The sequence below is a fragment of the Chlorocebus sabaeus genome, chromosome 10, assembly GCF_047675955.1.
Source record: "Chlorocebus sabaeus isolate Y175 chromosome 10, mChlSab1.0.hap1, whole genome shotgun sequence".
In the NCBI taxonomy this organism is placed as follows: domain Eukaryota; kingdom Metazoa; phylum Chordata; class Mammalia; order Primates; family Cercopithecidae; genus Chlorocebus; species Chlorocebus sabaeus.
In genome coordinates this window covers 115,171,167-115,243,255 of record NC_132913.1, presented here as the reverse complement: position 1 = coordinate 115,243,255, position 72,089 = coordinate 115,171,167, and the positions used below count along the sequence as shown (strand labels likewise).

General features: G+C 42.5%; 3 protein-coding genes across 3 annotated transcripts; 2 read left to right on the top strand and 1 right to left on the bottom strand.

Moving 5' to 3' along the window:
• The first annotated feature begins 23,382 nt into the window (after window positions 1-23,382).
• Window positions 23,383-68,608, top strand: LOC103217997 (thiamine transporter 2). Its single transcript, XM_038001440.2, is given in 13 exon segments — window positions 23,383-23,414; window positions 26,928-27,045; window positions 29,847-30,287; window positions 30,289-30,617; window positions 30,996-31,034; window positions 36,857-37,048; window positions 45,875-46,012; window positions 50,535-50,611; window positions 56,892-56,898; window positions 68,065-68,135; window positions 68,138-68,184; window positions 68,186-68,237; window positions 68,565-68,608. Coding segments are annotated over 13 exon segments (1,587 nt in total).
• Window positions 61,404-62,273, bottom strand: LOC140712690 (uncharacterized). The gene has a single exon (XM_073020285.1). The coding sequence runs from the start codon at window positions 62,119-62,121 to the stop codon at window positions 61,804-61,806; it is 318 nt and encodes a 105-aa protein (XP_072876386.1). The 5' UTR covers window positions 62,122-62,273; the 3' UTR covers window positions 61,404-61,803.
• Window positions 64,680-65,142, top strand: LOC140712689 (uncharacterized). Its single transcript, XM_073020284.1, has one exon. The coding sequence runs from the start codon at window positions 64,780-64,782 to the stop codon at window positions 65,140-65,142; it is 363 nt and encodes a 120-aa protein (XP_072876385.1). The 5' UTR covers window positions 64,680-64,779.
• Window positions 68,609-72,089: the final 3,481 nt, after the last annotated feature.

Sequence of the window (72,089 nt, the reverse complement as noted above, 5' to 3'; positions counted from 1 at the left end):
AACAAAAAACAAAAAAACACTTAAATGCAAAGATTACAAGAAATGCTAAATTCCATGAAAGTTTACAAAGTTCAAAAGAACACTTGTACCCACAAAGTAAAGATAAAGTCAAGTCTGAGTTAGGTAAGTAAGCTGAAGAATTAAGGGGCCCTTAGGCCACTTGGAGAGCACATGAAAGCAAAGAAGTGCCCCTTTTCTGTTAGATCATATATTCGTAGATTAATGATCAAGCTGATTAGTAATAAAGCAACATATCTGGAAAAGTATCCTCAGTCTAACACTACAGGACCCAATCATATAGTCATGATCTGGTGCCTTTAGTTAGGAAATGAGTCAGATATTTATTGAACCCTACAACAAACCTAGTGCTGTGTGCAGAAAGCTCAATTATTTTAATCAGCTTATTTTAATTCTGCAGCAGTAAGTGAGGGAGAAAACTCTTAAATCATCTGATTTCTTTAGAAAGTACTATAAAGACACATGCACACGTATGTTTATTGCAGCACTATTCACAATAACAAAGACTTGGAACCAACCCAAACGTCCGTCAATGATAGACTGGATTAGGAAAATGTGGCACATATACACCGTGGAATACTATGCAGCCGTAAAGAAGGATGAGTTCATGTTCTTTGCAGGGACACGGATGCTGCTGGAAACCATCATTCTCAGCAAACTATATCAAGAACAGAAAACCAAACACCACGTCTTCTCACTCATAGGTGGGAACTGAACAATGAGAACACTTGGACACAGGAAGGGGAACATCACACACTGGGGCCTGTCATGGGGTGTGGAAAGTGGGGGAGGGATAGCATTAGGAGATATATCTAATGTAAATGATGAGTTAATGGGTGCAGCACACCAACATGGCACATGTATACATATGTAACAAACCTGCACGTTGTGCACATGTACCCTAGAACTTCAAGTATAATAAAAAATTTTTTTAAAAAGTATAACACTCCCCTAGCTTTTGGGGTTCCAGTTTTTTATTAGCCTTCACCCCTTCTTATTGCCAACCTAGTTGTTTCCTATCAAATAAATATTCCTACCGTGTAAATCCTATAATCTGGATCAACTCAAGCACTTCTCCTACCTCATCAAGTTATGGAGAGCAACAACTTTCATTCAAGTGTTTAATACAGAGATTTAATGATGATTGGCTGATGCTACATTTTAAGAAATTCTTGCCTATCATAAAATATGCCTTCAGTCTGAAACAGGCATCACCTATTTCACTTGACACATTATCAGTGCCATGCTGTGAATTGTATCAAAAGGAACTTCTGAAGCTGACAGTACTACATAGGACTTCACAGTGAAATTAGATTTCTGCTGTACTAGAAGTTTCTTTAAATGTCATCATAGGTTCAAAAATTCTATTTTAGTGATATTAGTAAAGTAATATATGCCGGAGATATAAACATTTTATTCTTTCCCTTATTGTCTCAGTTTATTTGCTTTAAATTTTATATAAATATCTCTTTTTTCTTTTTTTTTTTTTTTTTTTTTTGAGACTAAGCTTCACTTTTGTCCCCCAGGCTGGAGTGCAATGGTGCGATCTCGGCTCACTGCAACCTCCGCCTCCTGGGTTCAAGAGATTCTCTTGCCTCAGCCTCCCAAGTAGCTGGGATTACAGGCACCTGCCACCACACCCGGCTAATTTTTGTATTTTTAGTAGAGACGGGATTTCACCATGTTGGTCAGGCTGGTCTTGAACTCCTAACCTCAGGTGATCCACCCACCTCGGCCTCCCAAAGTGCTGGGATTACAGGCATGAGCCACTGTGCCGGCCGTATAAATATCTTATAAAAGATTCAAGCGAGTGAAACAACTTTCTATGTAAATCTAGAACTAACTCCAGCTCCCTCTAGGATTACTTAGATCTTTCCTGTTTTTAAAAGAAACTTTTACTTATTTGATTTTTAACATTTGCTGTTGTATATTTTGTTGCCTCTTAGTAACTTGATTAGAGCTTAGGAGAAAGAAAGTTAAGAAATAAAGTGAAAGTCTTATCTTTTTTTTGAGATGGAGTCTCACTCTGTTGCCCAGGCTGGAGTGCAGTAGTGCGATCTCGACTCATTGCAACCTCAGCCTCCCAGATTCAAGGGATTCTCCTGCCTCAGCTTCTGAAGCAGCTGGGATTACAGGCAGGTGCCACCACGCCCAGCCAATTTTTGTATTTTTAGTAGAGACAGGGTTTCACCATGTTGGGCAGGCTGGTCTCAAACTCCTGACCTCAAGTGATCCACCGCCTAACCCTCCCAAAGTGCTGGGATTTTAGGCGTGAGCCACTGCACCTGGCTGTGAAAATCATATCTACCCGTTTTGGTATTAAGTGGAACCATTTTATGAAAAAGTAGAAACTAATATTTAAAGTGGAGTGTGATTTCCCTGACTTTCGCTTTAGCTTCGCCCTTACCACGCTTAACTAAAGAGTTAAAATGGCCTTCTTCACTCCTCAGGGTTTGCAGTGGAAACCCATTACAATCAGCTCTCATTTCTACAGCATTCTGACCCTGAGCCAAGTCAACACCTTTGTTCCTGGTCAGTGACCAAAGAAACAACTAGAAATGTTTATACTAGAATGTTAGACCACTTCTGATATAAAAATACATACCATGCTCAGAATGTATGCACTTTCATACATACACGTATTCAGGAGGTGCAGAGCTAGGCCGTAATTTGTAATCAGATACAGTGATTCTAAGTCAGTAGGATTTTACTAGAAACCCTGCTGCTCATTTTAGTCAGATGACGAGTCAAAGATGCAGTTATATTTAAAATATATCAGTCTCTATTACCGCCAATGTGAGTATGCATAAATGAAAAATTTAAAAATAAAATAAATCAGTCAAAATGGAGCTCCTTTGAAAATCAGTAAGAGAGCAGTTTTTAAGTGTTCTCACCACAAAAAATAAGTATAAAAGGTAATGCATATGTTAAATAGACCGATTTAGACCTTCCACAATGTATACATATTTCTTTTCTCTTTTCTTGTTTTGGTTGTTGGTTTCTGTGTTTTTTTGTGTTTTGTTTTTGTTTTTGTTTTTTTGTTGTTTTTTTTTTTTGAGACTGAGTTTTGCTCTTGTCACCCACGCCGGAGTGCAACGGCATTATCTCAGCTCACTGCAACCTCTGCCTCCCAGGTTCAAGCAATTCTCCTGCCTCAGCCTCCCGAGTAGCTGGGATTACAGGTGCCCGCCACCACGCCCAGCTACTTTTTATATTTTTTAGTAGAGACAGGGTTTCAACATGTTGGCCGGGCTGGTCTTGACTCCTGACCTCAGGTGCTCCTCCCATCTCGGCCTCCCAAAGTGTTAGGATTACAGGTGTAAGCCACTGAGCCTGGCTGATTTATTGGTATTTTTGTATTAAATTGTCTCACTTCTATAAGTGGAAACACCTAAAAACCTAAACCATACATAATGTGCCCTTTTATGAGAGGAAGTTAAATAATTTCACATTAACCTATTCCCCCATATGGCTTCAGCACCTATTCTCACATATTTTTAAAAACCAGAAGTATAAAAGTCTTTAGATTATTTACATGATTACCACCCTACATTTACTCTTGGCTTGGATAATTACTAACAGGATTTGAAAATCTACAAATTGTGTTTACAATCGTACTACAGATGTTTCCAGTATATTAACAAAAACAAATTTGCCAACAGTAAAATTTGGAGTATTCTAGACATTACCTACCAAATGCTGAAAATGCCCATTTTAAAAACTAACCTCAAAACGAATAAGTGAATCAAACTGAGCAATGCTTTCATTTACTACTTTTTAATGACTACCAAGCAGCATCTGAAATCAGATGACAGCAAAATACATTTTTCAAGTTACACTGAGTGTTTGGAACATCAGTGATTAGTTGAAGCAATTGTTAAAATGCTTCTCCAGAAATTGTACAGTTATATACTCTATCCATGGAGATGCTAAAAAAAAAAAACAAAACAAAAACAGAGAAACAATTACTATTGGATTATATCCCTTTCAGATTGCGTCTACTGCAAAAGACTTAATAGAGAAGATGTAGCATCAATAAAAACCTTGCAATAAGGTAGCTCATCACACTACTTATCACTTCTGTCTGTGTTTCAATTGGGAAGCCTTGTTTCCACCATGTGAGGACACAGTAAGAAGGCACCACCTGTGGCAAAGCAGGCCTTCACCAGATAGCACATCTCCTGATATCCTGATCTTAGATTTCCCAGCCTCCAGAACTGGAAGAAATAAAGTTTGTTGTTTATAAGACCCAGTTTGTGTATTTTGTCATAGCAGCCCAAACTAAGACACCAGCAATTCCACACTGACACTTAACCTCAAGAAACACTCATCCTCCTGATGGCACGTAACAAACAAGGAGGAACAAGAGATTAGAACCAATGCTAAATGCCCATTAACAGGGAATTGATTAAATTTAAACACAGTGTTTTTATGCCAATGAATACTTTGCAGCGATTAGTAAGAATAAAGTAGACCTTATACGAACATGGAATGATCTCCAAGACACTGCAGAGCAATAAGTGTCATACGGTGCTACTTAAGATAATAGTCACAACAGTAAAGCCTATGTTTCTGCAGCCACATGCATATGCCTGGGAAGAGGTATGGAAAGTGACACACCAAACTGACAATACTGATTTCCTCAGGGGAGCATACTGGAATTGAGGAGATACTTGTAAGGAGAAACTTAGTAGCTTTGTCTACATCATTTGAAAATTTTAAAAGAATGTTTTCATGTATGACTTTTAGAAAGAAAAATAAATGTAGAAAAATAAATAAGAGAATTCATACATGTTCTTTGATAAGATTTAAGCTTTTGAGCAATGTCAGATCTCAGATTGCAGGAAGCCATAGCATGAAATGCTGTGTCCTGGTGTCAGGAAACAGTTATTTTACCACTGATCCAGCTGGTCATCACTTAGACTGCTTGACCAGTGAGGACAGAACTGAGAATCTGGGCTCAGGTGAGCCTCATGACCGCTGGTCTCCTGCTGTGCCTCTTTTAAAAATCTAAAGCTACGAAGCAATTACTAAGATATTGTTAAGGTGTAATTGTTATGGCTTTAAAAAATAGATAGGGAACTTTTATGTAAGCACATGAATGCCTAGGCAAGGTAGAGTAATTCTTTTGTACATGCTTCTTGTATGCAGTCGCTTTAGGAAAAGATATTTTTCTGAGCCTCAGTTTTCACATCTATAATTTTTATTTTTATTTTTATTTTTGACACGGGCTCTCACTGTGTGGCCCATGCTGGAGTGCAGTGGCACAATCTCTGCTCACTGCAACCTCCGCTCCCCTGCGGAGATGGATAATTTGAAAAAAAAAAAAAATGAGAGACGACTTCCTGCAACTAGATATAAAAGCCTATTACAGAGCTAAAATAATGAAGGCAGTGTGCCCCTGGCATAAAAAATACACATAAAGAGCAATGTAACATACTGTTAATAGAAGACCTGAAACTAATCTACTATAACTAATTCAAATGCCTAAGAAATTTGGAATAAGCAAAAATATTACTGGGTGTGTCCAGCAGAGGACTACGCATCGTTTATAGTACATCTTTCTGGGTTTTCTGATGTTAGCCTTCCACTGCCTATTTCATAACTCTGTTATAGAGAACCGAAAACCATGCAGAGAACTAATGGGAACACCAAGAAATGATAATAATGCAGTTGATTCTTGTCTATGGACATGCAAGTGAATTCTGTTTTGCGGAGGGACAATCAATGACATGATTTGCTGAAATTAAGGACCATGCTTGGTAAAATTCCCAACCAACCAGAATGCAATCTTCTCTTAATTTACATAGCTACCGCTTTCCTAGAAACTTCACTGTACAGTAAGCTAATGGGAAAAATACTCTGTTTATATGTAGAGTGGAGTTAATTATGGGTTCTAACAATTATACACAGGGCCTTCATTTATTTGAATGCCAAAGAGACTTTTGAAAATCATATGTGTCACAAAACAAGTCTTTGTTGTGGAGATATCCTGTGTATGGCAGGATCTACTATCCCTGCACCTGCCCAACAGATACCAGTAGTGTACTCCTGATTGTGACAACGAAAAACCACCTCTACAAATTCCCAAGCACCCCACGGGGGCAGTACCACCTCCTGGACAGTCCTAGTTTATTTTATTTTATTTTATTTATTTATTTATTTTGAGATAGCGTCTCACTCTATCACCCAGGCTGGAGTGCAGTGCTGTGATCTTGGCTCACTGCAACCTCAGTTTCCTGGTTTCAAGCACTTCTTGTGCCTCAGCCTCCCAAGTAGCTGGGATTACAGGTGCACACCACCACGCCTGGCTAATATTTGTATTTTAGTAGAGATTGGGTCTCACCATGTTGCCCAGGATGGTCTCGAACTCCTGACTTCAGGTGATCCACCTGCCTCGGCCTCCCAAAGTGCTGAGATTACAGGTGTAAGCCACAGCACCCGGCCTACAGCCACTAGTTTAAATAAGGAGGTATTGATTCCAAAGTTTCCGTGTATATTTATACTAGTAAAGCATAGGGTCCTAGAAAAATCGGCTAATGGGGCTCACAAATCTTAACAGTGACACTGAACATGTCATTCATATTAATTATTTGCCCTTAGACATCACGTAGGTGCTCTTGGTTTCTGTGTTCACATTTGTTAACCAACTATACAACATAACAAAGGTTGCTTTGTTGTTAATATAATAATAGTCACAAATGCTTTGGTCAACTCACTTGGTATTCAAAGTCAATGTAAGTAAAAGATTCAGTAGTCAACCTTCGTCACTCCCAGTGAAAGATGCCTCATATCGCATCTTGGCTTAATTTACTAAATAAACTGATTGTAGTTCCTTTCCTCTTTGGAATACACTAGTAGAGGGAAACATGCCCTTGAAAAAGCACTAAAAACATTCTTTGTTCTATTGACTACAAGTTTTTAGGCATTTGCAGTTCTTTCACTTTTAATAAAGTTAGAAGATACTGGGCACTGTGGCTCAAGCTTGCAATCACAGCACTTTGGGAGGCTGAGGCAGGAGGATCACTTGAGCCCAGGAGTTCAAGACCAGCCTCGGCAACACAGTAAGGCCCGTGTCTGCAAAAAATCAGAAGAAATTAGCTGAGCCTGGTGGCGTGCACCTGTAGTCCCAGCTATTTGGGAGGTTGAGGAGGGAGGATGACTTGAGCCCACAAGTTCAAGCCTGCAGTGAGCCATGATCACGACACTGCACTCCAGCCTGGGTGACAAAGTGAGACCTAGTCTCAAAAATAAATAAAGAAAAGAAAAGAAAAATATAGTTAGAAATAAAAAGGTAAAAAAAATATGAGAATGTAGGTTTGCTTTGTAAGAGATAGCAGTTTTCTGGCTCATAGGAATACCCTATGGAGAAACGTTTTAAGGACTTTAGTTTGTACACAGAACAACTCGGGGACAACAATCACAAACACAAGAGTTTACAGACAAAGAACAGAAATAAGGGAATAGAAAAGGCAAGAGAATAACTATCCTTAGAAAAAACGACAGGCCATTTTTCTAGCTTGTTTAGACCTGCCTTTTGTTTACAGTTTGACGTGGACTTACGTGAAGTATTTAGATTTGTTTTGAGGAAGCTGCATCTGGAGAGGTGCATGGTTACTTTTTGACAAGTAAGCTGGTTCTTGGGGTCTTTAGAAGAACAGGGGTACATGGCAGCAGGTGTGGAAATACCTGAGGGAAGTGCCAATCTCAGGAGACGAAGAAAGGGCAGGTGGCAGGGAGGCCAGGTCCCCAGAGGCCCGGTGGTGGCCTCCCCAGCAGCCCTGTGCTGGCACTGCGGTCTGGTCATGGTGCATCTGTCACTCAACTTGTTCAAGGAGATAGAAATCTCTTTTTATTTATTTATTTTTTATTTTATTTTATTTTTTTTGAGACAGAGTCTCACTCTTTTTGCTCAGGCTGTAGTGCGCAGTGGTGCTATCTCGGCTCACTGCAACTTCTGCCTCCTGGGTTCAATCAATTCTCCTGTCTCAGCCTCCCAATTAGCTGGAACTACAGGCGCGTACTATCACATCTGGCTAATTTTTGTATTTGTAGTAGAGACGGAGTTTCACCACGTTGGCCAGGCTGATCTTGAACTCCTGACCTCAAGTGATCCACCCGCCTCGGCCTCCCAAAGTGCAGGGATTACAGGTGTGAGCCACCACACCCAGCAAGATAGAAATGTCTTATGTTCCCCCTGTTGACATGGCAGAATAAACACAGAAGCACTCGGGGTTGTTGACATTGTTTTATTAGGGACATAAGCAGTAGCTATGTGGTGACTGGAAACAGAACTCATAGAAAAGGTGGGAAACAGTGCCCATACAGGTGTAGAGAAGTAGAAACACGAAGGTGGAGACCACCCGAATACCCAGGAAACAGAACACTTGGGATCATGGCCCTCTTGGCTGGGCTCAGTGAGGCAGACTGATCTTTAAGGATGAGTCTGGGGTTGTATTTTGGTAATGGCCATTTCCTATTTGGATTTTTTTTTTAATAAAAAGATTTTAAACCACTACATTCAAAGAGGGGGTTATAGAATCCAAAGGAGCAAGTCCCTGGACACCCAGGTGATACCAGATAGGGAGGTCTGGGAGAGAAGCAGGCAGGGGCATGGGGGAAAGTCTCATTACCTGGAGAAAGCAGGACCCAGCATCTCAGTCTAGAAGCAGAGCCAGGCCGGCCGCCTAGCAGCAGCATTGCTTCTGGCAGCAGCACTTCTGCTGGCAACAGCCCTTCTGCTGGCAACAGCCCTTCCCACAGCCGCAGCCACACGAGCTGCAGGTGCGGCGGCAGCAACAGATCACGGGCGTGCTACAGCAGCCCCCACAGCAGCCACGGCAGCAGGGGCAGCAGCTGGAGCAGCAGCCCACCCGGTAGCACCTGCAGGTGGTGCAGCTGCCACAGCCACCACCACAGCCACCACAGCCACCACCGCAGCCACCACCACAGCCACCACAGCCACCACCGCAGCCACCGCAGCCACCACAGCCACCACCACAGCCACCACAACTTCCACAACCACAGCAACCCATGGTGTCAGTAGAGAGGACTCGAGTAAAGTGAGGAGGGAGGACTCAGGAGAGGTGAGGAGGTCTGATGCCTCCTTCTGCTGGGGGAGGCCCTTATGTACCATCCTGAGGAGGATGCTGGTGGAGTGACCCAGGGCACATGACAAATAGCTACTTCCTTGTTACTATTTATCCCAGTATGTGTAAAGGAAATGAATAAAGGAATCTAGAGTTCTTTCTCATCTATATCCACTCTGGAAACATTTGGCTTTAAAAAAGAGTTACAGTTTAGAAGAAATTTTTCTAAAATTTTAAAGCTCCTGTTTACATATTAAGAACCAGGCTTCAAAGATTAAAACAGAAAAAAACTCAGAAGGTGTGATATACAAGGAAGGGGGATATGAATGCCTTCTGACTCAGTAGGCTATGGAGACAAGAAGAGAAAGAAAAATAGAAGTAGAAGAAATATGTTGATGTGTATCTTATGTTCTTCCTGGGATAGCCTGCTCAACTTCAGAGAGTGACCCCCAAGCCTCCCTCAGATCCCATGTGGAACGGAAGAGACCCAGAACATCTCCTTGCACAACGGAACAGAGAGGACAGCTGAGGACGCTGGCAGATGAGGTGCCAGGGTGTCACCACAGCAGGAGTGAAATGATCAAGGAACCAAGGGCCTCCGGGTGGCCAGGCAGCACTAGGATCAATGGGGAATACAGCCCATCTTCCAGGCTATTGTCAGCACCGGAGAGAAGCAGATGGAGACTGTGTTCTCAAGGAAGGACCACAAGGTCTTGACCGGGGCCAGAGAAGAGATTCTTCTGCTCTGTGGGCCACTTAGCTATATTCCATTATCATATCCACAGATTGTCCCTAAATATCCCTGTTGTCTTCTGTACCACTGTTTGGCAGATTGACTGGATAGGGAAATGCGTATTACTCAAAGCAAATTATCACCACCTTTAGACACAGTTGAAAGTACATGTCCTTCTGACTGTGAGTAACATGGAAACATCATTCATTACACATTATATAATGCATACCTGACGTATTCACTTGCAAAGAAAAAGATGGTTCCATGGATGGATAAAATAGAACTCTAGAAATTACAGAAAACACGTATGTAATTGAAATACATTTTGTGGTGTACCAACTAGATTTTCCTTTGAATTTTGAATTCTGTTAGAGTTACCATCCATTATGGACTGAATTGTGTCCTTCCAAAACTCGTATGTGAACGCCCCAACTCCCAATGTGATTGTGTTTGGAGACAGGGCCCTTAAGGACATAATTAAGGTTAAATAAGGTCATAAGGGTGGTGCTCTAGTCCTGTAGGACTGGTGTTCCTATGAAAAGAGGAAAAGATTCCAGAGCTCTTTCTATCTGACAGAGAAAGGATAAGGTGAAGACACAGTAAGAAGGCAGCTGTCTACAAGACTGGAAGAGAAGTCTCACCAGAACCGAATCCTGATGGCATTTTGATCTCAGACTTCCAGTTTCCAGAACTTTAAGAAAATCAATTTCTTTTGGTGTTTAAGCCACCCAATCTGTTGTATTTTGTTACAGCAGTGCAAGCTAATACGCTGTCTCCCTGGATTCTCCCACTACAGTCCTAAAGCGTAAGCCTTGATTCAGATTACAGGGAAATCTCGAGAAAAAGTCCTAGAACTTTAATCAGTTTCTGAAGATGGACAAGACTTTGTCTGTGCCCTCAAGGTATTGAATGAAAAGAAAAAAATATTACTCTACAGCAGGAGACTATAGGAACACTTGTCTGTTAAAAAGAGATCCTGGTATCTTTCTTGGTGACACATAAGAGTGAAGTTTCTTTTTCTTTCTTTCTTTCTTTTTTTTTTTTTTCCTATTGCCCAGGCTGGAGCGCAATGGTGTGATCTCACCTCCCTGCAACCTCCAACTCCCAGGTTCAAGTGATTCTCCTGCCTTAGCCTACTGAGTAGCTGGGATTATAGGCACGCACCACCACGCCCGGCTAATTTTTTTTTTTTTTTTTTTTTGTATTTTTAGTAGAGATGGGGGTTTCACCATGTTGACTAGGCTGGTCTTGAACTCCTGACCTCGTGATCCACTTGCCTTGGCCTCCCAAAATGCTAGGATTATAGGCGTGAGCCACTGCGCCCGGCCTACGAAGTTTCTTATATAGTCAATGACATATTGAGTTCAAAGAAATAAAAGAAGATAATGTAAATATGGCAAAGGAACATAAGACTATCAATGTTGACCAAACAAATCTGCAAAGGGACCAAATTTCCCTAATTTGAAGAAATAAAAAATGAAACAATTGAAGGTAAAAACTCAATGGCCAGGTTAAACAGATTATTAGACACAGCTGAAGAGAAATTTGGTGATGGAAAACAGCTTAATAAGCTACTCAGAATTCAGCACAGAGAGGCAAAGAGATTTAAAAATATGAAAGGTAAGAAAACATAGTTGAAAAAGGGAAGATTTCTCAGAGTGGTTCTCAAGCAGAGGTGTTGTTCCTTATCTTAGGGGGCATTGGAAAAGTATGAAGTCACTTTCATCTAAATGACATTTAGTATCTGGGAACCAGGAATATAAAATGTCTTGTAATGCAAGAAATAGTCTCAACAATAAAGAATTTTCCCATTGAAATGTGCAACAGCGCTTCTGTGGAGGAACGTTAACCAATGTCTAACTGAAACTACAGAAGAAGATAATACAATGGAGAAGATGTAATATTCAAAGATAATGATCAATAATTTTTCAAAGTGATGTAAGATACCAATGTTCAAATTCAAGTGTCTCAAAAAAATCAAGTTGCATAAAAATCAAAGAAATTCAAACCACACACCTCCTGGTAAAACTAAATAACAACAAATAACAATAAGAAAAATCTACAACTAGCCAGAAGGAAAAGGAAGACTACCTACAAAGGAATGAGCATTAAACCAAAAGTAGATGTCTCAGCCCAGTGGAAGTCAGAAGACAGCAAGACATAAATGTCAACCTAGAATTGTATCCAAAAGAAAGTCTCTTTCAAAGCTTTTGGGGAAACAAAAATGTTTTCAGACAAAAAAAAAAAAAAATGGAGCATTTACCCAGCACTTTGGGAGGCCGAGATGGGCAGGTCACTAGAGGCCAGGAGTTTGAGACCAGCCTGGCCAACATGGTGAAACCCCAACTCTACTAAAAATACAAAAATTATCTAGGTGTGGTGGCACGTGCCCGTAGTCCCAGTTACTCAGGAGGCTGAGGCAGGACAATCACTTGAACCCGGGAGGTGGAAGTTGCAGTGAGCCGAGATCGTGCCACTGCATTTCAGCCTGGGTGACAGAGTGAGACTCCATCTCAAAAAAAAACAAAAACAAAAAAGAGTGAGTATCATATAGATGGTAAGTGAAGCCAGAACAGTGATGAAAACCACCTAGAAAGAAGATATAAAGTGAAAAAAAGAGAGGAGAGAACCAAGGATTTTTTTTTTTTTTTTTTTTTTTTCAGATGGAGTCTCACTGTGTCACCCAAGCTAGAGTCCAGTGGTGCGATCTCAGCTCACTGCAACTTCTGCCTCCTGGGTTCAAGAGATTCTCCTGCCTCAGCCTCCCAAGTAGCTGGGACTACAGGTGCCCACCACCACACCCAGCTAATTTTTGTATTTTTAGTGGAGATGGGGTTTCACCATGTTGGCCAGGCTGGTCTCGAACTCCTGACCTCAGGTGATCCACCTGCCTCAGCCTCCCAAAGTTCTGAGATTACAGGTGTGAGCCACCGTGCACTGCCCAAGGACAGCCTTTTGAAGAAATACAATTATTTAGAGAAGAATGAGCATGCACAGTGGTCTAAGGAGAGGACAGGGGGAAAAAGCAGGAAAACACAAAGGGTTTGGCTGCCCAGGGAAGAGAATGTTTGAAGCAGGAAGAAGTGATCAGTAGTGGCCAATGAAAATGAGAAATCAAGCAGCAGGCTGCTGGAATGTTTTCACTGCAGTTGCAAACATGGAAGTTATTTTTGACCTCAGCAAGAGATGTTTCTATTTAGGAGACAGGATACCTTCAGGTGAGTTTTAAAATGAGAAGGAGGAGAGCAGATAAGAGACAGTCGACGTAGAAAACGTGCTCAGGAGGTTTGTCTTTGATGAAGGGAAGAGAGGTCAGACCATCATTGAAGAGTGTTGCCGGGTCAAGAGAGGATTTCTAAACTGGAAGATGATGAATAAATTTTTAAACAAGAAGGGTCCATTTAAGTAAAAGAAGTGAAATATTTATTTTTGTAAACAAAAAAAAATGTAGTGCAAATGTGCTCAGAGGGGGAAGGAGCGGGAATGCCAGGTCCAGATGAAGGGACTGGCCTTAGTGAGAAGGGACAGCTGCCTCGTGTCACAGAGCAGTGACGTGGTGAGCGGAGGCAGATGGAGAGTAGTTTGCATGTTCCTGAGAGCTTGAGGGAGATGGCATTTGGTGGCTTCCTTTTTCTCTATAAAGTAGGTTATAGTCTCTGGGAATGAAGGCAGAGTAGGGGAATCTGAGGACTGAGAAATACAGACGCAGTGTAATTCGGCCGAGATGGAGAGTAAGAACTAGCCAGCTGGGTGCAGTGGCTCACACCTGTAATCCAGCACTTTGGGAGGCTGAGGTGGGTGGATCACGAAGTCAGGAGATCGAGACCATCCTGGCTAACACGGTGAAACCCCATTTCTACTAAAAATACAAAAAATTAGCCGGGTGTGGTGGCACACACCTATAGTCCCAGCTACTTGGGAGGCTGAGGCAGGAGAATCACTGGAACCTGGAAGGCAGAGGTGCAGTGAGCCGAGATCTCACCACTGCACTCCAGCCTGGGTGACAGAGTGTGACTCAGTCTCAAAAAAGAAAAGAAAAGAAAAAAAAAAAACTAGCCATCTTGAGAAACCTCACAGGACTGCCTGGTTAAATCCCACTTGAGGTTGGGAATTGTGAGCTTATAATGGAATTATTTTTGCTTTGTTGTGGGACTTTCTCTAGCAAGCAGATCAAAGATTTTTTCTGGAATTGGTTTTTTTTTCCACATAGATGTGACTGAAACATGGGGAGGCCATGGAGCTTTGGGCATTGGTGTGATTGCTGTAGAGGAAACAAGGGATGTGAAGAAAGGACAGGCAGGGAGGTTGGGAGGAGAACAAGGATGTCCCGATAACACTGAAGACTGGTCCTGTGGAAGTAGATGATCGAGTAAGCAAGAAGGCGAGATCCCTGTAGACAGAGCCAGGTGACACAGTTCCTTACACTGCAGGGAGGACGGGATGCGGCCACAAGAATGGGGAGCTGAGGTAGAGTGGAAAGGGAGTCTAGAAATGAGGGGACTGAGGAACAGAAAAGACAAGATGTATCACATGTGGATACTGAAAAACTGCAAGATAATGGCAGGACCTAGGATGGAGAATGGATGCCAAAGAGTTTGATGACTGAGGAAGGTGGACCAGGGAGTCAGTAGATGTCAGCACCAAGGAGACAGAGTTCTAGCTGATTGAGTTTCAAATAGATTGACATTTTCATTTTCTCCCAAGGAGTTGGGAATAATTGTCTGGAGGCAGCAATGAGAAGCAAGGATAATATCAATGACCGCATCTAAGTTCCCAAGATCATAGCTAGAAAATGATGATGCTGACATTTGAGTTCAAGAACCTGAAAAAGAGACCGGGTGCAGTGGCTCACACCTGCAATCCCAGTACTTTGGGAGGCTGAGGCAGGTGGGTTGCCTGAGCCCAGGAGTTCAACACCAGCCTGGGAAACATGATGAAACCCTGTCTCTATTACAAAAAATACAAAAAGTAGCCAGCCATGGTGGCGTGTGCCTGTAGTCCCAGCTACTTGGGAGGCTGAGGTGGGAAGATTGCTTGAGCTTGAGGAAATCAAGGCTGCGGTGAGCTGAGCTGTGAATGCACCACTGCACGCCAGCCTGTGCAACAGAGCAAGATCCTGTCTCAAAAAAAAAAAAAAAAAAATCCTGAAAAGGCAACATTATTACTCTCCTTGTTAGTTGTGGGGACTGGCTTCCACCTCCCTTCTCCTTTAAGACCACCTACTTCCATGTCTGTATTTTTTCTTCTTCATCACCTCCTCTCTCTAAGGAGACTGTTATTCTGTTTATTCTATGAGATTTATTTCTTCTGACTTTCTCCCACCAAATTTAGAAAACAGAAGTGCTAGAGTAGGCAAAGAGACAAGAAAAGGCAGAGGAATTTCAGCATCTCCAGGTCTCCGAAAAGCATGAGGAAGAAAAGACTGGAAACTCAGTTCCAAGTTCAGCCTTGGAGTTGTGCAACATCACGTGGTCAGATGAGACAGAAATATAATGGAAGGAAAAAGAGGGTGAGCTTCCGGGAGCACAGAAAATGACTGACCCCAGCAAGGCTCCTAAGAGACTCCACAGAGAGTTATTTCATCATTTATTTGCACAGGAAAGACCTAGCAAACCCCAGAAGTATCCCACAAAAAAAGAGCATCTCCCCACGTTCTGTGAAGTCAAAGTAGATGGGAAGCAGCCAGTGTCAGTTCAACCACTGACAGATTTTTCTCCTTGTCAGCATTGCTCTTTATGAGTATAATTCAGTTTCTGACTGTCATTGCCACCTACTCCACATAAGCAAGAGTTCGGTTGATATAAATTGGGACAGTAATTACTTTAAGGAAGACAAGAATTTATCTAATGGGTGTCCAAAAAGGGCTATCTTCACCTGGGTCCACCTTGTGCAGGGCAGAGCGGGGTGACAGCCAGTGTGGTGTGATCTGGAAGGTCATCCCCCTAAAGCTGTCCCCCACTGAGCGCTGGATTCCACCCAAGGCCACTCACTCTCTCCTGATAAGCATCCAACCTTCCTTCAAAGTGACATTACCCAGAGGACTGGCTGATCGTGACCAGAGAGTAAGTGTAAATGCATTTATCAAAACACATTTATTTCTCACTGGAGACAGGACTGCCTGCCATTTAAGAATATCAGAAGGCAGGTGTTTAACACATCAGTTGTTTAGCACATTACGTTTCTTTTCAGGCTTTTTTTTATATCTAAGACCACACACACCTCCACTCCCCACTCCCACTGCCTTGAGGTCAGAAGGGGAGGAGGGGCCTTGTGGCTGACGGACAGACAATGAAACCCTGTGATCCTCAGTGGAGGAGGGGAAGGTGGGCCTTATGGAAGGTGTGTGAACCTCAAAACCTCCTTTGAAAGGTCCTGTACTTCATGTCTGTTGGCATCACCACCACCACCACCACCTTCTAGGGTCTCCTCCTTCCTTTATGGAGGAAGCCTGGGATGATGTTGCCTGGATTCCCTTCCCCATATAGGTCAGTATGACAATGAGAACATGTCTGTGAAATTTGGAGAGTGGAAAATTAAAATGACCAGTACTCTCCAAGGCAGTTACCTTAATTACGGTCCAATCCAGTGTAGAATTCCTTCTCAGACAGACCTTTGGATAAATATAAATACCCCTTACCTTAACAATATTTAAATTCAAACTCCCTGAAGCCTAGAAGGATATTCTCTAACATAACCAGAGTATATAAAAATAAAATACCAGCCAGGCATGGTGACTCACGCCTATAATCCCAGCACTTCGGGAGGCAGAAGCGGGCGGATCACCTGAGGTTGGGAGTTGGAGACTAGTCTGACCAACATGGAGAAATCCCGTCTCTACTAAAAATACAAAATTAGCTGGGCATAGTGGCGCACGCCTGTAATCCCAGCTACTCGGGAGGCTGAGGCAGGAGAATCACTTGACCTGGGAGGTGGATGTTGCAGTGAACTGAGATCGCGCCATGGCACTCCAGCCTGGGCAACAAGAGTGAAACTCCATCTCAAAAAAATAAAATAAATAAAATAAAATATCATTACATTTAAAAGGCAAAAGATGTACACAATTTGAAGAGAAACCAGAGTATACAATATCATTACATTTAAACAATTACTAGAAAGTCAGATGTTGCATTTTTATTATTTTATTTTATTTTTTGAGACAGGGTCTGACTCTGTCATCCAGGCTGGAGTGCAATGGCCCAACCATGGCTTGATGCAGCCTCAACTTCCCAGGCTCAGGTGATCCTCCCACCTCAGCGTAGGTGTAGTGTAGGTCTAGGTATAATCCTAGTCCTGTAGCTAGGACCACAGGCGCCTGTCACAATATCCGGCTAGTTTTTATATTTTTTCGTACAGATGAGGTTTTACCATGTTGCCCAGGCTGGTCTCAAACTCCCGGGCTCAAAAGATCTGCCTGCCCTGACCTCCCAAAGTGCTACGATTACAGGTGTGAGCCACTGTGCCTGGTTAGATATTGCACTTTTAAACCCAGAAGTGCAAGTGGAAATTTTTCTGTAAATGTATATAATGTTCAGATTATCTGGGTACTGTTAGAACCATTTAATAAAAGATACCAATTTTTACCATTTTAACATATTTAACATTATATATATGTATAATGTGTTATGTATACTTACATATCAACATGCTGGTTCCATTTCTCTGGAGAACTCTGGCTGATAGAATAACCAATTATATATCAATATGCTGGTTCCATTTCTCTGGAGAACTCTGGCTGACAGAATAACCAATCTTATGTTATATACTTTGAAAATATTAATTCATCCAGTATATGTTCATTGAGCACCTACAAAGTACTAGGAATACAGCAGACACTAAGTTGGATAAAGTCCCTTCTGCTCTAGCTCTATTTTAGAGAGAAAAAGCAAACAAAAAATAATTAAGCATATAATAGGTGGTGACAAAGCAAGGTACGAAAATAGAGAGTGACCCAAGGAGGCCCATTTTGGAGAGTGGTCTGGGAGGTCCTCTTTGATAAGGTGGCATTTGAGCAGTCTGCGTGCAGTGAGGCGGCAAGGCTGCAGGTGCCCGGAGTAAGAGCGTTCTGACAGGTGGAACAGGAAGACCCAAGGCCTGAAGACGGAGTGCATTTGACTGGCCTGGGGATTGTCATTGCACACACAACTGCAGGTAATATTTTGGTCCTATGGAAAGTACCTTGGGCTACAGTCCGGAGAAATGTCCTGTCACTACGTAGCAGTCATTTTTCTCTTCCAGCTTTTAATTCCTTAAGGAAAAGATGAAGAATCAGGACCAGGTAGGGGTTTCCTATCCAAAGTACCCAAAAGGCATTCCTCCCACAGCAGTCCTGCCTTCCGCACCCTCCTCCCAGTGGTTTCCAATGTACAAATACAGGTTCTAAGAACATTTTAATAAAGGAGTCTGTGTAACTTTAACTCAGTGTTTCCAGCTTTATTTGGTCTCAGACCCTATTTCTATATTAACAAAACTGGAGTCACTGAAAACACGTTTAGAAATAGTGAGCTCAAAGAGCAAATTTATCTCTAATGTTCTCTGAATAATGGAAAATTAAGTTGTACACCTCAACAGCCTCAGCTCTCCAGCTAATGAATATATATGATGTGAAAATAAAAAGGCTGGACGTGGTGGCTCACGCTTGTAACCCCAGCACTTAGGGAGGTTGAGGCAGGCGGATCACCTGAGGTCAGGAGATCGAGACCAGCCTGGTCAACATAGTGAAACCCCATCTCTACCAAAAATATGAAATTAGCCAAGAGTGGTGGTGCATGCCTGTAATCCCAGCTACTCGGGAGACTGAGGCAAGAGAATCTCTTGAACCCAGGAGGCAGAAGTTGCAGTGAGCCAAGATCGTGCCATTGCACTCCAGCCTGGGCAACAAGAGCGAAACTCCATCTCAAAAAAATAAGTAAATAAAATAAAAAGACAGGAGAGAGAGAGGGCAAACTTTTAACTCGTTTTTAGCAGCAGAACCTTTTCTACCTACAAACGCCTACATGAAACATCGGTAAACAAAATAAAAAACCTCGGTTTGCATTCAGCGTGAAGTCAATCCGCTCTCCATCGCAGTAGCTGTAATCACACTGCCCTCTAGTGTAACCCTCGGGGGAATTACAGCTAAAATGACTACAGAAATCTCTTTCAAACTTTCAGCCTGAGAGCTGGGGCACGCAGTGGTTCTCAAGGTGAGGTCCACAACCACCAGCAGCAGCCGCGGCAACACCTGGGAATTTGTTCGAAATAAAAAATTTTGGTTTCACACCCTCCTAACAAGTCCCACTGAGTCAATAACTGGGGATGGGCTTAGCCAAGCAGTCCTTAATCCCTCCAAATGAGAAACAAAATTATGGCTCTGCCCAGCACCCACAGGTAATTTTTTTTCCTTTTTTCTTTTTTCTTTTTTTTTTTTTAGACGGAGTCTCACTGTGTCTCCCAGGCTGAAGTGCAGTGGCACGATCTCAGCTCACTACAACCTCCGTCTCCCGGGTTCAAGTGATTCTCCTGCCTCAGCCTCCTGAGTAGCTGGGACTACAGGAGTGCGCCACTATGCTCGGCTAATTTTTGTAATTTTTAGTAGAGACAGGGTTTTGCTGTGTTGGCCAGGCTGGTCTCGAAGTCCTGACCTTGTGATCCGCCCACCTCGGCCTCCCAAAGTGCTGGGATTATAGGCGTGAGCCACTGCGCCCGGCCGGGGGTAGTAATTTTTTGTACCATGTTGTATTCAATTAAGAACAAAAAAGCAGACTCAGGGCAGCCTATTGAAAACCAAAAAGTTCATAAACAGAAGAGTTTCTATGCTTAGCATTTGTTCAGCAGTTTTCACTTGATGCTATGCTTTCAGATTCAATAGGAGTTACATCCAACAATAAATCCCACTAGACCCCATTTCATTGTAGCACTGCCAGGAATAACAAAAGGTTCTAGAATAGACTGAGTCATCTTTTCTTTGAAAATTTCTGCGGATGGAGGTAATGCTAGTTACGAAAAACAGGTTTTGTATTGAGAAGTAGAGGTGAAAATTCTGTAAAACTAACCTGTGTCGAACATATATAGAGGTTGGTATTTCCAGCTCAAGTGTTTGTTTGGCCAGCCGTGCAGCAATTATGCTCTGTTCATGACCAGGCAGGCTGAATAAAAGTGTGGATCAGTGAAATTTCCCCACAACTGCAAAAAAAAAAAAAAGTAACTTTCTTCCTTCTAGTCATCCTTCTTCCTTCTCCAAATGCTGCTTGAGCACTTAGAGTAGATGAACCCTGTGTTAGCTGAAAGCATGGATCCTGCCCAAGGTTCCCTTGGAGCATCAGCCTCCCGCGCAAGAGACATCTTCATTTCTATCATGTTACACTTGCTCTCAAATATGATAACTTGATAAAGAAGAGAGACCTGTAAAAAAGACAGCAATGGTTACAAATATTTGAATCTCAGAGGGGAAAATCCATATAAAATAAATTACAAATCGAGTAATGACTAAACTATTTAAAAATGTATACATTTGTATATGAAAATTGCCATTTTCTTAAAAAGGCAGGTCATCTAAAAGGGTTAAGCACCGCTTTATCATGTCAGCATTTCATATAGCATCTAGCTTTAAAAAATAACACTGTAGGTCAGGCGTGGTAGCTCATGCCTGTAATCCCAGCACCTTGGGAGGTCAAGGTGGGAGGTCAGGAGTTCGAGACCAGCCTGGTCAACATGATGAAACCCCGCCTCTACTAAAAATACAAAAATTAGCCAGGCGTGGTGGCATACACCTGTAATCCCAGCTATTTGGGAGGCTGAGGCAGGAGAATTGCTTGAACCTGGGAGGCGGAGGTTGCAGTGAGCCGAGATCACACCATTGCACTCCAGCCTGGGTGACAGAGCAAGACTCTGTCTCAAAATAAATAAATACATACATACATAACATTGTAGTCTTTTATGTGAACATCTAAGTTTTCAAACAACCACCATATGGGATGTAACTAACATTTATTACCTAGCTAAAGATAACAAAAACAAACTGGAAAATTTCACTCCACATGTAAATACAGATTCATCTGTCCTATTTGTATTTAACAATAATGAAAGTATTGATACATGGAAAATCAGAACAGAGTAGATTTAAATGAAATATTTTTAATGTGACATTAATCCCACATTTTGTGCAAATGATTAAAAATTCAAATTAGGTGCACCAGAATCTGTGTCGGCTTCCTAGGGTGGCTTTAACGACGTACCATAAACACTGGTTGGATTAAAACAACGTAAGTTTATTGTCTCACAGTTTTGGAGGCTAGAAGTCTGAATTCACGCTGTCAATAGGGCCATGTACCCTCTGAAACCTATCGGGAACAGCCCTTCCTTGCATCTTTCAGCTTCTGGTGTTTACCAGCAATTCTCAGTGTTCCATGGCGTGTAGATCCATCATTCCAGTCTCTGCCTTGGTCTTCACATGGCTGTCTTCTCGCTGTCAGGTCTATCTCTGTGTCTCTTTTAAGGACACCCTTTCTTACAAGGACACCAAGTCCTTGCATTAAGAACACACCCTACTCCACCATGACTTCACCATAACCGAACTAATTACATCTACAGCAACCCTATTTTCAAATAAAGTCACATTCTGAGATGCTGGGGGTTAGGACTTCAACGTGTCTTTCTGGGGGACACAAGCAATTCATAACAGTCTTCCCCTTTGCCCCAAAATTCATGTCTTTCCCACATGCAAAACATATCCACCCCTTCCAAATGTCCCCAAAAGTCTTAACCATTCCAGTATCAACTCCGAGTCCAAAATTTCATCTAAGTATCATCAACTCGACGTCCCAAATGTTGTCATCTACATCATCAATGGCGAGACTCAGAGTATGAATCACCCTGGGGCAAACTCCTCTTCATCTGTGAACCCGTGAAGTCAGACAATGAGTTATCTGCTTACACAATACAGTATCTAGTCATAGGACAGACATTTTCATTCCAAAAGGGAGAAATTGGAAAGACAAAAGGGGTCATGGGTCCCAAACAAGTTTGAAACCTACGAAGGCAAGTTCCATTAGATTTCAAGGCCTGATACCTTCTGAGCCTGAAGAAAACTTAAAATTAAAAAAGAAAAAAAGAGATTTCAAGACCTGAGCATAATCCTCTATGGCTTGATGGCCTTTTACACCCATATGGTGGTTGTTTAAAAACTTAGATGTTCTCATAAAAGACTACAATGTTTTTATTTGTTTATTTGTTTTTTTAGATGGAGTTTCACTCTTGTCACCCAGGCTGGAGTGCAGTGGCGTGATCTTGGCTCACTGCAACCTGTGCCTCCTGGGTTCAAGTGATCCTCCTGTCTCAGCCTCCTGAGTAGCTGGGATTACAGGTGCCTGCCACCACATCTGGCTAGTTTTTGTATTTTTAGTAGAGATGGGGTTTCACCATGTTGGCTAGGCTGATCTTGAACTGGTCAGGAGTTTGAGACTCGCCTCTGCATCCAGCACTCCAGACTTTAAGTCATTCTTCTTAATTTTATTGTCTCTTTCAGTCAAGAATGACAATGTTTCTCCTGGTATAAAATTCTCAAAAGCCTTGTCAGCCTCCCAAGAAATTCATGGTGATCTAAGCCATCGGACAAGAGGGCCCTGCACAGATCTTTCTTGAACAACTACATCTCTATTCCTGGCTTCCAATGAGATAACTGATTGGATCCATGAGCCACACACCTCATTTATTTAGCAAACACTTATTGAGCCATATTTGTGATGTTTCTACAGTATTCTATTTGGACAGTTGGAGAATTTTCCAAATCAGACACTGCTTCCTTTTTGCTTAGCAGTTCCTTCTTCAATTTATCTCTTTCTTCTCACATTTTATTACAAGCAACAAGGAGACATCAGGCTTGCCCTTTGCACACTTTGCTCGGGATTCTCCTCAGCTAAATATCCAAGTGCATCATCACTTACAAGTTCTACTTTCCTTCCAACAGCACAACATAATACAGCCAAGTTCTCTGCTGCTTTATAACACAGATCAATCACCTTTCCTTCCGTGTCCAATAAAAGCTTCTCCTTTCCATCTGAGACCTCACCAGAAACACCTTGTAATGTTTCTGAATTTCAGGAACATTCCGTACATGGTGGTACATGTATTCTCTAAGACAATAGAAGCTTTCTCTGTAGCTCTCCTCTCTTCCTTCTGGGCCCTCATCAGAATTGTCTTTCCCCCGCCCACCCCCACTCTGCCAGGAGGAGTCTTGCTCTGTCGCCCAGACTGGAGTACAGTGGCATGATCTCTGCTCACTGCAACCTCTGCCTCCTAGGTTCAGGCAATTCTCCCTCCTCAGCCTCCTGAGTAGCTGGGATTACAGGCACGCACCACCACGCCCAACTAATTTTTGTATTTTTAGTAGAGACGGAGTTTCACCGTGTTGGTCAGGCTGGTCTCAAACTCCTGACTTCGTGATCCACCCGCCTTGGTCTCCCAAAGTACTGGAATTAAGGCATAAGTCACTGCACCCGGCACAGAATTGCCTTTAATGTGTGTATTTCTACCAATAATTTTGGACATGTGATCTAGGCTTTTACTATGAAGTGCTTCAAAACACTTCTAGCCTCTACCCATTACAGAATTCCAAAGGCACTTCCACACTTTTACATATTTGGTATAGCCACGCCCTACTTTTTAGTACCAAAATTGCTATCAGCAATTCATTGAGCCTTGTGATTTCTTGGGTGACAGAGAAACAGGTCATTGAAATGAGTCCCTAGTCCTAGCTCATGGCATCCAAATAACAAGATCAGTGACATAGACTATTAAATGTGAGAACTAGGAGGAAATCTACCTCATCACCATTAAAGATGATGAAACTACATGGTCGGGTGTTAACCAACATTGCCAGGAAAAATGGGCAGGCCAAGGTTCAGGCCAAGGTTCAGATGGGAAATGTTGGGGTGGAATGTTGATTTAAGTAATCTGGATAAAAAAATACTTTTAATGCTGAAACATGAGTCATGAGACACTAGAATATAGGGATCACTTCCTTTCAACTCTTCAAAAAGTACGTATGATAAACATTTGCTGATTTAGACTATGTAGAGAAGAATCAAAATGAATTAGTAAAACATCCAAATGGGGGAAGTATGTGTGTGGAAAGCATGTATTTTGAGCAGAATTTAATGAAGCTGACCGAGGGTTTCCTATGGAAGGAACTATGGAATGAAGGACTGAAAATCTGATTAAAGAGCAGATAAGAATGATTTATTACTATTCTTACATAAGTCAGTATCTACAAAGTGCTTTCAGACAATGTAATTCCTAAAAGAAATAGTTCTCCTTGCAACCTTAGTTAAGCCATAAATTTACTTTTTCAATCTCTCCTTATTCTTACAGCACAGCCTTGAAATTGATTTCGTAAACTTTTACATTGATTTTTGTACAGATGATCAACAATCTATATTAGCTGGGTCTAACATTATGGGCTTTTATTTTATCACCAGTTCGTTGGTCCTTGTGATCTTCCGGGTGACTGGGACTAGACCAGATTTTCAAAGAAAAGCAAGGGAAAGACAGCTGTATTTATTATATCAGGTGCTGCTTCGATTCCTCCCCTATTGATCTTCTTTACTCCTTCCAAACAAGACGGTGGATAATTTTTATCTTCTCTTAATCAGTGGGACTCAGAAAGGTTAAGGAATCTGAGTAAGGTCACCTAGCTGTGATTAAGTACAACAGAAAAAATATCTGATGATCACATCCCAGTAATACCTGGGTTGTTTATGAAATACCACGCTGCTCAGAGCACCCACCAGCTCTGCAGTAAGCCAGAACCCCTAAGTTCCAGGATTGCCGTCTATAGCAACACCAGGATAGACCAGTGGCCCAGACCAGAAGTCCACTGCTTTCTCTGCACCCATCTTCCTTGCAAAGGTTAGAAATTTGCATTCTAACATAATTAGGAGCAAATCAGAGCATTTCTTCGGTGACATTTTAACCAATGACCTGGAAGCAGAGGTTAAACATTAAATAAAAATTAACACCTGCTTGATATATTAAAAAGTATGCCACTGGGATAACATGGGATTGTAAATTCACTGTTTGTCTTTTTTTTTTTTTTTCCATAGTTATAACTGTGCCTTTAATTGTACAAGTAGAAGAATGCCTTGGAGTTAGAAAAATAGCCCTAAGGAAGAAGTGTTTGAGTCTTTCCCGCTGAGTTTTTTGCTCCCTTCCACCTCAGAGAGACCACATAATCAAGGAATACTGTATTCTTTATGTTTTCAAAGTTTTTCCTCAGTAGACATTCGTTTTCTGTAGTCCATAAGGAAAAGCATTCAGTTCAGAGGGGCCATGCAAGCAGAATGCTGACAGATAAAATACCATTCACCATCTTTTTACAATAAATGAAGATACTAGCAGGGGGCAAAGTTGGTGCCCATCCTAATCAGAGTTGTGGAAATCTCACACTGAAGAGGATTTGTGGTAGCTATTTCTCCATGTGATCACTCATATTCTTTGAGTCTTTTCACTGTGCTGGTAATGGACTTCCTAATTTAATTGAACCAACCCATCCAACCATCTTGAGTTAAACATTCTGCTGCTAACATCAGGGGAGGAATCGGGAGTTATTTCCAATGTAAAAACCTGAAGTCATGATCTCTCCTGGTCCTCGAAAATGGTGAGTGATGTCTGGTCCATGCCTGATTCAGAAAGAGGATTTGAGATTTCCTGGCTAATTTGGGGGGTTTTATCTGAAACAAGGTCTCACACTATTGCTCAGGCTGGAGTGCAGTGGCATGATCTTTCCTCCCTGCAGCCTCAGTCTCCTGGGTTCAAGTGATCCTCCTGCCTTGGCCTCCCAAAACTCTGGGATGATAGGTGTGAGCCACTGTGCCTGGCCCTAGAAATCGTTTCTACTCTGTATTTTATTAGTAGTAACCCAGGAATTAATGTTCTCCAAAATACACTTGTAAAACTGCAGTGGATCTGGTGACAAGAAATTATGCATTTTTCTAAAGTATGCAATTATTTAATATCTCACTTTCCAGAGGATTATTTCTAATGAATACAAGTCTCCCCTGGCTATTCCCCCTAATTGCCAGTGGGACTGATCAGTGTAAATAACAATCTCAATTGCTAAACTCACTTAAAACTTAGTGGTTTCAGGCTCCAGCACCTGCCTGTGGCTTATATGAGCTGGATGATGACCAGTGTCTCCACTCTCTGTAAAGATGATCCTTCTCTCTTCCATGGTCACAGAAGCTAGATGTGGATTCCTACATAGAGGTGGCATAACGTGGAATGTAACCCACGTTATGCACCTGCTACCACGAAAGCATTAGGCCAGGACATTTCTTCACAACTACACCTGTATGATGTGCATTACCATTTCCTTCTTCAGGTAAGGAAAACTGAGGCCCCAAGACACAAAGAAACTTGGACAGGATCACACGACTTGAGAGAGTGGATCAGAGACTTAAGTTTACTCAACTACAATGCCCATGTTCTTCCCACCAGGAAATCCTCTTTTCCTTATTCCAGAGCTGTTTTAGGAGTAAGTAACCAGCATATCCTAGAGAATCAAATGGTGGCTTGTAGTTCTCACTCCAGAGAACAACTTTAAATATGGCAAATGCTTGGAAAATTTATTATTACTTGAATTTTTATGGTCAGTTAGAAAAGTCTGGTTTGACGACTGTACTTTCAACACGCACTTCTAGGATACTTTTTTTTTTTTTTTTTTTTTGAGATGGAGTCTCACTCTGTTGTCCAGGCTGGAGTGCAGTGGCGAGATCATGGCTCACTGCAACCTCTGCCTCCCAGGCTCAGGCGATTCTTGTGCCTCAGCCTCCAGAGTAGTTGGGACTATAGGCATGTGCCACCATGCCTGGCTAACTTTTGCATTTTTAGTAGAGACAGAGTTTTTCCATGTTGGTCAGGCAGGTCTCAAACTCCTGGCCTCAAGTGATCCACCTCCCTCTACCTCCCAAAGTGCCAGGATTATAGGTATGAGCCACTGCTCCCAGCTTGATACTTTTGATGGGTCAGACACTGGGCTAGACTCTAAGGTGACAAAGTTGAATCCCTGCTCTCAAGGAGATCCCAGGCTAGTGGTGAGATGTGTCACCACTATGGTGGGGTTTTCCCACCATAATTCTCCATTTATTTGGATTTTTCTCCATGATGAAACCATCAGATCCATTTTTTGTACCTTATTTGTTGGGACCAGATAAAAATTTGAGCCTCAGCATGGTAAGTTAACTAATATGCTTATCTTAGATTTAACTCTAGCTGGAACTATTTCTAAAGCCTTGGGTAGAAGCCAAATACTAGTACTTCTTACACCCTCTAATGTGAACAGATGGACCTTAATGATTTTTATGTATTTGACATATAAAAATATAAAATCTTTTTTGTTTTTTTTTTTTTGAGATAGGATCTCGCTCTGTTGCCCAAGCTGGAGTACCATGGTACTATCACGGCTCACTGCAGCCTTGATCTCTCAGACTCAAGCAATCCTTCGGTCCGTCTTAGCCTCCTGAGTAGCTGAAATTATAGGCGTGTGCCACCACGCCTGGCTAATTTTCTATTTTTTGTAGAGACAGGGTCTCACTATGTTACCCAGGCTGGTCTCAAACTCCTGGGCCCAAGCAATCCCCCCACCTTGGCCTCCCAAAGTGCTAGAATTATATTCATGAGCCACTGCGCCCTGTCAAAAATATAAACTCTTTATGGTGGAAAACAGCCTTACCTAATCTTTCAGTTGTGCAAAAACAATACTCCAGGATTTCAATGCATATTATCATTAACCTAAAATGAAGCCATCCCCACTAACGAGTGTAAGTCTGACTGGGTGCGGTGGCCCACGCCTGTAATCCCAGCAATTTGGGAGGCCGAGGCGGGCAGATAGCCTGAGGTCAGGAGTTCAAGACCAGCCTGGCAACATGGTGAAATCCCACCTCTACTAAAAATACAAAAATTAGCTGGGCATGGTGGCTGACACCTGTAGTCCCAGCTACTCGGGAGGCTGAGGCAGGAGAATCGCTTGAACTCGCAAGGCAGAGGTTTCAGTGAGCCAAGATCGCGCCATTGCACTCCAGCCTGGGCAACAGAACAAGGCTCCATCTCAAATAAATAAATAGATAAATAAATAATAAATAAATAAATAAATAGTATAAGTCTTAAAGGATAAAATGAAATTTGGTGGTGCGGGTGGGGCAGGAGAAAAGTTACTGACAACCATGTGAAAAATCCTCAGAAGATTTTCCCCTCTTTATTTATAAATATTAAGGCTGTTTTTAACTTTTACTACAGTCACAGGAATAAAAGTCCTAAGAAGCCTCTAAGCCAGTGCTTCTCAAAGTGTTGTCTCTGAACCAGCATATCAGCATCATCTGGAAATTTGTTGGAAACGTAAATACTCAGACCCCGCCCCACACTTATTGAATCTGAATGTCTGTTTGTGGTGGTGGTGGTAGTGGTGGTGTTTGAGATGGAGTTTCGCTTTCGTTGCCCAGGCTGCAGTGCAATGGCACGATCCTAGCTCACTGCAGCCTGGAACTCCTGGGCTCAAGTAATCCTCCTGCCTCAGCCTCCCAAGTTGCTAAGACTGTTGGTGCCAGGCTAATATTTACTTTTTTTGTAAAGAGAGGGTGTCACTGTGTTGCCCAGACTGGTCTGGAACTCCTAGGCTCAAGCAATCCTCCCACCTCGGCCTTTCAAAGTGCTGGGATTACAGGCATGAGCCATTGCACCCAACAATTTTATCTTATTTTGCCTCTCTTTCCTAGCCACCATCTACGTTCACCCACCTCACACCAAGTAGATTTTGCCTTCTAAACCAATCCACCATTTTCTTCACAATAAACACCAGTACATCCCATGAGGTACAAACTGGTTTAGCTGGAAGCTATGAATGGGCTGGATTCAAACACCAGACATTGTCACAAAAAGCATATCTGGCATACAGCTTTTCCCATGTTGGTGACTATACCCAAAAGCCAAAAACAGCAAGAATAAAGTTCTACCAAACTTCCAGAGTGCTTGGGTAAAAGTCTACCTGGGAACCCAAAGCGTAAGGACACAGATTAGGTCACAGCGAAGGGCATTCTCAGGCTCAGTAAATCTATGGGTTTATTTTGGTTGTCTAGAAATTCAGAGGACAGGGATTTGAGAAGGTCTACCCCAACCGCCTTTATGTCATCCTCCACCCACTGTACATTCCCCTTATAGAAAATGAAATAATCACTTACTACAGATGGGCTCAGATAATTGGCCAGTGCCACCAGTTCCAAGAGAAACTGTGGCCAAAATTGACTTGAACGAGAGAGCTACTAAGTAGTTTCTTAGGATTCCTCCAGGGCAGCCCAAAAAAGTAAAGCGAAGAAAACAGAAGAGTAGAAAATAAACTCACATATGTCTCTTTCTCTGACATTCAGCCTCACACTGGTCATTTGTTCCGTATTTTCCTGATCACCGAGATGGTATCGCAATGGGCTCCTCATTTTTGTACTGATGGGTATGAAAGGGAAAGAAGGCGGTCAGGTTCTTCCAGTACTGAAACATCCTTTTTGACCTTTTGGTTCTGACTGCGAAGAAGAATAAACTATTTTGTTACATGCTAGTAAGCAACAGTGTCTGAGCAGCCCTAGCTTGTTCTGGAAATCCTGTCAAGTGTAAAAAGATTAATTTATCCATTATGGCCTCTTTTCCTAGCCTCCATAGCTTATTGCAGATCAAATTACATGTATAAAGTTTAAAAGGTAGATAACTAAGATAATAGCTGCTGTGGTTTTTACACCGGGAAGTAGAAATTCACACCTTATGAATATCTGTCATTCAATTTTTTCCCTGAATTTCAGTTTCCCATTGCTTTCCAATGTATTGTCAGAAATTCATGTAAACCATGAAACTAGACCCACTTTGGCAAAGGCCAAGCAGTGCATCCTGGGGTTGATTCATGTCATCTTGATAATGGTAAGTGTCAGAGGCCCAGGGTGTATTTCACGTCCTGATTTTTTTTGTCTTTGTGCTCTCCCCACTTAATCTTGCAGATGACAGATGAGATCTTCCCCGTTTGGACGTACTCCTACCTGGTGCTGCTGCTGCCTGTGTTTGTCCTCACCGATTACGTCCGCTACAAGCCGGTCATCATCTTGCAAGGCATTAGTTTCATCATTACCTGGCTGCTGCTCTTGTTTGGCCAAGGAGTGAAGACCATGCAGGTTGTAGAGTTCTTCTACGGGATGGTGACCGCCACCGAGGTGGCCTACTACGCCTACATATACAGCGTGGTCAGCCCCAAGCACTACCAGAGAGTGAGCGGCTACTGCAGGAGAGTCACGCTGGCCGCCTACACAGCAGGGTCCGTGCTGGCCCAACTCTTGGTATCCCTGGCGAACCTGTTGTACTTTTACCTCCACGTCATATCCTTGGCCTCTGTCTCCGTGGCCTTCCTTTTCTCACTTTTTCAACCAATGCCTAAGAAAAGCATGTTTTTTTCATACAAAACCCAAAACAGAAACTCCTCAGAAGCCACCGGGAGAGGATGCCATCTTAGAGGGATCTCACAAGGATCACAAAGCAGTTCACGGAATTATCCACTGTTTCAGGGGACCTGGATGCCAGCAGTGGGGCACCCCAAAGCCAAGCAATGTGACTTTGAGAGATTTCGTGCAGTGGTCCCGGGATTTGCGGGAGTGCTATGCCTCAAAGCATCTTTTTTACTGGCCCCTGTGGTGGGCTTTTTCCACAGCAGGTTTTCACCAGATGTTAAACTATGTTCAAATCCTATGGGATTACAAGGCACCATCTCAAAGTTTCACAATACATGTATTAGTCGATGTTCATGCTGCTGATAAAGACATACCCAAGACTGGGTAATTTATAAAGGAAAGAGTGTTAATTGACTCACAGTTCAGCATGGCTGGGCAGGCCTCACAATCATGGCGGAAGGCAAAGGAGAAGCAAAGTCACTGCTTTGCTGGCAAGAGAGAATGAGAGCCAAGCAAAAGGGGAAACCCCTAATAAAACTGTCAGATCTCGTGAGAGTTATTTACTACCATGAGAACGGTATGGGGGAAACTGGGGAAACTGCCCCCGTGATTCAGTTATCTCCCACCTGGCCCCTCCCACAACACGTGGGAATTATGGGAGCTACAATTCAAGAAGAGATTTGGATGGGCATACAGTCAAACCCTACAAATATATAATGGAGCAGTAGAAGCCCTTGAAACCTTTGGGTCTAGGTATATAAGACTTTATCTCATTAATATGCAGAAAATGTGCCACTCCATGTTTTTAAGATACTCCACGGTAAAAAAAAAAATTAGGCCTGTTTGGAAGTAACTCCAATCAATGCATTTCAGTGCAATAGAGCCCTGAAAAACGTAAGATAATAAGAACTGATATTACAAGACCTAAGCTACGTCAACTATACAACATATATTTAACTGACATTTTTGCTGTTTATAAAGAATATAGTGAGTATATTTAAAACACACACACACACACACACACTGGGCTCAATTTTTATTTATTTATATATTTTTTTTTTTTGAGAAGGAGTCTCACTCTGTCGCCCAGGAGGGAGTGCAGTGGCACCATCTCAGCTCACTACAACCTCTGCCTCCTGGGTTCACGCAATTCTCCTGCCTCAGCCTCCTAAGTAGCTGGGATTACAGGTACACATTACCACGTGTGGCTAATTTTTTGTATTTTTAGTAGAGACGGGGTTTCACTATGTTGGCCATACTGGTCTCGAACTCCTGACCTCGTGATCCACCCACCTCAGCCTCCCAAAGTGCTGGGATTGCAGGTGTGAGCCACCATGCCCGGCCCCTGGACTCAATTTTTTATCTATATTCTATCATTTGCCAAGTAGGCAAATCAATGAAAATTCTAGTAATCCATTTTCTCTTCTCTTTTTGAAGACCAGAGCAATATCTACTAGTTTATTCCACAGGATTGCTTTTTTTTTTTTTTTGGGACGGGGTCTCTCTCTGTCACCAGACTGGAGTGTGCAGTGGCTCACTGCAGCCTCCAACTCCCTGGTTCAAGCGATTCTCCTGCCTCAGCCTCCTGGGTAACTGTACAGGATTGCTTTAAAGATCAAAAGATATCATGCATTGGGAAGTATTTGTGTACTGTAGTATCTTAGGTAAAAATTAGTTGTTTTTATTTAATTTTCCTGAACGTAAAATAAATAGTACAACTTTCAAATTTGTATTCTTCAATAATCCTGCTGTAGTGATTTCAACACCAACTACCAAATAGTTTGAAAAAGAAGAGTTTTGTCACAAATTTAAAAGAGGCAACTAATGTAATAAAACTTTGAAAAAGATATATGTGGAAGATAAAGTTACACTCATCCCTAAAAACAGGAGCTACAAACTGGTGTCCTGCTGGTCAAATATGGTTGGACCACGCAGAGTTAGACAGTTTAAGGTTAAACTATCAAAACTCTTTTCAGGCAGGCATGGTGGCTCATGCCTGTAATCCCAGAGTTTTGGGAGGCTAAGGTGGGGAGGCCAGGAGACCAGCCCAGCCAACATAGTGAGACCCTGTCTCTATAAAATTTTTATTTTTTTAGTTAGCTGGGCATGGTGGTGTGTGCATGTAGTCCTAGCAACTGGGGAAGCTGAAGGTAGGAGGGTCACTTGGGCCCAGGAGTTCTAGGCTTCAGCGAGCTATGATTGTGCCACTGCTCTCCAGCCTAGGTGACAGAGTGAGACGGTCTCATAAAACAAACAGGCTGGGCAAGGTGGTTCATGCCTGTAATCCTAGCACTTTGGGAAGCCAAGGTGGATGGAGCACGAGGTCGGGAGTTCAAGACTAGCCTGGCCAACATGGTGAAACCCCATCTCTACTAAAAATGCAAAAATTAGCCAGGCATGCTGGCATGCACCTGTAATCTCAGCTACTCAGGAGGCACAAGAATTGCTTGAACCTGGGAGGCGTAGGTTGCAGTGAGCCGAGATCTCGCCACTGCACTCCAGCCTGGGCAACAGAGCAAGACTCTGTCTTGGGGGAAAAAAAAAAAATAGAAAAAAAGCCTTTTTCCTTTCTGGAATCTTTCAATAACTCTAGTCTTTAAAATGTGGTTTGAAAGGCCAGGTGTGGTGGCTCATGCCTTTAATCCTAACACTTTGGGAGGCCAAGGCAGGTGGACCAGCCTGGGTAATATGATGAAACCCCATCTCTACAAAAAAATGCAAAAAAATTAGCCGGGTGTGGTGGCGTTCACCTGTAGTCCCAGCTACTCCGGAGACTGAGGCAAGAGAATCACTTGAGCCCAGAAGGTCAAGGCTGCAGAGAGCCACGATTGCTCCACTGCACTCCATCCTGGATGACAAAGTGAGACACTGTCTCAAAAAATAATAATAATAAAAAAGTGTGGTTTGCAGACCACATTACCATGAGGTGGGCACACACAGGTAATGGCCTGCAGACCTGATATGCATAAACTGACCTAAGCCATCGGTGACCGCAGCTCATAGTTTTACCTTTTTAAGGGATTGTAGAAAAAAAAATGCAACAAGAGTTGTAAAAAAAGGATATGTGGCTCATAAGCTGTAAATATTCACTATCTGGCCCTTTAGAAATTGTGGATCTTGAACTCAATATAGTGGGTTGCTGACGAGCATTTTTAAAACAGAGTAGACTAGTCTAATATAGAACAGGGAGCATTATCAGCTTGTAAGGATACATTTTGTTTTGCAAAAATTCATTTCACACACATATATATGCACTAATTAATATATAAAATATATTTTCCTCAGGCTATGGTCGAAGAGTTTGAAAGCTTCTGCTTTTGGAGCTATCTTATACATATCAGGGTTCCCAGCAAGACAAATAACGTACTTGCATATTTCCTTAACTGTACATATGGGGATTTGCCAAAGCTTGTTGCCCTCCGATTTCAGACTGTTCGCTACACCCAGCTTCCTCATTCTCTACCATATCCAGATATTTATTTGCTCAAACAACAATTAACCCCAGAATGAATTCTTTTTTTGTTTTGTTTTGTTTTGTTTTGTTTTTGAGACAGAGTCTTGCTCTGTCGCCCAGGCTGGAGTGCAGTGGTGCGATCTTGGCTCACTGCAACCTCCACCTCCTGCGTTCAATCCATTCTCCTGCCTCAGCCTCCTGAGTAGCTAGGACTACAGGCGCCTGCCACCATGCCTGTCTAATTTTTTTTTTTTTTTTTTTTTTTGGTAGAGACGGGGTTTCATCGTGTTAGCCAGGATGGTCTCGATCTCCTGACCTCGTCATCCGCCCACCTCAGCCTCTCAAAGTGCTGGGATTACAGGAGTGAGCCACCACGCGCCCGGCCCAGAATGAATTCTTATAACTGCTCATTCTATCTTCTCTCCACAACCAAGTTATTGTATTATCCTGTATAATTTTCTGTCTGGCCTTGTATGCATATTATGTTTTTATTCCATTGTCCTTAATAAAAACCTCAGACACAGCACCCCTTAACAAGTAGTAGTCCTCAATTATGGTGATAATGACAGCAGGAAACAAGTGCCCTATGAGAAAGGCAAGGTAGGAGGTGGTGGATGAGGCTGGCCCTCCCAGTGGGTGTGTGTGTGCCTGAGCATCATTGCTATCCCTTGAGTTGGCTGGTGTCTCCTTCCTCCTTATCTAAAGATGAATTTCTGATATTGTGTGTTGTCTGACAGGCAAAAGGCAGGAAGACTGAGCAACAAAGAGAAATCTTGGGAAGGACTCTGGGGAATTGAGGGTTTTCAGCTCCCACTGCTGGGTTCACCCTTCAAGGCCCCTCCTGGGCCTTCTGCTTGGGCAAAACCTTCCTCCTGGCTCAGAAGCTACAGTAGTTTGGAGAGTTTTAGATAATTGTCCAGGCACTCCTCGTCTCTCACAGAATATACTTTGCGAGGTTTAAAACACTCTTCCAAAGAGAATGTGGTGCAAGGAGGGAGAGGTGGGGTGACACGGGCATTAATACTCCAGGGGACAAAGGGCAGGCCCCAGAGCCGTCTTTGAAGTTAGCCCAACAATCTGCATGTACTTTCCTGACAAAACAAAGTTTTCACATCAAATGAGACTTTGAAGCTATTTATTCTAAAGCTAAGTTGTTCCACACCCACCTGTTTGTTGAACAAAGTGGGGCCCATTGTTGAGCTCACATTCTTCTCACTTCCCTCCCTGAAAATTCCTAACGTTTGATTGGTTAGGTCAGGGCTCCGATTGGTGTTTCATCCTCTGCACTGCTGGCCTCTTGGACTGGGCATTTCTTTGTCGAGGGGGACTGTTCTGAGCTCTGTAGGATGTTCAGCAACATCGTATGCCTCTAAGCCACTAGTTGCCAGGATGCACCCCATTGTGATAACCAAAAATATCTTCAAATATTGCCACTTGTCCACTACAAGGCAAAAATACCCCTAGTTGACAACCACTAGATAAGATTTGGATTAGGGTCGGAACTTTTTTTGTGGGGGAGGGATTGGGGGGGACGGAATCTCGCTTTGTCACCCAGGCTGGAGTGCAATGGCGTGATCTCAGCTCACTGCAACTTTCACCTCCCGGGTTCAAGCAATTCTCCTGCCTCAGTTCCCCTAATTTTTGTATTTTTAGTATGGATGGGGTTTCACCATGTTGGTCAGGCTGGTCTCGAACTCCTGACCTCGGGTGATCCACCTGCCTCGGCCTCCCAACAGAGCTCTTCTATAATCCTTATCACACTGTATTTTTTTTTATTTATTCACTTAAATTTATTTATCTGATTTCCCCACTAGGCTGTATTGTTTTCAAAGCAAGGACCCAAAGTTTACCACTATATTGTTCCACAGAGAAGCTCAAAAGTACTTGCTGGTTTAACAAATGAAGGAAAGAAGGAAGGCAGAAAAGAAGGAAGGAAGGAACAAATAAAGAACAACATGATCAGGCCAGGTACAGTGGCTCACATCTGTAATCCTAATATTTGGGAGGCCCAGATGGGAAGATTGCTTGAGGCCAGGAGTTTGAGACCAGCCTGGTCAATATAGCGAGACCCCATCTCCACAAATAAATATATATATTTATAGATATATAAATATATATATAGAGAGAGAAATATATAAATATATAGAAAAGTTTGGCATCTGTCAGGCATCTTGAGGAAATTTTTTAAAATGGTGTTACCGAAAGGAAAGAGAAAACAGAGACAAGGGCAAAGAGAGAGAGGCCATCCTTCCTAAGGCATTGGTAATAGGCTCACAGAAAGGGCGTGGGAGAAAAGAGCGGCACCACACATTAGGAAACTTTAGACTGCAGACCTTGTGCACCTCAGTCCGATGACCGGGCATTCACAGTTCCCCATTTCTTACCCTCTGTTTGTCTTGACCAGACTTTAGACAGGCTCCTGGCTTTCCCACAGGCCCCTAAATGTTGCTTACTCCAAACCCTGAGCAAACACAAAAAAATGTGGAATGTGTCCCCCTTATCAGCTCCAAACGGGAATTGGCTGACCACAGTGGGATACTTTCCTGTCAAACTCCACTGACCAGTTCCCCCTGGGAATCCAGCTTCCTTTACAGAGATTCTGCTTATCTCTGCTTGTACCCTCTTTACCCTATTAAAAAAAAATCCTTTTTCTGTTTGATCTTGAATCATGCAGATTTCTGCAATCAGAGAGTTCTTTTTATTGCAATAGCCTTTCTTCTAAATAAAGCCTCTCCTATCTAAGTCACATATTTTTTTTTTTTTATTTGACACCAGGTTTCTAAGCCTGAGTTTTAACATCTGCAAAGGGAAGAGGAAAGAAAAAAATGACCCTCTCCATGGGTCCTCTCCAGTCTACTATTTATGGAAGCCTAAATTCGGCTGGTCTATTTCAACCCTTAAGAGAAAATGATATGTACAGTTCACAGAGGTGGATCAAGCAATTTTTCATTCAAAGTACACAATAAGTCAGCATTTTTTTTTATAGTCTGAAAATGCTTCAGTGCTTCTGTAACTGTGGATTTTAACAAAACTGTATGCTATTTTACTATACATGGATTAACAAGATGTAGTTTATCTTATTTTTTTATTTTTATTTTATTTTATTTTATTTTAGGGGCCATGGCAGCCTTCACAGTGGCTACATCAAAGTCAACTGGGATCTTCTGGGTGAGTTATCCTTGGTGATCTTCTCAGGAGCAGATGCAGGTTCTCTATTTCTCATGCATTTCACAACTAATATTTGGGTGTGCTATGCTGGTCTCTTGATATTCAAGTCAAGTTTTATGTTCCTTACAACCATAGCTGTGTAAGTATTTACCATCTATTTCTTTTAACTACTTAAACTACTTAAAGCAACAAAACATGTTTATTTATTCTTCCAGCTCCTCTGAATAGCATTTTGCAATGTTATACCTAAGGCTTCCTACAAGAGACAATGAGACTACATTCCCATTTGAATCAACTTTCTCTTACGACTTGACTACGATTCCTAATCAGGAGGATAAATGAAGTTCTTACAATTCCTAAGCAATAATATGTTGTTAGGCTTCGATTTTGTCTGATTTAGCAACATAGTATAAGATACGATTCTAATTTTGACTAAGTTTAGTTTTCACTCCCATTGTTCCTGCTTGAATAGTCAGAGCGTATCTATTTCTTTTTGAAACAACTTATCAAATATTCTCAGGGCTGTTACAGAAGTGAAGCTGTTCTATTAAACTACATATAAATACTATCTCACACAGTAGTGTAAAAATATGAGGTATTTGATTTAGATTAATCATAAAGTAAAGAAAATGAGCTAAGGAGGTGGTAGCTACTGGCTGGAGAACACTTCAAGGAATTAAATGCTACTTCTCATTTCCTGTGTAATAATGTATTTCATTCTATACACCAAATTAATCAGAAATAAACATCTGAAAATATTTTCCTTGGCTGAACATTACTGGCAGCATTACTGCCCTGTGGCCTTAAAATTTTCTAGTCTATTTGTCTATAAAATGAGGATGAGATGCATTTCTTTCTAAGGAGTATTAGTAATAATGACATCTGAATTTTCAACAGAAATACTGGAAGCCAGAAAATAATGAAACAACATTTTAATTTTTATTTCTATTTATTTATTTATTTTGAGACGGAGTCTCGCTCCATTGTTCAGGCTAGAGTGCAGTGCACAATCTCAGCTCACTGCAACCTCTGCCTCCCGGGTTCAAGTGATTCTTTGCCTCAGACTCCTAAGTAGCTAGGACTGACTACAGGTGCACGCCACCACGCCTGGATAATTTTTGTATTTTTAGTAGAAATGGGGTTTCACCACGTTGGCCAGGCTGGTCTCGAACTCCTGACCTCGTGGTCCGCCCGCCTTGGCCTCCCAAAGTGCTGGGATTACAGGCGTGAGCCACCACGCCCAGCCTATTATTTTTGTCTTTTAAAAATAATTGCACCTTTTAGTTTAGATTCAGGGTGTACATGTGCAGGTTTGTTACGCGGGTATATTGCACGATGCTGAGGTTTGGGATACAATTGATCCCATCACTCAGCTAGTGAGCTTAGTCCCCAATTGGTAGTTTTTCAACTTTTGCCCTCTGCCCAAGAACATTTTTAAAGTGTGAAAACTAAAAAGCTGCTAGCTAGAATTTTATACTCGGCAAAAATATTCATCAAAAATTAAGTCAAAATAATGATATTTTTAAGACAAAAATTAAGCAAAATTATTGTGGTTTACACTAAAAGAAATGTAAAGGGAATTCTTTAGGCAGAATGAAAATGATCACCATTAGTATTGCAATAATATAGGAAAAAAAATACTGGAAAAAATAAATACGTAACTAAATCTAAGCAAATCTTGGTTTTTGAGTCAGAGTCGCACAGTCTGGAGTGAAGGGGTACCATCTCAGCTCACTGCAACCTCTGCCTCCCAGGTTCAAGCAATTCTCGAGCCTCAGTCACCCAAGTAGCTGGGATGACAGGTGTGCACCACCATACTCGGCTAATTTTTTTGTATTTTTTGTAGAGAAGGAGTTTCACCATGTTGGTCAGGCTGGTCTCCAACTCCTGGCCTCAAGTGATCCACCCGCCTCAGCCTCCCAAAGTGCTGGAATTAGAGATGTGAGCCACCGCACCTGGCCTAACGTTTCTAGTTTTAAAAATGTATGTAGAGGCCAGGCGCAGTGGTTCATATCTGTAATCCCAGCACTTTGGGAGGCCAAGGCAGGCGGATCACTTGAGGTCAGGAGTTGGAGACCAGCCTGGCCAACATGGTGAAACCCTGTCTCTACTAAAATACAAAAATTAGCTGGGCGTGGTGGCAGGTGCCTGTAATCCCAGCTACTAGAGAGGCTGAGGCAGGGAATCGCTCGAGCCTGCGACGTGGAGATTGCAGTGAGCTGAGATCCCACTATTGCACCCCACCCTGGGCGACAGAACAAGACTCCATCTCAAAAAAAATAAATAAATAAAAATATATGTAGAGTTAAAATTTATGATGGTAATAGCACAAAAGGAAGGGGAAATAATAGATTTAAAGTACTGCAAAATCCTTATATTGTCAAAGAAGTGGTGAAAATACTATTTTAGGGTAGATTCTGCTAGGTCAAAAATTCATGCTGTAATATATATGGTAACTACTAAAAGAATAATACAGTAAGATAGTACTAACAAGCTAATGAAGGGAAGGAAAGTGTTTTTAAACTTAATTAATGCAACAAAAGACAAGAAACAGATCAAGGAACATAAATCAGGCAGGACAAATAAATGGTAAATTTAAAATCCCATATAGCAGCAAAATCATTAAAATGTGCCTGAACTAATTACTCCAATTATAAGATAAAAGTCAGCTGAATGGATTTTAAAACTCAAAACTTAATTATGTTGCTTTCAAGACACACTTCTTGAAAATAAGGGCTCCAAAGTTTGAAAGTTAAAAAATGGGAAAAAATATACTGTACAAACGCTAATACAAGGAAAGCTAATTTAGTTATCCCAGTATCAGATGAAATAAGCAACAACACCAGAGTGATTTGTCTTTTCATTATAAGTTTCATAGTCATTTCATAATGATAAAAGTGTTAATTAACAACTAGGTAAATAATGTATTCTTTTTTTTTTTTTTGAGATGGAGTCTTGTTTTGTCACCCAGGCTGGAGTGCAGTGGCATGATCTCAGCTCACTGCAACCTCCACTTCCCGGGTTGAAGCGATTCTCCTGCTTTGGCCTCCCGAGTAGCTGAGATTATGGGCGTGTGCCAACACACCCGACTAATTTTTGTATTTTTAGAAGAGATGGGGTTTTGCCATGTTGGCCAGGCTGGTCTCAAACTCCTGACTTCAAGTGATCCCACCTACCTCGGCCTCCCAAAGTTCTGGGATTACAGGCGTGAGCCACCGTGCCCGGCCAATAAAGCTGTTCTGAATTTGTATGCACAAAAATCATAGCCTCAAAATGCATTAAGCAAAACGCCAAAAAAAATTTAGAGAAATAAAAAAGTCCACCCTCACAGTTGCAAATGTGAACACAGCTTTCTCAATAACAAGCAGACAAAAAACATCAGTGAGGATTAGGAAGATTCAAACTACATGTCGAATAAAGTTGCAATGATGGATATGTGGAAACTGTACACACTGCAGGATAAAGACTATTTTCAAGTGAACATAGAAAAGTGACCAAAAACAGGCTTGAACTGGGCCAAAAAGTAGTACTCAATAAATACCAAAAGATTGAAATCATACGGAAAAAGTATTCTGACAACCATAATTAAGCTAGAATCATTAGCAAAATTGTAATTTAAAAATACCCAAATGTTTCATAATTAAAGAAAGAACATGGTCAAAAAATTATACTTGGAGTTAGAAAATAATTTGAACTGAATGACAATGAAAATATGAAAAATCACAACTTATAGGATGCAGTTAAGCAGTGCAGGGAGAGAAACATACAGTCTCCAATGCGTTTATTTTTTTAAAAGAGAAAGGATAAAAATTAAGTTACTTAAACATTCATCTTCAGAAGCAAATGAAACTCAAAGAAAAGTAGAAAATGTTAGAGATAACAAAAAATAAAATCAATGGAATAGAAAATAGTACAATAGGAAAAATTACCAAAGCCAAATTAGTCATTTGAAAAGTCTAATAAATGTGAGAGAGAGTACTCATGCATAGAACGGAAAAAATATAAGTTATCAATATCAGAAATGAAAAAGGGGAGATGATTACGTATCTTTCTCAGTTCACTGCAACTTCTGCCCCCAGAGGTCAAGTGATTCTCTCCCCTCAGCCTCCCAAATAGCTGGGACCACAGGTGCGTGCCACCACACCCAGCTGATCTTTTTTATTTTGTAGAGATAGGGTTTCATCATGTTGCCCAGGCAGGTCTCAAACTCCTGAGCTCAAGCAAGCTGCCTGCCTCAGCCTCCCAAAGTGCTGGAATTATAGGTGTGAGCCACCATGCCTCGCCTCTTTTGCCCACTTTTTAATTGGGTTCTTTGATTTTGGCTCATTAATTTGTGTAAGTTCCTTATAGATTCTGGATATTAGATTTTTGTTGGATGCATAGTTTGCAAATATTTTCCCATTTTGTAGGTTGCCTGTTTACTCCATTGATAGTTTCTTTTGCTGTACAGATGCTCTTTAGTTTAATTAGGTCCCATTTGTCAATTTTTGTTTTTGTTGCAATTGCTTTTATTTTAATTTTAATTTTTGTTATTTTAATTTTTATTTTTATTTTGATACAGAGTCTCACTCTGTCGCTGGAGCTGGAGTGCAGAGGCACGATCTCAGCTCACTGCAACCTCCACCTCCCGGGTTCAAGCAATTCTCCTGCCTCAGCCTCCCATGTTAAGTGGGATTACAGGCACCCGCCACTATGCCCAGCTAATTTTTTGTATTTTTAGTAGAGACGGGGTTTCACCATGTTGGCTAGGCTGGTCTCAAGCTCCTGACCTCGTGATTCGCCCGTCTCGGCCTCCCAAAGTGCTGGGATTACAGGAGTGAGCCACCACTCACAGCCTATTTATTTATTTTTTTGAGACCCAGTCTCACTCTGTCTCCCAGACTGGAGTGCAGTGGCACAATCTCAGCTCACTGCAACCTCTGCCTCTCAGATTCAAGCGATTCTCCTGCCTCAGCCTCCTGAGTAGCTGGGACTACAGGTGCAAGACACTACACGGTCTCCCCAAGTGTTGGGATTACAGGTGTGAGCCACTGTACCCAGCCTGAAATTGCTTTTAGATTTTCTGTTTTTATTTGATTTTCACCAGTTTATGCCTATTTTTTCTTTATGGAAAAAATATGATTTTTAGCTTACCTTGCTCTTTTCTTACTGTAACAGGAAGTAAATCTCTATCTTCCCCCAATATTCATGCTAAATATTTTGTTTTCTCTTAGCAATCTCTTGATTAGGAAAAAATAATTCTAGCCAAACCACATCAGTTTCGTTTCATGGTCAATGGCTATACTTAGGAAGGAGAACCTGAGAGTTAGTAAAAATAATAATAACGATTTTTCAGTCATTTTTACTATTCCTGACTATAACTTCCATGTTGTGAAAAGATAAATGTATATTAGTCTTGAGTAGTTCAGAACATATTGGTTCACAGCCATATTGCATTTCTACTGCATGTTAACTTCATTCTACTGATGGAAGCAACTTAACATCATTCTACTGAAGAAACAAATAGGGAAATGAGAAAAATATTAATAATTAACTGTCAGGATGTGAGATGTTTAGAAAAAACAAAATCCTTTGATGAATTAAGAAATGCTCAGAATGTTTTGTTATGGGCATGAAAGCAGGGAAAGTTTAAGCCACATGAATAGGGAGAATCCTGAGATTCTAAGAAGCTGTAAAATGAGACTCGTTATCTAACTGTTAGGGTTCTCCCAGAGAAAATGTTCAGAGTTTTCTACCAAAGGCCTGCACAGCCATCTTTTATCTAATTTGTCAGTTCACTCAGATGGTCAGTAAGTTTAGTGAAGAGAAAAATCATTTCAGACATAATTAATTTGGGATACATTTTTAAAAGTCATTACTGGGCAAGGATCGAATAAACCTAGTATTTTAGTGTCTGGAGACATACTCAGTAGAGGAACAAAAGGAACTTGACCAAATAGATGTGTGAACTTTGGCACTAAATAAAATGATCATTTACATATCTGACTCAACATACTGACAAAATATCATTTTCTACATATGTGAATTCAATCTCTGTAAGTTCATTTACATCTAATTACTGCTCCAACTTCTAGGCAACTTACAAATTTAGCAAGTGTAGAATAAATTTATCTCATGCAAAGGGTTAGTATTCAGGTTTAGAAGAAAGTCTAAGACTGTTGACCATGCATGATTTCAATCATTGTGTGATAGAAGTTTACATAAAATAATTTGTGATTTCTTTATTTTTATTTATTTATTTATTTTAGAGACTGGCTCCATGTCCAGGCTGGAGTGCAGTGGTGTGATTTCAGCTCACTGCAACCTCCACCTCCCGGGTTCAAGTGATTCTTGTGCCTCAGCCTCCTGAATAGGTGGGATTACAGGCATGCGCCACCATGCCTGGCTAATTTTGTATTTTTAGTAGAGATGGGGTTTCGCCATGTTGCTTTCGCCATGTCTCAAACGCCCGACCTCAAGTGAGCCGCCCGCCTCTGCCTTCTTAACTGCTGGGATTACAGGCTTAAGCCACTGTGCCTGGCCTAATTTGTGATTATTATATAAAAAGATACTTACTTTGCATTTTTTTCATGACGTAAAAACTGATCAATTTAATTAAAAATTAATCAAAGCAGTTATCTGGTACTAATTTATTCCCTGATGGGGTGCAAGCTCCGTGGGTGCCCTCATTGTCTAGCTTGTTCCCTGTTATGCCTCTGCTGTTTCCTCTAGTTCTCGCTTTATGTAGGCACTTGGTTAGTATTTCCTCCAAAAAAAGAAATACATACATACAATATGAAAATAAAACTTTGAGCTATTGAAATTTTGTGTGTGTGTGTGGTGGAGTCTCTCTCTGTTACTAGGTTGGAGTGCAGTGGCATGATCTCAGCTCACTGCAACCTCCACCTCCTGGGTTCAAGCCATTCTCCTGCCTCAGCCTCCCTAGCAGGTGGGACTATAGGCATGTGCCACCACGCCCAGCTAATTTTTGTATTTTTAGTAGAGACGGGGTTTCACCATGTTGGCCAGAATGATCTTGATCTCTTGACCTCGTAATCTGCCCGCCTCGGCCTCCCAAAGTGCTGGGATTACAGGTATTAGCCACCGAACCCAGCCTGAAATTTTTTTAATTTAACCATTTCATTGTTATACAGGCACAACCTAATTTTTTTATGCTTTAGCATGTGTTCCTATTACTTTCCTTTAAGTTATAGAGTAAATTGAGAAATGCTAATCTCATACTTCCATAATACACAATACATAAATGATTGAATACAGCTTCAAGGGAGCTCCATTTTTTAAATTACAGACAATACTCCAGAGACTCACCTGTACTTAGTGCCAAATATCCAATGGAAGAACACAAATACAACAATTATTTTCTAAGAACTTGCTAGTCCTAGGCAGTGTTCTCTGCATGGTAGCTCAGTGTCTCCACAGCAACCAAGTGGAGGCCACCGTGAAATAACCCAGCCGGAGCTTCAAGATAAGATTTTAGATAGTATGATTACATGTAATTTCAGGTATCTTGGAAATAATTTGGGGGTTTGCACTAAAAATCTTAGGATTCAAAGCCACTTGGAGCCCACCATCAAAACTGTGTTTTTTTTCGAATCCATCACATGTAGAGGTCTTATCCAAAACCAAATAAATCACTGTCAAGCTGCTTAGGCATCTGAACAGATTAAAGCAAGATTCCAACATGAAATAATTTGCATACTAAAAGGAGGAAATCTGCCATTTGATTTCATCTAAGTTTTAAAAGCGTCAATGTAGTTCCACATTTGTTCAAGGGAAAAATTGTTAGCTGAACAAGAAAGACCTGAAGCTCCAAGTCCCATTTGGACCACCTGTCATGTTCACTGTGTGGGACCTAGGGTCATTTATGGGGTTTGCTATGTTTAATTAGTAGTATCTTGCAGGGAAATAATGCTTTTTCGTTAAATCATATAGTTTTAAAATGCTTCTATTTGTTTTTTTATGTAAAGAATTTTGGAAGGGACACAAAAATAGTTCACATTTTTCATTTGGTTCATTTTGTAAATAGATTCACATTACAAATGTTTTAGCTAAATTGCACAGGAGAACTTTAACTATGTATGTCAATCTTGACGGACTAAATTTAACATCCCAGTACAATTATTTAAAATGAATTAATTACCAGATTGAATAAACTATGAAAGGAAATAATTTGTGGATTTTGCAGAGAAATATTGACTAATTAGACTCTGAAATTGCTGATTCAGACAATCAATAATCCAGTGATTAAATCTTTAAAAAAGTAAAAAAAATTCATCATGCTGACCTGTTTTCACATATTGATAAGTTTATTTTATTTTATTTTATTTTTAACAGAGTCTTCCTCTGTCTCCCAGCCTGGAGTGCAATGGCATGATCTCGGCTCACTGCAACCTCCGCTTCCCGGGTTCAAGGGATTCTCCCGCCTTAGCCTCCTGAGTAGCTGGGACTACAGGCATGCGCCACCACACCCAGCCAATTTTTGTGTTTTTTGGTAGAGACAGGTTTCACCATGTTGGCCAGGCTGGTTTCAAACTCCTGACTTCAAGTGATCCGCCTGCCTCGGCCTCACAAAGTGCTGGGATTAAAGGCACGAGCCACCATGCCCGGCCTGATATGTCTAATTTCAAAAGTGACTTGCTAAGCCATATTTATCTCAAATGACGTTCAATGTTTTCTAGTTGCAGAGTATTTTGAAAATGTGGTTTAATTTTAGAATTGGTTAACTAGTTTTAAATTCTTAGCATACTATATCCCATCCCACGGAATTGTTAAAATACATTGCACCATCCCATTTGTCTATTTCTTCAGGCTATCTCTGCTAAAAGAGCTTTTAGAAAGAAACTGTCAATAGAAACCTGGGCTTCCTCAGCAGAGCAAAGCCTTGAGAAGAACACCATTTGCTGTTTTGTATTTGAATGCGCATGTGTGCGTCCTTTTAAAACTCTTTCCATTTGTACAATGACAGATTTCAGATTGGAGTTAATCTGAGCATGGAAGACTATGCCCTGGCATTTGGAATTAAACCCTTCATTGCCTTGATGATTCAACCCATCATGACTATGACTGTGGTTGACAACCAAGGGCTGGGGCTTCCCTTTGACATTCAGGGAAGTTCATGGCCACTGTGCTCTCATGGACAAAGAGGCATATTTTCAAAACTATATATCTATATCTATTTATCTTTATCCTTTTAAAAATCAGATTTATTGATAAATAATATATGTGCAGTAACTTCACACTTTTTATGTACAGTTCTATGAATTTGGGCAAATGTACAGCTGTGTGACCACCACCACAATGAAGATAAAGCAGAATTCCATCAGCCCAAACAGTGCCCTTACGTTTCTCTGCCACCGGTCCCCTGTCCCCACTCCTTGTCCCTGGCAACCACTGATTGGTTTTCTACCCATATAGTTTGTCATTGGTTTTCTCTCCATACAGTTTGTCATTATAGAATGCCAAATCAATGGAATTATTTTTTATATAGCCTTTTGCTTCTGGTTTCTTTCCTTTAGCACAATGTCTTCAATAGAATAATTTTGTATTGAGAAATGGAAATACGGTGTAGTTAAGGTTCTATTTCTTAAGAAACATTTTCATTAAACAGGTGACCTTTTCACTAATCAGGTGAAGGAATGAAAGACCTGTGTAAAATTAAAGCCATGAGGTCATTCCAATGGAAGTGGTTCTCATTAGCTACCGCTAAAGGTTTTTCTTTGCCCTAGCTAAAGTTCAATCTTATTAGAGCTTAGTGCACAAATTCTGTAAATCTACTCTGTCTCATGGGAGAAATCGTCATTCTTACCTATCTATAAATAGATAAGAATTCCTACAAAATATTTAGAAGCTATCTTCTTTAAAAGCAAAAAGGCAAAAAGAAATCATTTCAGAATACAAAATTAAATGAAGTAATGCCAGGACATTTTTTAAAAATCTATTTTGTAGTCACACTTGTTCAACAGAGGAAAGGATTGCTTCCATTTAAGAAACATTAGCACTAAGATTCATATAGATTCAGTACTACACACTTGTTCAATACAATATGCTTGTTTGAGGCTATTCAATGTGCAAACATTACTTTCTAAAATAAAATTTAAATTCCTAATTTACTATCTGGTTGGCAAATTGCTCTTCAGTTTTTCAGAAATTATTCTCTGTATCATATGTTAGCAAGAGAACAAGCTTGAAATCAGCAAAATCTGGTTTTGAATCTTGATGTTTATAGTGATGTGTTAAAAACTTTTCATTTTGGAAAACTTCAAATACATACAACGTTTTGAAAAAATAGTATAATGAAACCTCATTTTCTCCTTACTCAACTTTAACAAGTATCAATTTATGGCCAAACTTGTTTCATCTGTACCCCACTCCCCATGAAATTTCTCACCCCTGCTTCTAGATTATTTTAAAGTAAACCCTAAAGATGTAATCTTCTCTTAATATCTCAATTTTCTTATGAATCAAATGACTATAAGAATATAAATGAATATAAGACTTACTATATGAGTTCTCACACAGGTTAAGTGCTGGCCTCTAAACCACACCATTCCTGGCCTTTAGTGTTGTCAATATACAAACATCTCTCTCTCTTTTCCTAATTGAAAAAATAACATCTATTTACATTAATCAACATGGTTAGGAGGCACTTACCTTTTCGAAGGACTTTTACGTTAATCAGCTCCAGATATTTCCTCTACTTTTCGACAAATGCATTATATCCTAAGTTGAAATGAATGAATTCCTATAACTGAATTAGTTAAAATACGACTAGAAATAAAAGGACCCATCAATCCTTCTATTCTCTTTTCTGCCACTATTTTGTGTATCCTAATTTAAAATTTAAGTGTCTTCTTTGTTGGCAAATCAATACCTTTTGCTCTTTCTTCAAAAGGCAGGGGGCCACACAAGCATTAAAACCTGAAAACAAGTCTAAACTTTGGCAGAAAAATTCAAGTTTTATGTTTTGTATCCCCTGATACTTCAATATTTCTGAATCCTTTTAGCTTCTTGACCAAGAGGAATATATTTAAGTCACTCCTTTAAAATATTTGTATTGCCACCATATCTCCTCTGCTAGTCTCTGCTGACATCCTCAATGCTGGAACAACTTTCAGTTCGGTTCTTCCATGGAAAGCTATCTTTAAGCTCAGTTGCTAAAGAAGAGACCAGTTACCCAGGTACAGAGCAGGATGAGCAAAAACATACAGCTCAAAGGCATAACAGAAGACAAACCTTATTCCTATACACAAAGAAGAAAAGATGTTATTACGAATGGCTGGTCTTGAAAACTATGCTTCTTAAAAATTGATTTTTTGGTAGGAATCTAATTAAATATGCTTTCACTAAGTTTTTAAGAGCCAGTAATATGGAATTGCGTTGATTAGTAACTCCCAAATCTCAATCATAATTGTCCATTTATCATTGACTCTGTCTGCACTCATGATATTCCACTAATAGGAGGCCAAATGCCATTTTTAAAAATTGGAATATAAAAAGTAGAAAGTGCAAACTGAATCAGCATTTTTCTCTGACACAGAGATTCAGCAAAGAGTAGGATGCAGCAAGACGTCCAGAAGCGATTCCTTCATTTTCCCAGCATGTCTCAAACTGCTATCACAACATGAACTATTTATGGATTTTAAAAGATCTTAATGGATTTATGAAGATCTTAAAAAGAGGTTTTAAGACACATCTTTGAAGATGACTGAAAGACTAGGGGAAGAGGCCCATGAGAAAAGCTAAAAGAAGCATTTTTATCTCAACTAGAAAAAGCTGAAGAGTAATTTAGTAATAATCACCAAGCTGGTTATGGAGAGAGTGGTAGATATAATCATCTTTACTGAAGGCATAAGAATATATTGTGGTTGACTAATGATATAAAATGATTTCCTGGCAGAATCTTATTTCCAAAAACATATGAAATTCACAAGTTCGAATATAAGAGGGATTTGGAGGGGATGGGTAAATAACCATACAACATCTCGAATAAGGTTAATTTTTTAAAATAAGCCTTTAATTAGGTAAACGAAGTAATAACAACCCACAAGTTTTACACCAGAACACCCACCTCTTGGTTATCTGTTACCAGACCTCTTCACCCCTCTCATCAGCCCCCACTTCCCTACTTTCACCTCCCAGTTTGCAGAGATAACTTTTGGAATGAGAAACAGAATGAGTAAGTGCCATTTCTTCTTGATCAAGGGAGTTGAAAGTAAGACCCCTCTGTCATTCACTAATTTCTTTGCCTTCACCCTTCTCCTCCCTGGATGGTCTTGAGGCTTAAGACATGAAAAGCAACTCTTATCACCAAGTTTGGGGAGTATACACAAAAAAGAAAAGGGAAAGGCCAGTGGCCCCAAGTGCCCCCTTGATATCACAGAAACCACAGCTACTGTGCTGCTCTGCCTTCATTTTCCTCACTGGGAAATACATAGAGACCCTGCCCAGTGCTCACAACCAGCAGCCGTTGCACTCAGCCACTCTGGGACCAGCTGATGGCCTCTGATTGCACCCTCCATTAGATTAACCAGCTAGCATAACTGGTACTTTAATCTACCTTTAATTAAATAAAAGTTAGAATCATGAAAACGCATTTTTAGTTGCAACCCCAAAGGGATTAGTAAGGAGAGGGGCACTCTGCGTAGAAAGATTACCTCCCAAAAAGTCAAATACAGTGATGACATCATTTTAAGTGCATGAAGTGGGGATTCATGCAGATGAATTTCATGTCCATGAAAATGGACAATTTTCAGTGTGTGTGGAATATGTGGTATTTGACAGTCCAGATAGCCCAGATGAGTGTTCTCACTTCATATTCATGGACTCAAATGCAGGATGTGTGTGGTCCATCAGCCTTAGGTTCCACTATTTCATAAACTATTTTTTGGTGTCTTAACTCAAAGGACAGCTGAAGTCAAAGGCCAGATTTTCTTCCTTTTCTTTTCTTTTTTGAAACAGTCTTGCTTTGTCGCCTACGCTGGAGTGCAATCTCGGCTCACTGCCACCTCAGCCTCCCAAGTAGCTGGGATTGCAGGCACATGCAACCACACCCAAATAATTTTTGTATTTTTAGTAGAGATGGGGTTTCGCCATGTTGGCCAGGCTGGTCTCAAACTCCTGACCTCAGGTGATCTACCCCCACCTCAGCCTCCCAAAGTGCTGCGATTACAGGCCTGAGCCACCGTACCTGGCCCACATTATCATTATCAAACAAAATAAACTCCTTAAATGGATTTTCAGTGAGTTTGGGTCCTGATCATTTAGATGTTGCCTTGTTTTCTTACTTTTCTATCCTAATGGAGATGGTCTCCATGCAATTACCTTAGGGGGAATGGGATTGAGGGGTTGAGCTTAAAGGAGAAAGGGGTGCCATGGCTGGAATATGACACCAAATCTCGTGCTGAGGCTTGGTCCCTAATGTGGCAGTGTTGAGAAGTGGTGTCTTTAAGAGGTGACTGGGTCATTCAAGAGGGATCAATGCCTTTCTCCTGAAAGGAAGCTCTTGCTCGCTTGGGAATGGATTAGTCACCACTCAAGTGAGTTGTTATAAGCAAGGCTGCCTCCCATGTTTGGTCTCTGCACATGTGCTTCTCCTTCCTTAATGGATTTATGTGCTGTGCTATGACACAGCACAAAGCAAGGCCCTTGCCAAAAGCCAGCCAGATTCTGCCCCCTGATCTTGGACCTCCCAGCTTCCAGAACTGTGAGCTAAATAAGCGTCATTTTTTAACAAATGTTTTAGTCTCAGGTATTCTCAGTCAACAGAAAATGGACTAAGAGGGGGACTTTAGGGTTGTTTGAAGTTTAAACAAATTTCAGTCAATGTTTTTAAATTTTTTTATTAAGAAAAGCTTATTTATTAAAGGCAACAGATTTTTTAAAAAATATTAAAGTAAGAAAGGCTTACTTGCATTAGGCAACAACAGACTGGATATCAGAAAAATCTTTACACCACAAAACCCTTGGATTTCATGGATATACATTTAATTTAAAAAAAAATAAATGGCTGAACTGGTAAGAAACTAAGAAAAATCCTCAGATGCCAAAGCAAGAACAGGAGACCAGATAGCTAAGGAAGCATTGACTCTGCTGTGTGCTCAAGGCATCTGCTGGTTCCCCCAAAACCTAAAGTTTTGGTTCTAGTGGCAACCCCAAAGGGCCACATCCTCAGTGAATGATGAATCAGAACAAAATACAAAATGACAGGGGGAAAATCCCTTAAGAAGACGACTAATCTGGGTGGAGTCTGGAGAATATGCCCTCAGCATTTGTCTTTATAAACCAGCACTCACATAATTCTGGAGTCCTACTCCTACAAGCTAAACTTTTCTCTTTTAAGCTGAAAATTTAGTTTAAAGTGGTCCTGATTGGCAATGTCTCCAGGCACCTATATGTAACAAAGGCAAATGGTTTCTGAAAGAATGTACCTCAATACAGGAATCAAAATATTGCCACAAATAAAATTCCATCAAATATGAGATTATGAATTTTAAAAATTCAGAATCATACAAGGATATAAAGTTTCAGGAACAAGCCAACTGAAGTAATAGATAGCGAAATCAGACTAACAACGATTTGACATAGAAGAATTATCAGTATTTGAATATAAAATGTTCAGTATGTTTACACATGGAGGAAAATAACATCATAAGAATAGAATAAGATACATAAATAGAACATCCTAAGAATAGAACAAAATAATCATGAATTTGGGGAAAAATAGAACTACAGTCATGGGAAGCGTAAGTATGTTTTGGTTAATGATGGACCGTGTATATCAGCAGTCCCCACCCTTTTTGACACCAGGGACTGGTTTCGTGGAAAACAATTTTTCCACAAACCAGGGTGGGGGAATGGTTTCAGGATTTCAAATGCATTATATTTTTGTACATTTTATTTCTATTATTATTGCATTGTAATATATAATGAAGTAATTTTACAACTCACCATAATGTAGAATCCGTGGGAGCCCTGAGTTTGTTTTCCTGGGAGCCAGTGACAGATCATAAGGCATTAGATTCTCATAAGGAGTGCACAACCTAGATCCCTCACATGCAAAGTTGACAACAGGGTTCACGCTCCCTTGAGAATTTCATGCCGCTGCTGATCTGACAGGAAGCAGAGCTCAGGCAGCAATGGGAGCAATGGGAGCAATGGGGAGTGGCTGTAAATACAGATGAAGCTTCTCTTGCTCACCCACCACTCACTTTCTGCTGGCGGCCTGGTTCCTAACAGGCCATGGACCGTGGTACAGGCCCTTGGACTGGAGGTTGAGAACCCCCGGCATATATGACAGTGGTCCCATAAGATCGCAGTGGAACTGAAAAATTCCTATCACTGGCCGGGTGCGGTGGCTCACGCCTGTAATGCCAGCACTTTGGGAGGCCGAGAAGGGTGGATCACGAGGTGAGGAGATAGAGACCATCCTGGCTAACACGGTGAAACCCCGTCTCTACTAAAAATACAAAAAAAAAAAAAATTATCCGGGCATGGTGGAAGGTGCCTGTGGTCCCAGCTACATGGGAGGCTGAGGCAGGAGAATGGCGTGAACCCAGGAGGCGGAGCTTGCAGTGAGCTGAGATCCGGCCACTGCACTCCAGCCTGGGTGACACAGCGAGACTCCATCTCAAAAAAAAAAAAAATTCCTATCACCTAGTGACATCGTAGCCGTCATGATGTTGTATAGCAAAGCATTACTCATGTGTTTGTGGTGATGCCAATGTAAACAAAACTACTGCACTGCAAGTCTTATAAAAGTCTAGCACATGCAATTACGTACAGCATATGATACTTGATAATTATAATAAGTGGCCGGGCACGGTGGCTCACGCCTGTAATCCCAACACTTTGGGAGGCCGAGGTGGGCAGGGCAGATCACCCGAGGTCAGGAGTTCAAGACCAGCGTGGCCAGCACGGTGAAACCCCATCACTACTAAAAATACAAAACTAGCCAGCCATGGTGGCAGGTGCCTGTAATCCCAGTTACTCGGAGACTGAGGCAGGAGAATCGCCTGAACCTGGGAGGTGGAGGTTGTAGTGAACCAAGATTGTGCCACTGCACTCCAGCCTGGGTGACAGAGCAAGACCCTAAAAGAGCAACTTCCAGCCCTGGAGCTCCGTTCACGTAAGTGCCCTACAGGGTGTACCATGTTTTATCTCTTATATGTATTTTTACTGTATCTTTTCTATGTGTAAATACGTTTAGATACACAAATGCTTACCATTGTGTTACAGTTGTCTACAGCGTTCAGCACAGTAACAGGCTGTACAAGTTTACAGCCTAGGAACAATAGGCTATGCCATTTAGCCTAAGTATGTAGCAGGCTATGCCATCTAGGTTTGTATAAGTCTACCATATGATGTTTGCACAATGACACAATCACCTGGCAGTGCCTTTCTCAAGAAATATCCCTGTTATTAAGGATGCATGACTGTAGGCAAGAATAGAAGCTTAATAAACAAGAGCTATGTAGAAGTTAAGAGCAATAAAGAAGAAAATATTAAACTAGAAGAGCTTATTTAGAATACAGCACAGAGATGAAAGTGAAAAAATTATTAACACATATGGAGATTAGCGTGAGAAAGTTCCACAAAGGTCTATTTGAAGTTCCTTGGGGAGATAATAAGATAGAAATGACAGACAGACAAAGAAATATCCATGGAGAATTTTGCAGACGAGATGAAAGGCATGAATTAGATTTAGGAAGCCTAACAGCTCTCCAAAGGAGTAAATGAAAAGAAATTCAAATCTAAACACACCGTAGTGAAACTGCAGAATACCAAAGAAAAAGAAATCTTATAAACAGTCAGAAGAATAAAAAGAGCATCACCTACAGAAAAATGATAATTAGATTGACAAATGACTTCTCAATGGCACACAATGGAAGCCAGAAAGGTAGTGGAATAATGCCTTCAAAGTGCTGGAGAAAATAATTGCCAGCTTAGGGTTGTATACAAAGAGGAAAACGTTTCAAAAAATGAGAGTAAAATAAAGACATTTTCAGACAAACAGAAATGGCGTGAGTGAGACACACTCACTCAGTAAGACTGTAACAGACCCTTCCAAAAGCAGCTGCTAAAGGATGCACTCAAGGAAGAAGGAAAATTACCCCAAAAGGAAGGCATATGATGCAAGAGGGAGTGTGAAACAGAAAACACGTGAGTAAATCTCAACACTGGCCATGTCAAACAGTAGTTAACTTTTTATATCTTGAAGAGTTTTCAAAAACATAAGACTAACATTCTGGACAATAAGAAATTAGAAATTAGAAGAATGTTCAAAACCAAAGATTTTTGTGCTGTTCTGGAAAAGGTAAAGGTGATTAATTAGACACTGCCAGGGTGGCATGCCAAGCCGGGAGGGGTAGCAGCCCAGCTGGTCGGGAGCATACTTTATCACCATCATTATTTAGAATTGCTGGTACATGGCAACAATAAAATGCAGACAGGCCCTTCATCAGTTTTACTATTGCTTTTAAATTCTCTACAGGTAATTCTCCTCCTTACTGCCTGTACCTAGGGAAGACCACTTCATCACCACCACTATAGTCCTAGCTAGTTGGGAGGCTGAGACAGGAGGCTCACTTGAGCCTAGGAGTTCAAGGCTGCAATGAGCTATGGTTGTCATAAGGAGTGCACAACCTAGATCCGTCACACGCACAGTTCACTATAGGGTTCATGCAGCCTGGGTAACAGAGCAAGACCCTGTTTCTAAAATATATGTATATCTGTGTTTATACACATAGACATATATAAAAATATTTTATATGAATATAGTTGGGCATTCTTACATAGATTGTTTTGCTTAACATTATGTTTGTGAGATTAAGTCATCTCTTTGCTTCCCTTTAAGGCAAAAATTTATGGAAGTGTTGTCTATTTCCTGTCTCTCAATTCCTCTCCTCACACTTTTTCTTTAAACCCATTCGTATCCATCTTTTGTCTTCAATACTTCGCCAAAACCATTCCTGTCCAGATCACCAGTATCGATCCAGCAGTCATTCGCCAGTGCTCACCTCACTTCACGCATCTCGCTTCACCCATTGGTAACATTGTCACCATTGTCACTCTCTGCCCCTTGAAACAGTTCCATACTCACTTCCAGGACACCATGCATTCTTAATTTTACTCTTTCTTCACTGGGTGCTCCTTTCTGTCTCCTTTGCCGACGTCTCCTCTTTTTTCAGAGGTGTTAACCCTAGAGCTCCTAAGGTTAAGTGCTTAGAAACTCTTTTCTCTATACAGTCTTTGATGGTTTCATGCAATCTCTATATTTGTATACTGATGACGCCAAAAATGATAGCTCAGACCTTGACTTTTCCCCCTGAACTTCAGACCGCTGTATTCAGCTGCTTACTACTCAGTATTTCCATTGGGAGGTCTAGTGGACATCTGCAATTCAGCCTGCTCCAGGTGGAATCCTCATCTTGCTCAAAACGGTGCTATCTGCCATTTTTCCCCATCTTTCAAGTTGCTTAGGCCCAAAACCTTGAAGTCATTTTTGACTCCTCCTAGTCTCTCTCATCTCAAATGTAACGTGTCAGAAAATATTCTTTTCTTTATTTTCAAACTAAATCTAGGAGATAGTTACTTCTCACCACCTCCATGGCTACTGCTCTGGTCTGAGTTGTCACTATCTCATCCACGTGGTTTATTGCAAGACCTTCTAACTCATCTCTGCTTTAATCCTTTGCCCTCCTCAACCTAGCCCAGAATAGCAGTCAGAGCTCTCTTTATACAATATACAGGAGATCATGTCACTTTTCTGCTCTGAACTCTCCAATGGCTTTCCAGTTCATACACAGTAAAGAACTACAGGCCTGAGGGTAATCTGCGAACCCCACCTGGTCTTCCTGCCCTCCCCTTTACCTATGTGGTCTCATTTTCTACTCTTCTTCCTCTCACTCAGTTCAGCTACCCTGGGCTCCTTGAGCGTCTTTAAATATTTCAGAAACCATCTTTGGACTTTAGCTTCCTTTCCCTGGAACACTCTTTCCCCCAGATATCCACATGGCTTGCTCTGCGACTCACTTCCTTTAAGTCTTTGTTCAAATGTCTCCTTTTCAATGCGGCCTGCCATGATGATCGTATTTAAATTTACATCTCTTCCCACCTTGTAATACACTCTTTCTGAATCTTTATTTCTACATTCTGGGTCCTTATTTTTAAAAATACAAACTGAAATATTTATTAAATATTAAACATTAAATTAAATACCAGTATTAAATTATATGATACGGGATTCAAATTAACCCATGGGGGGAAGGGTAAATGGTTGGGGCATGGATGAAGCAAGATTGGCCATGAGTTGATAATTGATGAAACTGGGTGCCTTGAAAGATTGGCCCATCATGAGCCCCTTCAAGACCACATCCATTGGCCAGTGAACTGGGTACCATCAAATTATTTAATTGAACAGATTGAAACAAACCATCTACATGGCCTCAGTGAGCAACTGAAACCCAAAATGCTGTTTCAACACATTCAAGGCCACCCCCAGAACAACATGGAAACCAAAAGAGTGGGACATGTAAGAGCACGAACCTTGGTGTTGCTGTGAAGCGTTGTACAGATGTGATTGAAGTCTGTAATCAGTTGATTTTCAATACAATCCTGGCTGGGCACGGTGGCTCATGCCTGTAATCCCAGCACTTTGGGAGGCCGAGGCGGGCAGATCACGAAGTCAGGAGATCGAGACCATTCTGGCTAACACGGTGAAACCCTGTCTCTACTGAAAATACAAAAAAAATTAGCTGGGCGTGGTGGCAGGCGCCTGTAGTCCCAGCTACTCGGGAGGCTGAGGCAGGAGAATGGCGTGAACCCGGGAAGCGGAGCTTGCAGTGAGCCAAGATTGCACCACTGCACTCCAGCCTGGGCAACAGAGCAAGATTCCGTCTCAAAAAAAAAAAAAATACAATCCTAGAGGAACTGATTCAATAATCTGGGTAGACCGGATTCAATCAGGGGAAAGGCCTTACCAGCAGTGCTGAGGTTCCTCTGGAGAGGGAGATTCAGTCTGTGTTCAGGAGCTTCAGCCTATGCCTGTGAGTCCTAGCCCTTCTGATGGCCTGTCCTGTGGATTTTGGACTGCCTTATCAGCCTCCAACACCATGGAAGCCAACTTTTTAAAATTAATTTCTTAATTTGTATCTCCTATTTGTTCTGTCTCTCAGGTTGAACCCTGACTGATGCAGATTTAAACAAGTAATATACTTTTTTTCTCTTAGTTTGTAGTACTGCTTTTGTTGAATAACCCATCAGGTTTGGGAGATTAGGTAGCCAGCAGCAGTGGATATGTTCCACTATTATAGCTCAGATTCTTAGCTGTAGGAGGCCGTACCCCCTCAGGCCACAGTGATGGTCTGTGCCACAAGCAGCCTATGTTAGTGCTTATAATACACTAAGTGGTAGGAACTGTGGTCACCAGCACCCAAAATGGCCCGAGGGCGCCACCTGGAAACAGATAAGCACCACAGGTCACCATGTTTGTCCTCAAACCTCCCAACGTCACCAGGTTAATTTTTCCCCTAAGGGGACCTGGAAATATTGCCATATGGATTCCAGTAGCCAAGAACCCCAGAAACGTCTGAATTCCCCTTCTCTCCCTTTCTGCATGGACAGGAGTATAGCGCCACCGACCTCCCGTGGAGACCCAGAGACCTTGGCCTCATCCAACCACAACCACACTGTTCGGCCCGAGACATTGGGTCTGCAACGTCTTTTTATCAAACAAACACGTCAACCAGGCCACATAAGGCATCTCTGAGCCATTTCCATACCTGCCCTTTAGCTAGAGAGTCTCCCCTTCTGTGGCAGCCTGCATTGCATGGTTGGTTCCTGCTCAGATGCCTCAGGACCTGAGTACCTCTTTCCTCATCCTTCTCAGGTGCCTCAGGGTCCACCTGAGCATTGTCTTCCTGAGCTCTCCAGCCCCAGGAATGAAGGATCGCATCAGTGCCCAACAGTCAGGGGGCCGTGCGCCACGATCTCGTTTCCACATTCCTTTCTGGCAGCCTTAGTCCATGGCCAGCTCACTCACATCCAGGAGTCCCACATATAACCCCTCCTGACCCATAAGGTGTCCAGCAGTACCATCCAGCTCTTGTGCCCCCAGGCTGACGTCTCCACCTTCAACCAGGTACTGGGAGGTTTTGCCCCTTGCTTCACCAATAAGCTATGATTCTGTCAGACTGGACCCTGCCTGCTGTGTCAGTTTTGGGGAGCAGATTCACTGCGCACTGATTACCAGTTTGTCTGAGTCCAGGGAGGCTCACACCCACACACACAACGAATGACATGAAGCAGGTTGATTACTTACAGGTAGGCAGCGAGGGGCATCAGAAGCCTGAGATTCATCATGATCAAGAAGCCGGGCTCAGGAAGCCATGCGGGGCCGATGAAGTCTGTCAGTGTCATAATTTTCAGTGCAAGGTGTTTTTGTTTCCACTGCTGTCACTTTCTCTCCTCATCCCAATCACACATACACCCTGACCCAGCACCACCTGCCTCTACCTGTCTAGCAGTTTTGCAGTTGTCTTTTCCTGTCCCATCCCCAGGCCCCATCCCCTAGTGCTAATGGGGATAATAATAGGTTATTCTCAAGCCTGCAGAGGATTTAGGTCAATCTGTAGTCTAAAGACTGTCTGGGCTGGGCATGTTGGCTCATGTTTGTTATTCCAGCACTTTGGGAGGCCAAGGCAGGCGGATGACCAGAGATCAGGAGTTCGAGACCAGCCTGTCCAACATGATGAAACCCCAACTCTACTAAAAATACGAAAAAAAAAAAAAATTAGCCAGGTGTGGTGGCAGGAACCTATAATTTTACCCCAGCTACTCAGGAGACTGAGACAGGAGAATCGTTTGAACCCGGGAAGCAGAGGATACAGTGAGCTGAGATCCCACCACTGTACTCCAGCCTGGGTGACAGAGCGAGACTCTGTCCCAAAAAATAAAAAATAAAAAAGACTGTCTGTATCCTCCAGTCTCTCTAAGGCAGTGGTCCCCAACTTTTTGGCACCAGGGACTGGTTTTGTGGAAGACAATTTTTCCATGGGAAGTGGGGAGATGGTTTCAGGATAATTCAAGCACATTACACTTACAATGCATTTTATTTCTATTATTATTACACTGTAATATATCATGAAATAATTGTACAACTCATAATTGTAGAATTAGTGGGAGCCCTGAGCTTGTTTTCCTGCAAATAGATGGTCCCATCTGAGGGTGATGAGAGACAGTGACAGATCAACAAGCATTAGATTCTCATAAAGTATATACAACCTAGATCCCTCACATGTGGAGTTCACAGTGGGGTTTGTGCTCCTATGAGAAGCTAATGCTGTGGCTGCTGATCTGACAGGAGGCGGAGCTTGGGTGGTAATGTGAGCGACGGGGAGCGGCTGTAAATACAAATGAAGCTTCCCACGTTTGCCCACCGCTCACCTCCTGCTGTGAGTCCTGGTCCGTGGTCTGGTGTTTGGGGACACCTGGTGTAAGGGGTTAGCAGTTCAGAAGCCAGCAGGTTTATTCCAAGATGAAGGGGGCCCCACTCTGACACGTATCTTCAAAAGCAAGACTGGCTCTGATCCCCACTCTCATAGGGTATCTGGCCTCTCTTGTATCCTACGCACGTCATGTCTGTGACCCAGAACCCAGCAAGCCCACAGCTTCAGCCCCGCATTTCACATTTTCAGTCTGTGGTCCACAGAGATCAATGTCTTGTTTTTGAGTTCAGCTATGTTGTTATTTTATTTTTATATGTTATATACACATATCTATCCTGTGTATGTAGCACAAAAACAAGCTTTCTTTTTCCTGTTTTGAACAGAGAGGCCGCATCAATGTGTGAAAACATGAAACCATCTTGATCCCAAATCTCCTCAGCCTAAAGTCTACAGCAAACAAAACCATAGAATCTCAACAGTCAGAAAAAGTGTGGAAGCTGGAGAAAATAATCAACAAGAAAAAAAGAAGGGAAAGGAAAGAGCAACATAGTCTTCATTAAATTAAAGCAGTTGAAGAAAATACTTCCTCCTTCAAAGAAGCTTGAAAATCCCCTTCCCATGGGTTTTCTTTTATTAGGCCCTGATTTCATTTCTTAATTTTACTAAAGATAGTAGAGAAGACGGTGTCACTGGGAGAGTTTTTTCACAGTTGAATGCATTTGGTTCTAAAATGTTTCAATAAATATTAGCCAGGTACGGGGGCAGGTGCCTGTAATCCCAGCTACTCAGGAGGCTAAGGCAAAAGAATCACTTGACCCTGGGAGGTAGAGGTTGCAGTGAACCGAGATCGCACCATTGCACTCCAGCCTGAGTGACAGAGCAAGACTCTGTCTCAAAAATAAATCAATAAATAAAATGTTTCAAATGTCTTCCACGAAATGTTGCAGTGTATGGAAAAAAAGGAAAAGAAAAAAGCCTCACACTCAGGAGAAAGGGAGGAAGAAGAAAGAAGAATATGAAATATGTGAATGAAAGAAACCCATCAAAACCCAGCTGAGCTTACCCCACCATTAAATTCCATATTTGTTCTTGATTGGAACGCCTGAGTTTGGTATGTGGGTCTGTCGCTGAAGGACTGTGTCATCTTACATCAATAAAACAGAGGCCCCAGGCAGACTCCTGTGGCTCATGCCTATAATCCCAGCACTTTGGGAGGCTGAGGCGGGTGGATCACTTGAGGTCAGTAGTTTGAGACCAGCCTGGCCAACGTGGCAAAACCCTGTCTCTACTAAAAATACAAAAATCAGCTGGGTATGGTGGCTCATGCCTGTAATCCCAGCTACTTGGGAGGCTGAGGCAGGAGAATCACTTAACCCAGGAGGCAGAGGTTGCAGTGAGCCGAGACAGTGCCACTGCACTCCAGCCTGAGGAACAGAGTGAGACTCTATCTCAAACAAAAACAGGGACCCCAGATCTCCAAGGAAGGAGACACACTTCAGGGCAATGTGATGTGTCTCTGAGCAGGGCTGGTCCCCAGAGACCTGGCCGCGGCTTCTTACATGATCCTTGGCTGCATTGCTGCCATAGCAAGTGTTTCTCATTTTTTTCTTTTTTTTTTTTTTTTTTTTTTTGGTTATTTTTAGTGTGTGTGTGTGTGTCAGGGTCTTGCTGGGTCACCCAGACTGGAGTGCAGTGGCGTGATCTCGGCTCACTGCAGCCTCAACCTCCTAGGCTCAAGTGATCTTCCTGCCCCAGCCTCCCGAGTAGCTGAGACTACAGGCACGCACCAGCACACCTGGCTAACTTTTTGTATTTTTTGTAGAGACGGGGGTCTCACCATGTTGCCCAAGTTGGTCTTGAACTCCTGGACTCTCCTGCCTTAGCCTCCCAAAGTGATGGGATTACAGGCGTGAGCCAGGGCGCAAGTGTTTCAAAGGCTTTGTTCAAAGATAAAAAAGATAAAATATCTCTCCAGTTTCTGAACAGACAAACCAGAATTCAGTGTGATTAAATGGAAGAAAGACAAAAAAGAGAACTTTTTATGGGCACTTAGTTTATTTTATTAGGAAATTTGGACAAGGTTACATGATAACTAAGAACACAAAAGCAAAAAACAAAGAAGCATCGCATGCTCATGGGAAGAGTGGAACTAAGACGGAGCTGCATAGGCGTGAGTATGTCCATCAGACCAAACACGAGGAGTTGTGATTTCATTTTCCTAAGGTCAGTTACTTGGACAGTTACACAGGTGCTGCACCGCTCTCATATTTTTCCATGAGATAGTTCCTATTAGTTTGGTAGCTTTTCAGATGGAAAGACATGAAACATCAAACAAACACAGCAACAGAGTTCAAGACCATAGAGGAGGGAGAGATCAGACAGGATGGGAAGGATGGGAGTCTTACCTACAGGACAGATAGCTGCAGCCCCTGCCCAGAGGCACGTGCCCCGCCTAGCAGCAGCATTGCTTCTGGCAGCAGCACTTCTGCTGGCAACAGCCCTTCCCACAGCCACAGCCACACGAGCTGCAGGTGCGGCGGCAGCAGCAGATCACGGGCGTGCTACAGCAGCCCCCACAGCAGCCGCGGCAGCAGGGGCAGCAGCTGGAGCAGCAGCCCACCCGGTAGCACCTGCAGGTGGTGCAGCTGCCACAGCCACCACAGCCACCACCGCAGCCACCACAGCCACCACAGCCACCACCGCAGCCACCGCAGCCACCACTGCAGCCACCACCGCAGCCACCACAACTTCCACAACCACAGCAACCCATGGTGTCAGTAGAGAGGACTCAGGAGAAGTGAGGAGGGAGGACTCAGGAGAGGTGAGGAGGTCTGATGTCTCCTTCTGCTGGGGGAGGCCCTTATGTACCATCTCAGGAAAAGGAAGAGGGAGTGACCCGGGACACATGACCAGTGGTCACTTCCTTGTTGCTGCTGCAGTTTCCATGATAAGGTTATCTAGGATTATTCCTTGTTTACATCCTTATGGGCTATATTTGACCCAAAACGTTTGCTCATTTTCACTTGTCTCTGTTAAAACCAGATTAAAAGCAAGCCAAGAGATGCTAACATGTAGGAGAGGATCTTCATTTTCTCAGAAACCAGTTGAATCCTTGAGACTTCGGGTTAAGCCGGAACCCAAGGTTGCTGCCAGCTGCTTTTCCATCTCTCTGCAATGGCTTCTCTCCAGGAAATCACCCTGGTTTCTTGGAAACTCCCGAGATGCAAAAGAGTAAATAAGAGCATCCAAATAAAACATGTCGTTTTTGCAAAAGTGCTCACTTCCCAGCTATATTTCTGAAGGGATCTTTGTAGTAAATGACTTTTTTCTTTTTTGTTTTCCTCACAATTTTCTATGATAAGGCTTGAAGCAACACTCCCTTCTCTTCTCACTCTGTCCTCCCTCCCAGATTGTTCACATTCACACCCACGGTGTAGATTTCCACATGTGTATTCCCTGGTTAGTTTCTCCACGGAGAGCCTCCAGCTCAGACTCTCCTGCAGACTACAAAATCCATCAATAGCCACTCCCCATTCCATCTTCTCCCCTTGGGGTTTCAGAGACATCTCCAGTGTCACATGCTCCAGACTCAAGTCATAATTCTCCCTGCCTGATCACCAACTATCCACCAGAAAAAAAACTGCGTTTTTCCTGCACTGCTCCGTATCCATCAAGGTACGAATCCATGTTAAAAATTATCTTTGAATCTTTCTTTTCTCTTAGTTCCATTTCTAGTCTTTCACCAAATTGTGTTGCTTCTGCCTCATTAATAACTTCAAACCTATTCAAGTATCCGTAGCTCCACTGTCCCCGCGATCCCAGTTCAAGCAACTCCCTGACAAGTTGAAAATGCTCTGTTTACTCCAAATACCACAGGGACAGCTTGGAGTCATTAATAAACAACTCTAATCAGCCATAGGGACGTGGCAGCACTTTCTCTTGCTCAAATTTCTGAAGAACAATTTTACCAAGTCGGGAAAACAGGCTTTGGGCAGCGAGCCTGTTACAAAATGAATTGGAGGATGATCTCGTCTGCAGCAGAGATGCTGGCTGCTGAGCACTGACCGATTGCCAGAAGCCTCTACCTCAGCACGCATGGAGAAGACCCTGCTTGCACTCATATTTTTCTTGCCTTTTTTACAGACATTTTGTTGGTCACAAACTCTCATGAAGTTTGTGATCCACAAACTGTGTCCACAGACACAGGCTTCTCCTTGGAGCCATAAACTCCTTTCCTTCCCATGCAGGGGCTTCATTCAGCTCAGCAAGCTTCTCTGACCTCTGGACCATGCGTCCCTCGATGTTCCCACTCTATGCTCTCTAAATAGCCCAAGAGCCTATTCTCTAGGGAGCCCAGGCCAGGCTGTTTAGCACAGATTTGTTTCTATTAGCCATCAATTGACATCACCGAATCAAGGACAAAAATGAATTCCTGGTGGGGCACAGTGGCTCACGTCTGTAATCCCAACACTTTGGGAGGCCGAGACAGGAGGATTGCTTGAACTCAGGAGTTCAAGACCAGCCTGGCCAACATGATGAAACTCTGTGTCTACTAAAAATACAAAAATCAACCAGGTATCGTGGCACATGCCTGTAATCCCAGCTACTCAGGAGGCTGAGGCAGGAGAATCACTTGAACCTGGGAGGCGGAGGTTACAGTGAACCAGACCAAGAATTACATCACCAAAATGCAGACTCCTAAAAGGATTGATTTCTGCTTTTGAAATAAGCATTAAGACCTCGTGTGCAGAAGACAAATCACAATGATGTGCTTCAAATGAGGAGGGAAGGAGCAGCATCGGTGCCTTCACTGGCCAATAAATGGGATGATGGCATCTGACTTTGGCAGTGACCTTTGAATCTGCTGCCATTTACACCTCCCAGCTAGTGGGGTTACTTACTATTGCAAGCCCTTTGAAGTCAGGGACTGTGCCTTCAATATCACTGCACCTGTCGCTGAAAAGCTCTCGGATTGTTTGGTCCAGGGGCTGCCTGGTGCTTTGTGGGGTTTGTAAGCCCTGTAACAACTCATGGACCTATGCACATGGCACATAATCCCAGGGCATCTTAGGAAGAAGGAGAAGGCTGTCATGGCTAAGGACGCCTCACCACACCTCAGCTCCCAGAATGCTTCCCTAGAACTTTTAGGCCTTTTTAACTTATACTGGAATACAGTTTTACGAAAAAAATAAACAAAACCGAAAATGTAGTGAAGACAAAGATGTCTGAAAGGAAAGTCAATATGAGATGGAGAGATTTCTCCATGTACATTAAGTCAAATGATAACAAGGAAGTGGTCATGTGTCTTCCCTCTCCTGTCTCCAGAGTTGGTACATAAGGGCCTCCCCCAGCAGAAGGAGGCATCAGACCTCCTCACCTCTCCTGAGTCCTCCCTCCTCACTTCTCCTGAGTCCTCTCTACTGACACCATGGGTTGCTGTGGTTGTGGAAGTTGTGGTGGCTGTGGTGGCTGCGGTGGTGGCTGTGGTGGCTGCGGTGGTGGCTGCGGTGGTGGCTGTGGTGGCTGTGGTGGTGGCTGCGGTGGTGGCTGTGGTGGTGGCTGTGGTGGTGGCTGTGGCAGCTGCACCACCTGCAGGTGCTACCGGGTGGGCTGCTGCTCCAGCTGCTGCCCCTGCTGCCGCGGCTGCTGTGGGGGCTGCTGTAGCACACCCGTGATCTGCTGCTGCCGCCGCACCTGCAGCTCGTGTGGCTGTGGCTGTGGGAAGGGCTGTTGCCAGCAGAAGGGCTGTTGCCAGCGGAAGTGCTGCTGCCAGAAGCAATGCTGCTGCTAGGCGAGGCACCTGCCTCTGGCAGCTGCTGCAGGTAACTGCTGTAGGTAAGCTTTCCCCTTCTGTCTGCCACTGACTAACAGACACAAGCATGACCTGAACCTGTCGCCTGCCTGTGAGTATTTTACATTCCTACAGTTTGTTTGTGATTCTGCCTGCATTTAATCATCACCAACAAAAATAATAACCATGCAGCCTTCTATGTTGATTACAATTCAAGTCACGACCGCAACGAAATGGAGTCAAAATAGTTAGACCTTCTTGAAATGCCTCTAAGGTTGCCTTCATTTCCATGCTGTTTTTACCGCTGCCTGGGGTATATTTGTATACACAAAGCAACACTTATCTTAATAAATTATACTAAATCATTCTCAAAGAGCTATCTCTTTTGTTCTCTCCAGTCTCTAAACTGTCTGTCCATGGGGAAAAATGAGTTTTATCCCAAAAGATAAATCAAAGAATAAAAAACTAGATGAATTCTTTACAAAGACACAGATTCATGGATGATTAATCCATTGTGGGTTTGTAACGAAGGAAGGGACTTGGGGGCACATCCTCAGCCTGACACTTCATTATCATAAACCAAAACTTTCCCCAAATCTCTCTCTTGATAGAGTCTTAGAAAGAGAAGTCTGGAGTCATAAATACCTCTTCAGACTGCAAATGGTCATATGATCATTCAGGAGCCTGGTCACCTTTGGGCAAAGATGAAATTTGGCTCTTAGCCATGTCAGGTATCATGGAAGTCCGTGGTATCAACCACTTCGAACTACAAAATTAGCTTTCACTGTAATGGGAGAATATCAGCATTAGAATCAAAATAGTCATACGCCCTACTGAGAGTGTCTTCATGCGTAATAAAAAATGTCCCCGAACACCCCTTCTGCTAATTTTTCATAGAGATTTCCCGATTCTTTTCTTTGCAGACTCCAGATTCTTGATTTATTGTGGCTGGTTTAGCAGCAAAGTGAGAAGGAAATGAGGTAGAGAGTGGGGAATCCCAGCTTGGGCGAGCAGTGGGGCGGGGGCCGAGGGAAGTCAAGCTCCTTGGGTGTCTCCAGAAGCTGGTTCTTGCTGCAACCCCACCAGGGCCACCTAGGGGGTTACCTTGTTACTCTAAGCAGAGCTTGGCTCTGGATAGAAGCTTAAACAGGTTGAACTGACCACATGAATGTTATAAACAAAGGGAACATGGGTCAAATAATCATGTCAAATAAGACTTCCAAAGAGGGGAAGATGCTGTCACAGAAAGACAGTTTTCCTTCCACCCTGAAATTCAGAAGAGCGGATTCGGAGGCGGGTGCGAGATGAGCCTCCCGATGTCTAAATTGACAAGATGGTCTTGGGCACTCATCCGGCTCTGGCTCTATTCCCTTTCCAGCTCCAAAAGCCCTGTGCCTCTAGGACCCTCAGGCTACCCAAAGCCCCTTAGTTACTCTCAGCCTTTAGGATTTACCTCTGGGGTCCCACCCTCTCACTCATTCTTCCTTCCCAGTCTTCACCCGTAGAACTGCCCCCTCCCTTGTGATGGTTCTCAGCTGGAAGAGTGGGGTCAGGAGAGAAGCATCAGTTCATCCATCTTACGCTAAGGCAAGGGGCATCCGCTTTTTCTCATGAGGGAGGACCCCTCAAGTCGCTTTTCCCACACAGTAATGTGGACCAACCCAACAGGCAGGATTCTGGGACATGTGGCTTTTCCAGACACCAAGACCCAACACTTCTTAGGCACTTGCTCCTCCTGTCCCACTCGTTGAAAATGTGAATTTGTTTCCAGTCAGCGTAAACAGTGGCTGTCTGCCAGGATTTGCTGGGTATCATTACTCATGTTGACATAGATTCCTGAAAAAAGAGCCCAGGTGGCCTGGTGTAAGGTTTGTGTTGTGCGTGTGTATGTGTGTGTGTATATATACACAAACACACACATATATTATGAGATAGTCAGATGGTCCGTCAGGCACGGCCACAAGAAGAGGCAAAGGAGGCTGGGCGCGGTAGCTCATGCCTGTAATTATAGCACTTTGTGAGGCCGAGGCAGGCGGATCACCTGAGGTCAGAAGTTTAAGACCAGCCTGACCAATATGGTGAAACCCCAACTCAACTAAAAAAATATATACAAAAATTAGCTGGGCGTGGTGGCATGTGCCTGTAGTCCCAACTACCGGGGAAGTTGGGATAGGAGAATCACTTGAACCCATGAGGCAGAGCTTGCAGTGAGCCGAGATCGTGCCACTGCACTCCAGCCTGGGCAACAGAGCGAGACTCCATCTCAAAAATTTAAAAAATAAATAAATAAATAAATAAAAAGAAGAGACAAAGGAGAGGTTCAGGAAAACAGTGTATTCCAATCACAGGTCCTAAGGAGATGGAGTCACTGCGTGCCAAGAGGGGGGGTCACATAGGAGGCGGCACCGGGGGAGTGGTCTCAGCCAGGCAGACAGGGAGAGAGGACCCACGGGCTCGCTCACGGGTGTGAGGGTGGAATATACGAGCAAGAGGTGCAGGGGTGCCCATCAGTGCATCTGAATGTTCCTGGGGCTCAGTCAGGGGAGGACAGGGAGGGGAACCTGTAGGCAAGGGCTAAACATGCCACGCTGGGGCCCACCTGGGAGAGACGGGCAAAACTTACCATGCAGTGCACCGGGGACACCCGTCTGCATCTCACCTCAGCAGAGGAGTAGCTGGAGGCATCTTCCTGTAATCCAGGTGTGAATTTGAGTCTTGGTTTAGGTTGTCTGAATAATTAGCACAAATGTAGTCAACTATCCCTTACTGTGGGGGAATTTATAGGCAGGGCTTATAGGGATTTGTGAACCAAGTGACAATACTAGTAGACTGAAAAATGAAAACAGTTTGTTGGGAACAATTGAACTACAGAAATATCTTCTTTAAATTCTGACCCATCTTTTTTCTTTTTCTTTTTTTAAGTCCATCTGAGAAACTAGAGCCTTGGGACCCAGGGATGAGGAAACTTACCGTACAGACATGCGTGCTGACCTTCGCCCTGCGGGCCACGGCCTCTGCCATGCAACTGCCCAAGCTTCAGCCTGAAACTCTCTCTGGCACCGCCCTAACCAGACCAAGTGTGAGGGAGGGAGCACGTAATGCAAAGTCCACAGAGGGCCGGGGGCGGTGGCTCAAGCCTGTAATCCCAGCACTTTGGGAGGCCGAGACGGGCAGATCACGAGATCAGGAGATCGAGACCATCCTGGTTAACACAGCGAAACCCCGTCTCTACTAAAAATACAAAAAACTAGCCGGGCGAGGTGGCGGGCGCCTGTAGTCCCAGCTACTCGGGAGGCTGAGGCAGGAGAATGGCGTGAACCCGGGAGGCGGAGCTTGCAGTGAGCTGAGATCCGGCCACTGCACTCCAGCCTGGGCGACAGAGCGAGACTCCGTCTCAAAAAAAAAAAAAAAAAAAAAAAAAGAAAAGTCCACAGAGAACAAGAAGCCACCAGTTTCAGTGCTCTGAAGTCATTCTAGATGGTTTCAGGGAAACTAGCTTCCCACCTCTGATAGGGATACCATGGCAAATACCACACTTTGCCTAGGATGATCATTCTTTGTGCACGACGCATCCCATCCCAAAGACAGTCCACGGCAGGACTTGCTCCATCTCTGAACTGGTCTCACCCCCTTAAACCTGCTTTTATATCTAGGAGTTTCTTTATTTTATTTTATTTTTTTGAGACAGAGTCTCGCTCCATTGCCCAGGCTGGAATGCAATGGTGCAATCTCAGCTCACTGCAACCTCTACCTCCTGGGTTCAAGCGATTCTTGTGCCTCAGCCTCCTAAGTAGCTGGGATTAAAGGCATGTGCCACCATGCCTGGCTAATTTTTGTATTTTTAGTAGAGATGAGGTTTCACCATGTTGGCCAGGCTGGTCTCAAACTCTTGACCTCAAGTGATCCACCCGCTTCAGCCTCCCAAAGTGCTGGGATCACAGGTATGAGCCAGCAGGCCTGGCCTACATCTAGGAGTCTCTTGATGAGTGTTGGTCAACAGAAAGAAGTCTCCTCTAAAAATTGTTAATGCTTTCATAGACTACTCATGGTCTGAGTCATAAAACGTCATTTGTCTTTCAATTTATACCTTCCAAGTGAATGATGATTATTGAGGATTATCTAATTATTATCTACTTTTCTCTCTGGGTATAAAAAACACCATAGATCCTATACACACAAAAATGGTTTTTCTATCAGAAATGGATTCACTTGTCCGCCAAAAGGACACAGATTAGATTATTCTAATCTCAAGTCCCCTTAGGCTTATGAACTCAAAAAAAAAAAAAAAAAAAAAAAAAAACAGAAGAAATGAACGAAAACATAAATCACAGTTTAAGTTATTAAGTAATATCTGAAATGAATTAGAAAGAAACCATAAGCCTTAACAATACTCCAATCACGGTTAAACTAATTTAGACAGAAAAGCAAATAGCAACTGTCTTGAAAATAAGAAGTGGGGCCCAAGGTGGATACAAGAAAGCCAGGAGGGCTAAGATAAAGCCCAAATCCAGTGTTCATCAATGCCTACACAGTCAGTAAAACCTGATGACATTAATTTTGTGGTTAGGGAAATGTGAAAGCTAACTCGATAATACCACAGTTCTAAATGTGCACTGTTGGCTGAATTTATGGTTTGGTGGGGGGTGGTAAAAATTAGGCTTCTAAGAAAGGATGGAACTCTGCCCTCCAGGCAAGGAGTAAATGGCCCCAGTAGATGGAAATCTAAAGCAAATGTAGTCATCCGCATTTTGCAAAGAGGTGTGTTTCTGAAAATTTGGTTGTATTAGTTCTTTGTGAATAAAACAGGATTTTGAATGCATTCAGGAAGCTTGTCTTTTTTTTGAGACAGAGTCTAACTCTGTCACCCAGGCTGGAGTACAGTAGCACAATCTCGGCTCACAGCAACCTCTGTCTCCCGAGTTCAAGTGATTCTCCTGCCTCAGCCTCCTGAGTAGCTGGGATTACAGATGTGCATCACTGTGCCTGAATAATTTTTTTGTATTTTTAGTAGAGATGGGGGTTGCACCGTGTTGGCCAGGCTGGTCTCGAACTCCCAACCTCAGGTGATCTGCGTGCCTCGACCTCCCAAAGTGCTGGGATTACAGATGTGAGCCACCATGCCCAGCCCAGCTTATCTCTTTTTAAAGGAACCTCCCATCTCAAAATTGAGTACAAACTGTAGAGAAATGCTGGACATTCAAGTATTCTGTTTGGTAACTGGAGGGCACAAACAACAGAAGCAGGAAGCTACTCTCAGGGTCTTTGACTTTCTCCACCATCACTGCCCATCCATGAAAGGCTTTCTAAGAGAGATCAAGATTTTCTAGAATGTGAGATATGTTCAAACCAAAATAAAGGCAAAGATAAACTTTTAGTGATATGTTTTTATTTTATTAGGAGATTCAGAGAGTAGCTATTGACAAATAGGAATACAAGAGAGAAAAGAAGCAGAGAAAAACACGCACATGGAAATGAAATGATCATATACATCAAAAAGTCTGTTGAGAATCATAATCCTCGTTGAGCTCAGTGATGCGGACTCTTCCTTAAGAGGTAGGTTGTCCTCACATCTTTGTTTTGGCTGCTTGATATTAGAGAGGAAACTTTTCATGTAGGAAGACTGGGAACACCCAAAGCAGAAAATACAGGAACCCAGAATTCAGGAGCAAAGTCACAGTCCAAGAGCATAAGTGCTAGGATACCCAGAGGACAGGTAAGGCAGGTGAATGGGGTGAAGGAAAGTCCCCAGCATATCCTGCCACAGGACAGAGGATAGGCCAGCCCACCTAGCAGCAGCATTGCTTCTGGCAGCAGCACTTCTGCTGGCAACAGCCCTTCTGCTGGCAACAGCCCTTCCCACAGCCACAGCCACATGAGCTGCAGGTGCGGCGGCAGCAACAGATCACGGGCGTGCTACAGCAGCCCCCACAGCAGCCGCGGCAGCAGGGGCAGCAGCTGGAGCAGCAGCCCACCCGGTAGCACCTGCAGGTGGTGCAGCTGCCACAGCCACCACCACAGCCACCACAGCCACCACCGCAGCCACCACCACAGCCACCACAGCCACCACCGCAGCCACCGCAGCCACCACAGCCACCACAGCCACCACCGCAGCCACCACAACTTCCACAACCACAGCAACCCATGGTGTCAGTAGAGAGGACTCAGGAGAAGTGAGCAGAGCGGACTCAGGAGAGGTGAGGAGGTCTGATGCCTCCTTCTGCTGGGGGTGGAGCTTATGTACTAACTCTGGGGAAGAATGTTGACCTAAGACTCAGTGCTACTTCCCTATTGTTTATGCAAATCTCCAAAGCAGAATCTCACATGGCCTTTTGCACACTTCCTTAATGGGTCCTTCTGACTTCAAAAACTTGCTAAATTTAGGTTTCACTTGTTTTTTTAAAGCCTTCTATAATATAGAACAGTAAACATCTAACAACTCCCTTTTCTTTTTTTGGTAATTGTAAAAGTCACAGTGGGATTACAATTTCCCTAGCTATTGTACATTTCTCCATTGTATCAGCCCAGGACAAAGATCTTTCATTCCTACATTATTTGTAAATATTTATTAATTTGCAAAACATCCCTTTAGATGGAGGAGAGCACTTTGAATACAGAAAAGGAAAGAGTGGTCTCAGGTTATGTTATTTTGTCCTCCCTAGGCAGAGCTCCTCGGCTATTTGCTAACCCTGTACCATGAGTCAGGACTCTCTGATTCAGAGAAGAGGGGATTCTGCATTATCATGGGTTATGACAGGGCATCCTTCGTGTTGTGCAGATGATAAAAGCACATCCTGATCAGAACGTTGCCAAGTCACTTGTCAAACTCAATGAGGCCTCTGTTATCATCAGCCTGTTAAGGAATGAGGATAATGCTGAAGGCATGTTTCTGGTAGTCCCCTGGTGCCTGGTTGATCCTGGACCAGTCCCCCATGGAATGCTTACTCGAA

Excerpts from the sequence above, each read along its gene's own strand:
- LOC140712689 (XM_073020284.1), top strand. The coding sequence starts at position 64,780 with ATGGGTTGCTGTGGTTGTGGAAGTTGTGGTGGCTGTGGTGGCTGCGGT.
- LOC140712690 (XM_073020285.1), bottom strand. The coding sequence starts at position 62,121 with ATGGGTTGCTGTGGTTGTGGAAGTTGTGGTGGCTGCGGTGGTGGCTGC.